This window comes from Procambarus clarkii, chromosome 5 (genome assembly GCF_040958095.1).
Source record: "Procambarus clarkii isolate CNS0578487 chromosome 5, FALCON_Pclarkii_2.0, whole genome shotgun sequence".
Taxonomy (NCBI): domain Eukaryota; kingdom Metazoa; phylum Arthropoda; class Malacostraca; order Decapoda; family Cambaridae; genus Procambarus; species Procambarus clarkii.
The window spans coordinates 26,142,254-26,214,342 of NC_091154.1; the positions used below are offsets into that span (position 1 = coordinate 26,142,254).

General features: G+C 45.0%; 1 protein-coding gene across 3 annotated transcripts; it reads right to left on the reverse strand.

The window, feature by feature from the left end:
- Nucleotides 1–2,968: 2,968 nt before the first annotated feature.
- LOC123762582 (uncharacterized) lies at nt 2,969–42,142 on the reverse strand. 3 transcript variants are annotated; one of them, XM_045749177.2, is made up of 5 exons: nt 41,533–42,142; nt 15,744–15,950; nt 14,794–14,989; nt 8,939–9,234; nt 2,969–6,314 (listed from the first exon to the last, which is right to left on the reverse strand). In XM_045749177.2, the coding sequence occupies exons 1-5, from the start codon at nt 41,654–41,656 to the stop codon at nt 5,971–5,973; spliced, it is 1,167 nt and encodes a 388-aa protein (XP_045605133.1). In that variant the 5' UTR covers nt 41,657–42,142; the 3' UTR covers nt 2,969–5,970. The 3 variants fall into 3 exon arrangements, with proteins under 3 accessions (XP_045605133.1, XP_045605124.1, XP_069156062.1); XM_045749168.2 differs by having other exon boundaries at nt 2,969–6,317; nt 41,533–42,140; XM_069299961.1 differs by lacking the exon at nt 41,533–42,142 and adding an exon at nt 27,796–28,092 and having other exon boundaries at nt 2,969–6,317.
- Nucleotides 42,143–72,089: the final 29,947 nt, after the last annotated feature.

A 72,089-nucleotide genomic window follows, 5' to 3' on the forward strand; every position in this document is an offset into this window, starting at 1 on the left:
CTTAATAATAATGACAACAGTAATATTTAGCGTCCCGCCCTTATATGAGTCTGAACGAGAAGACGCAAATTGGCCCGTTTTCTCAATTAAACAAGTAAATTGAAAAATATCACTGTCAAGGTCACAAAAACCAAGTTTCCAAGTTTAAGAGGAATTATGACTATTTTCTTCACATACTTTTCATCCATTAGCAATTATGAAATAGCATTTATTACCCAGGCACAAAGTTTACACACTGTAGCACAAATTATCTCCAAACTGAATTCCCTGAGAATACGACAGGTGTGTTTGGAACTGAAGAAAACGATTTTGATGGATCGATTTTTTTCAAACACCGTTCATCGCGTATGACATGTAAGCATGTTATGCAAATTGCACGATTAAGGCCAGCACGTGCAACATTTACACGTACATGACGTGTCAGGTATCAAACCATGCCCTCGCCACCAGCAGTAAGATTAACGTGTCGCGTTGTACTTGACGAGTCTCACACTAGTGAGACCTACAAAACCTACAAAATCCTCAGGGAAATCGACCGGGTAACAAAGGATAAACTATTCAGCACGGGTGGGACACGAACAAGGGGACACAGGTGGAAACTGAGTACCCACATGAGCCACAGAGACGTTAGAAGGAACTTTTTCAGTGTCAGAGTAGTTAACGGATGGAATGCATTAGGCAGTGATGTGGTGGAGGCTGACTCCATACACAGTTTCAAATGTAGATATGATAGAGCCCAGTAGGCTCAGGAATCTGTACACCAGTTGATTGACAGTTGAGAGGCGGGACCAAAGAGCCAAAGCTCAACCTCCGCAAGCACAAATAGGTGAGTAAAAATAGGTGATTACTAGTTAAAAAAGCAGGCAATAATCAAGAAGCCTTCCTGGCAACCTTATTCTTGGAAGCAGTGATGGGAAGGAGGACAGGAGAGTTTCAGAGAGTCTTGTGTCACATTCTCCTTGGTCCTCAAGGGATGTTTAACCAGCAATTGGTGCCATATTGTATTGACTGGCTTCTCAGGGAAACCTGCAATCGTAAATTAGCCCACGTTGAGTTACCCCCCAAAAAAAAGCCAACAACAAGATATCGATTCGTCTGTTATCGATAAATATTGGGGAGGACAAGAGGAACAGGAAATAGTGTAGACACCAGCAGTATTAGCAGCAGGAGGAGCAGTGTGAACCAGGTTACTATGAAGAATGTTAGTTTGTCGAAAGGCGAGCTTCATGTCACGAGGACGAAGGGTATTACTGAGATTTTTTAATTCAGATATGAAGGGAAGGCAGAACACAGTGGTACTAATGTTGAAAACAGGTTTGTAGCTGAAAGAAATTTCGTTTAGCTTGAGAATAGGCACAGTTTGATAAAATGTAAGGGGGGGGGGTAAGTAAGACGAGGGAAAGATTTGTTAATAACGGTAATGTCAGAATCAAGAAACTGAGGATCGCTGATGCGTAGAGCGCGGAGGAAGAGAGAGACGAGGACACTTTTCTTAACAGAAGGAGGATGGTAGGATAAGAAGTGAATGTACATACCACCATGTTGTAAGTATGTACATTCACTTCTTTGTCCGTGCCTTCCTCTCTCTCCCATTACACACGACTTGTTGTTAATGGTCCACGACGGACCGAAACCTTGTCGTTTTTTTCATCTTCTGGTGTGCCGTTTGGTCATCATAGTTCCTTACAAGAATAAGAAAAATTGTTTATGGAATATATTATTAAGACACGTCTTAATAAAGGGAAGCGTGGAGATTCACCCGGGACACTGAGTCTCGAGAGAATATAGTGAGCTTAATATTCAGTGAAACTCGAATTTATTATTATTACTATTGACTCGGTGAGTGTCGAGGTTCCGTAGAGCAGCAGCCCGTCCTCCTAAGGCTTCCTAACGTCAAGAAACTGTCGTGTTAAAGTGACTTATCCTAACCTTCCAGAACACACACGGACAGAAAGCAAGACAGTGTCAGTTTCGCAAGCCGCTATCATTTTCTTGTACGATATTTTTTGGCTTTAGGTAGAGTATACGTCAAAATGCGACGTTATAATAGGAGGACGGGTTGCCGTAGAGATCTAGCCCTTTATGGTGCGGTCCTATAACGTCAGGATAGCTCTGTAACGTCAGGATGGCACTATAACGTCAGGACGGCACTATAATATCGTCCTGACGTCATAGTGGCATCCTGATACAGTGCTATCCTAACCTTATAGTGAGTGCCCTGAGATGTTTAATTTCGCGTATTGCATTTAATTTCATTTATTTTGCTTGAACCTTCATTTCTGCCTGTCGTTCACCCATTACTAACGTTCATTTGTGTTCCTCTCCTCATTTCCAACATTGACATTCTTCATTTCTTGGCCTTATTTTTTATCCCCAGTTTTTTCCATTTCGCATTTCCATGTTCTCGTTTTCATTTCCAGTTTCTAAATTCTCATTAATTCCCCTTTTTAAAATTCAAAATTTAAGATTAGCTTACCGAATCTCCGATTTCCAATAATCCTTTTTATTTCTGTTTTTCAAATGGTTTGCAAAATTGTAAAATGTTTGACTCGTCAGTCAAAATTTTTACAAATGGTGGCAGAGGTAAAACTCATTCGTAAGTCAAAATGTTTACAAGTGGTGGCAGCGTGAGTCACAATGTTTTATTCCATAAGTTATTCATCATTCATTCGAGATTTGTTGTACTGTTTAAGAATTCGTCAGTGATAGATACATTATTGTGTTGACCAGACCACACACTAGAAGGTGAAAGGACGACGACGTTTCGGTCCGTCCTGGACCATTCTCAAGTCGATTGCTCAATTGACTTGAGAATGGTCCAGGACGGACCGAAACGTCGTCGTCCCTTCACCTTCTAGTGTGTGGTCTGGTCAACATACTTTAGCCACGTTATTGTGACTCATCGCCTGTACATTCTTGTGGTCCATTAGATTTTTAACATTAAGGAAGGATACTAAACACCACAAAAAACACTTTTTATACAGTATATTTTCAATAAAGTGTGTGTACAATAAGGGCATGATTGGCACACGTATTATTTACAAGTATTACTTTACAAAGTTTTCTCTATATTTACAAAACTTAGAGCATACTGCAGCGTCGTGAATGGTACAAAAAAAAAAAGAGATACATCAATGTAACACGTAAACGGTACAGCTTATGCACTAGTGACTTGAAGTAGAGGTCAGCGAGAGGGAGCTGAACATTCAAGAAAAGTCTCTCTCTCTCTCTCTCCCTTCCAAGAGGTTTCTAAAACGTCTACAGTACCAAATTCAACGTCAGTTTCCAAAGCTGCTAGATGTATTTTTCACCAAGCTACAACATTACCTTCACAAACTCTCTATCCATAAATGGATAAAAATCAGTAAAAAAACAAAGTTTTCTTTGTATTTGTTTCAAACAGTGCGTCAAAAAATAAAAAAAAAATTTGTTTGTTCAATTATATTTCCATACCTTTTATTTTTCTTTCATCGCAAAGACCTAAACAGTCTTATATAGAACTAGAATTGCTTCTTACGATGCCGTTCATAATTCTTCAGTATTTTCGAACATACCGGAAAGTTTACTCGTATATATTTATGATAAATGATAACGATGATAAATGATGATTAAGAATGAGCGATAAATTAGGATATCCTCGCCAAGAGTGGTTAACACAGCACCCAGAGCTCTCTCGTAGCCTAGCAACCAGAGTTACCGATCTCACAACCGTGGTATACAGCTTCACAACCGTGGTATACAGCTTCGAAACCGTGCTATACAGCTTCGAAACCGTGGTATACAGCTTCGAAACCGTGGTATACAGATTCGAAACGGTGGTATACAGCTTCACAACCGTGGTATACAGCTTCACAACCGTGGTATACAGCTTCACAACCGTGGTATACAGCTTCACAACCGTGCCATACAGCTTCAGAACCTGTTGTATAGAAGTTTACAACTATGATACAGAGCTTCACAACCAGGGGTATAGAGTTTTTACAAGCACAGGATTATAAGTTTTATAACCATGGCATGTAGTTTTCCAACCGTGAAATACAGATCACAGCCGTTGTATTCAGCTTCACAGCCGTTGTATTCAGCTTCACAGCCGTTGTATTCAGCTTCACAGCCGTTGTATTCAGCTTCACAGCCGTTGTATTCAGCTTCACAGCCGTTGTATTCAGCTTCACACCCGCTGTATACAGCTTCACATCCGTTGTATACAGCTTCACAGTCGTTGTATACAGCTTCACAGCCGTTGTATTCAGCTTCACACCCGTTGTATACAGCTTCACAACCGTTGCATACAGCTTCACAGCAATTGTATACAGCTTCACAGCTGTTGTATTCAGCTTCACAGCAATTGTATACAGCTTCACAGCCGTTGTATTCAGCTTCACAGCCGTCGTATTCAGCTTCACAGCCGTTGTATTCAGCTTCACAACCGTTGCATACAGCTTCACAGCCGTTGTATTCAGCTTCACAGCCGTTGTATTCAGTTTCACAGCCGTTGTATACAGCTTCACAGCCGTTGTATACAGCTTCACAGCCGTTGTGTACAGTCCTCACCGAACACGGTTTGGGAGAATGAACTTATTTTCCGGGCGACTTCATCCCTGCTGAGCCGGACGAGTCAATAACTGTTACCGTCGCGGATTCAGAATGTTCGCCACAGCAAACACGGAAAACTTTTAAAACATATAAACATAACTTGAATACCTAAACTTGTTTATATTTAACTTGTAAACTGACAAGTTGGTTGTGTGTCGTACACTCCTGTCGTATATTTCTAGGTAATTGACTGGAAGTTGTATTGAAACTACAATGCGAATGTATACATATAAGTCCACTACGGGCTCACCATAGCCCGTGCTACTTGGAGCCTTTTGTTCCAGGTAGCGAATCTTTAACAACAACAACGACTGTATATAAAGTTTTGCAACTATCTAGGAACAGATGGTTTGCAAATTTCCAGTCAATTATCTCAACATAAACGACCAGGGAATGGCACAAACCCAATTAATTTGTTTGCACATATACAAAATTTATTTTATAAATTATGTATATTCAAGTTGTGTATGTGAATATATGCAACATTACTGCAACTGTTGCGACATCAACAATTGCAAATGTTGTTTAATGATGTGTTTACCACATGCGGCCTTTGTTTACATGGTGTTTGTGATGTAGGATTTGTTTAGACAGTATAATTGTCCATGTGGCTGCAACTCTTGCAAGTATAAGTACATAGCAGTTGTAAGATTTGTTTTGCTTTGCGGCGGCTGAGGGCGCCAGTGGCTCACACGCTGACCAAGCTGGCGCTGCGTTCGAAGTCGTCGGAATGATTGTCATAATGATGCCTCCTCCGGGGGCGCCGTAACGAGGCGACGGCGGCGGCGTCTGCAACGGTGTCCCGACCGTGGCTCTTGTGGCGAAGTGAAGGAGGCGGTCGAGGGTCATTATAATACCTGCTGCCGAGATGGTGGGCGAGGCTGCGTAAGGAAGGGAAGCCTCTGGGGTGAAGATGGGTGACGTGATGACGCAGTGCTGCGTGAAGATGGGCGGAACACTGATGTAAGGCATCTGAGTCTGGATGGTCGTAGAGAGCATCAAGAAGACAGTGGGGCGAGGATGGTCGTAGAGAGCATCAAGAAGACAGTGGGGCGAGGATGGTCGTAGAGAGCATCAAGCAGACACTGGGGCGAGGATGGTCGTAGAGAGCATCAAGAAGACACTGGGGCGAGGATGGTCGTAGAGAGCATCAAGAAGACAGTGGGGCGAGGATGGTCGTAGAGAGCATCAAGCAGACACTGGGGCGAGGATGGTCGTAGAGAGCATCAAGAAGACACTGCGGCGAGGATGGTCGTAGAGAGCATCAAGAAGACAGTGGGGCGAGGATGGTCGTAGAGAGCATCAAGAAGACACTGGGGCGAGGATGGTCGCAGCTTGAATGTAGCTGAATCGAAGACGGGTGAATCGTCTGTGCTTCTACCGGGTTAGGTTGTGAAGCCAGGGATGGTAGCGCGGGTAGCGCCACCCTGGAACCGCCCGCGCTACCAGTGGCCCCACTTCGTGCGCGGGCGTGCCGTGGGCGGGGTTAGTGGGCGTGGGGTGGGCGGGGCTGGAGATAGTGTGACCGTGAGAGGAGGTGGGAGGCGGAGAAGCGAGAAGGCGGGACTCAACGCTAAAGCTAATCTTGCTTTTACTGGTGGGTGTGGGCGTGGAGGAGGTAGGCGAGGCGGGCGTGGGCGGTCCTGACGAGGCTGTGGGCGGTCTGTCCTCCCCACAGTCACTGCTGGAACCCTCGCCGCGGGATTCCCCACAATCCACGTCTTCTGAACACAAGGAGAGAAGCATTCTTAAGACTGGAGAAAATGGGTCAATCGTTATAGGTACTGACAGTGACAGTCAAGCACCAGTCACTGACAGTGACAGTCAAGCACCAGTCACTGACAGTGACAGTCAATCACCAGCCACTGACAGTGACAGTCAAGCACCAGTCACTGACAGTGACAGTCAAGCACCAGCCACTGACAGTGACAGTCAATCACCAGCCACTGACAGTGACAGTCAATCACCAGCCACTGACAGTGACAGTCAAGCACCAGCCACTGACAGTGACAGTCAAGCACCAGTCACTGACAGTGACAGTCAATCACCAGTCACTGACAGTGACAGTCAAGCACCAGTCACTAACAGTGACAGTCAAGCACCAGTCACTAACAGTGATAGTCAAGCACCAGTCACTAACAGTGACAGTCAAGCACCAGTCACTAACAGTCATCTAAAATGATTAATATACCACAATATTATCAACATAGCAAGCAAATAAATATTAAACAAAAATATATCTAAAACTGTTTTGAATTTCATTTTGAATAATTTGACAAATTAATGCTCGCTGAACGACTAGAGTGCTTCACAACTGAGGCCATAACCTCTACAGGACTACAGAGTGAATCATTAAATGAGACCGTAACCTCTCGACTCGTCCTCGGATCAGGCTCGTTAAAGCGGCAGCTCCCTCTCCAGCCCGTCCTCATAAACAAAGGTCAAAGGTGATTCCATACACCCGCCAAACTCCCTGTTTATGAATAAAAAACGGTTTACACACGAATCACAACAGAGGCCGTTCGAACACTTCCGGAACAAGTGCTTCACTGACGACTTTAGTTCGAACCACAACGCTGTAAATGCTTCACCCACGTACTACAAATACAAATAATCGCCAACAGAACTTAAACACCTAACCTAACCAGTGCCTAAATATGCACAATATACTAATATATAACAATATTAATTTATATTTGAGAATATTCCTATTCTGAATAAACATCATGTTATAACTGATGAATGCGTTCTTGGGGTCGACTGCTGGATGGAATGGACTTGGTCTGAGGACGGGTTGCTCTCTCCCAGACGCATTCATCGTCTTAACATATTGTGTATTCAACATTGGTTTGTTCTCATAAGTTAATATTATATTAATTTTCTATGCAAAATTAGTCGAAAGTTACACTAAGTTACATTAGGTTCTGTTGGCGATTATTTGTATTTGAAGTTCGTGGGTGAAGCATTTACAGCGTCGTGGTTCGAACAGTGGTCGTCGGCGAAGCACTGTTCGAGAAGTAATCGAACATCATCAATTGTGAGTCGTGTGTAAACTGTTTCTCATTCATAAACAGTGAACTAGGCGGCTGGATTAACGAGCAATTGGCCTTTATGATGACGGACTGAAGCTCTTCAGGACTATAGGATGAACTATTAAACGACCCCATGAACACAATCACATTACACAATTAGCTGCAACTACACTCATTACAAAACTACAGGACAATTCATCAAGACCATTATACGATACATATTAACCCAGACCAAAACCACTGCAGGGCTACATGATGAAACATATGTATCGACGGAGATTACTATACAGTTACTGTATCCTCCTGTGTCACGATAATAGTTATGTATTTAGGCTGATCCAACCCAACTCAATATATAACCATAATGCGTGAAAATCACGAAAATTAACTCGTGATGAAAAATGTGACAATCTTCAGAATTCCTTCTGAAGATGTATTAATATACGACAGTACTTAAGGAAATTCCTGCTCCAATTCTTCCCCCGTGGTCTGACACTGTCATATAACCATAAATATGAGAAACAGACAGCCACAGGGGTCAGACAGAAGAGAAATCCCCAATCATTAAGCAGGATGGGAAACTGGACGAGCTGTAGGAATTCCAAGATGAGACATCAACAACATGACTGACATACAACGTCATCAACCAAAAAGTGGCACACACGCACACGGGGGAATTGACAGGGTAGATAAAGACAGTCTATTTAACACAAGGGCACACGCACTAGGGGACACAGGTCGAAACTGAGTGCCCAAATGAGCCACAGAGATATTAGAAAGAACATTTTTTAGTGTCAGAGTGGTTGACAAATGGAATGCATTAGGAAGTGATGTGGTGGAGGCTGACTCCATACACAGTTTCAAGTGTAGATATGATAGAGCTCAATAGGCTCAGGAACCTGTACACCTGTTGATTGACGGTTGAGAGGCGGGACCAAAGAGCCAGAGCTCAACCCCCGCAAGCACAATTAGGTGAGTACACGTGACTCGTCATCTATAGTGACACACACGTGAGTCATCAACGCTTACAGAGGTACACAGAACAATCTTCAAATACAGAGGTATACAGGAAGTCATCAACAACTACAGAATTACAGATCAGAGCTAATCAACAAATACAGCGGTACAGAGCAAGATCACCAACACCTAGTGGTACACAACTACCTACTGGAGACACCATTATTTCCAAGGCTACACACACCTGCAACACACCAGTAATGGAGGACCCTGCACTTTAATAGGAACGCTTTTACCATACACCAGGACGAAGGAGGAGACACGTGGAGGAGGACAGACGGGCAGCAGGAACCTACCTGGTCTGTGGTCGTGGTGATGGTGCGCCGTCAACGACAGGTTCAGTTTCTCAGCGTGGACGGGGTGGAGTCCCAGAGCGGCATGCGCTGCCGCTGACGAGGTATAAGCTGCAGGGAGGGCCGCATGCGGCACCCCGGCGCCGCCCCAGATGGGTGAAGACGCAGCTGCAGCAGCGGCGGCGGCGGCTGCAGCGGGATTGGACCAGGGCATGGCTCCTGCCGCGGCGTAGGGATTGTAGAGGCCGTAGCCAGCTGCCCGAGCGAAGTCTGCAGCCGCTCGCTCTGCTGCTCGGTTCCTGAGGGAGAGAGAGAGAGACTCGAGGTCAGTGGACGATATCCATAGTTACAGGCGGACGGAAGTAGTATTATACAGTCGTACTGGCTTCCCGCTCTTTCTCTCTTGACTACACTTCGCCTCTTGGACAGAGGGATTGAAAGGAACTATTGGTGTGAGAGAAGGCGAGACTGATCAAGTGTGAGCTGCAGGAGATTCTGTACACGTGACACAAACTAAAGTGTGCCTGGACGCACATAGCATTCATGACTGGCAATGTGTTCATCAGTGAACATGACACATACATCACCAGCATTGTATATGCACTACAATCACCAGTGGTTGAGTGCTCAAAACTCACTACACAATATGTTTGTCTATCAGATCTCTCACCCGGCCCATAGAGGACAGATGATAACACATATTTGCTGGTTAGCACTAAAAATATACGACATCGTTTGTGGGAGAAAATATACAAAAAAATGTTTCTAGGTATTTATTTTAATATATATATATAGACGACATTATATATATATATATATATATATATATATATATATATATATATATATATATATATATATATATATATATATATATATATATGTGTTGTTGAATATGACCGAAAGGATAAGATTAATTATTCTAACACCAATCTTTTCAATATTTCTTACGTTCTTCTTCACTGTCGAGGGTAATTGATAAAGTAACTCTCCAAAATTCATTCTTTATTCCTGGTCTGACGCCTGAATGCGTTTCGTAATGCTTATTACATTTTCAAAGACTTAGTTTACAAGACTTGTAAACTAAGTCTTCGAAAATGTAATAGCAGCAGAGGACGTAAGAGTTTGGGAATATATAAGCAACTACAGCTGACTTGACAAAGATCCATAAGCTAGTGTCGATTAATAGAAGTGAGATGAGGGTGAGATGATTAAAACAGGAGAAAGAGGGTAACAAATAGCCATTCCAAAATCCTAACAATAGAATTCATTATTAAAAACAAATTTAGAGCTAATAACACAGTTTTACAAATTCTATTAACGTAGAAATTGGAAGGGGGAAAACAAATGATATTTTAACAGTTCATCAGATAAGTATTTAGTAAGTCATCAACTGGAGCTTCAGTTATTAAAGAAGTTACATCAAAGCTAACCATTTCATAATTACAAAGGTCTTTCTTATTGCATAATTTTTAAAGTAAATCATTATTTTTTTATATATGAATTACAAATATTGATTACTGTCATGAATATGTTTACTTAATGGGAAGGGAAGGGAACTATCAGGGGGAAAGCGCCAAGCCATTACAACTTTATAGCGCTGGGAAGGGGTCAGGATAAAGATTTTGGGATGGGACGGGGAGGGAAGGAATGGTGCCCAACCCCTTGGACGGGCGGGAATTGAACGCCGACCTGCATGAAGCGAGACCGTCGCTCAACCATCCAGCCCAAATTCAACAAATTTTTCATTTTTTTAACTTCTATTAACAGCAACCAAAGGATTCTATGTCGATCTTATATGTGTATCAGATTCATTTTATGCAGAAAAAAATGAAGTTTTTTTTTAAGTGATTCTGATACACATATAAAATTGAGAAAGAATCCTCTGGATGCTGTTATTAATAGTTATAACAGGTTCTAACAGTTTTGATTTCAATATAAAATACACTGTCATGTATTGATAAAGCCAGATAAATTGCTCGTAACGCTTCCTTTACATAGAAAAAGGAGGAAAACCCAATATCAAGTATACAATAATTCTGCCATTTCATGATAATTTCAGTGACACTCCTAAATTACTAAACAAATTTATATCACTGTAGCTTTTAGAAATCTTGATATCATAAAAATCACTCATTAAAAATCCCCTCCCCCCCCCCCCCCTAGGTAGTTTCAATGGATGTGTGTGTCAAATTTCATGTAAAAATTGTAATAAGTTTTATGTTGGTCAAACAGGTGAGCATCTTGACCAGAGAATAAAAAAAAACCTAAATATAGTATAAGTACAGATCAAGGAGTCCAGTGCATTATTTGTTCACTTAAGAGATTGTAACCATTTAATTGGCTGGACTAATTCATGCAAAATTGGGGAGTGTAAATCAGTTACTGCGAGAAATATTATTGGCTCATCATTTATAAAAAGTAGTGATTTAGATAATAGTAATGGAAGTCCAGAATTATATAACGTAGATTACTTAATAATTGGTAAGTAAGAATACTACTTAATAATTTGTGGAATTCTCGTTTCATTTTCGTAGTGAATATATATATATATATATATATATATATATATATATATATATATATATATATATATATATATATATATATATATATATATATATATATATATATATATATATATATATAAAATTTATGTATATATAATAAATATTTATGTTTATATAATAATATATATTTATATATATAATAATAAATAATAAATAAATATATAATTTATTTATTTATATATAAAGATCTGCATTTGAGCATACTAGTCACGTAGCAGAGAACATAATACGCATACGAAGAGGCTTGTATGAAAAATATAAGAAAATGATGGGAGGAGATGGGAGGGCTGGAGGCTCGCCTCACCACACACACAAGACAACACCTCGCACCTCTACTTTATAATTCTCGCCATCAAGAGGGAAGGCAGCCGCTGTGCGTGTGTGTGTACTCACCTAGTTGTGCTTGCGAGGGTTGAGCTCTGGCTCTTTGGTCCCGCCTCTCAACCGTCAATCAACAGGTATACAGGTTCCTGAGCCTATTGGGCTCTATCATATCTACACTTGAAACTGTGTATGGAGTCAGCCTCCACCACATCACTCCCTAATGCATTCCATTTGTCAACCACTCTGACACTAAATAATTTCTTTCTGATATCTTCTGTGGCTCATTTGGGCACTCAGTTTCCACCTGTGTCCCCTAGTGCGTGTGTCCCTTGTGTTAAATAGACTGTCTTTATCTACCCTATCATTTCCCTTGAGAATCTTGAATATGGTGATCATGCCCTCCCTAACTCTTCTGTCTTCCAGCGAAGTGAGGTTTAATTCCCGTAGTCTCTCCTCGTAGCGCATACCTCTCAGCTCGGGTACTAGTTTGGTGGCAAACCTTTGAACCTTTTCCAGTTTAGTCTTATCCTTGACTGGATATGGACTCCATATCGTGTGTGTATATGTGTGTGTGTGTGTGTGTGTGTGTGTGTGTGTGTGTGTGTGTGTGTGTGTGTGTGCGTGCGTGTGTGTGCGTGTGTACTCACCTAACTGTACTTGCGGGGTTGAGCTCTGGCTCTTTGGTCCCTTCTCTCAACTGTCAATCAACTGGTGGACAGATTCCTGAGCCTACGGGGCTCTATCATACCTACATTTAAAACTGTGTATGGAGTCAGCCTCCACCACATCACTGCCTAATGCATTCCACCTGTTAACTACTCTGACACTGAAAAAGTTATTTCTAACGTCCCTGTGGTTCATTTGGGTACTCAGTTTCCACCTGTGTCCCCTTGTTCGCGTACCATCCGTGTTAAACAGTTTATCTTTATCTACCCCTGTCAATTCCTTTCAGAATTTTATAGGTAGTGATTATGTTACCCCGAGCTTTCCTGTCCTCCAGCGAAGTGAAGTGCATTTCCCGCAGCCTTTCCTCGTAACTCATGCCTCTTAGTTCTGGGACTAGCCTAGTGGTATACCTCTGAAAATTTTCCAGCTTCGTCTTGTGCTTGACAAGGTACGGGCTTCATGCTGGGGCCGCATACTCCAGAACTGGTCTTACATATGTGGTATGCAAGGTTCTGAAGGATTCCTTACACAGGTTCGTAAAGGCAGTCCTGATGTTAGTCAGCTTTGCATACGCCGCTGATGTTATTCTTTGGATGTGGGGCTTCAGGAGACAGGTTTGGCGTGATATCAACTCCTAGATCTTTCTCTCTGTCCGTTTCATGAAGAACTTCATCTTCCATTCGGTATCCTGTTGCTGCCCTCCTGTTTCCTCCGCCCAGTTTCATTACCTTACATTTGCTTGGGTTGAACTTTTGTAGCCATTTGTTGGACAATTCATTCAGTTTTTCTAGGTCATCTTTTAGCCTCGTACTCTCTTCCTCTGTCTTAATCCTCCTCATAATTTTTGTATCATTAGCAAATAATGAGAGGAACGAATCTATTCTCTCTGGGAGATCATTTACATATATCAGGAACAGTATAGGTCCACGAACTGATCCCTGTAGGACTCCACTGGTGACACCTCGCCACTCAAGAGGCCTCACCCCGCACAGTGAAATGCTGTCTTCTGTTGCTTAGGTACTCCTTTATCCAATGGAGTACCTTCCCTTTCACTCCCGCCTGCATCTCCAGCTTGTGCACTAGTCTCTTGTGGTGCTTGTGCACATGTGGTACTGTGTCAAAATCTTTCTGGCAATCCTGAGCTTTCTTATTCTCCTGGTGAGGAGAGTGAATAATTCTGTTGTTTGGGAGCATATGGTGGGGTTATTCTGCTATTACATATAGGCCTATGTGAACAACATTCTAGTCACAATAATTTCTAACCACCTTATATTGGATAATAACAGTTCATTCACCTAGAAAAGTGGAGTCTCGACCCGCTGACGGAAGCCACTGTCTATGTGGTCTGAGGTTCGAAGTTCATATTGTCCAGGTGAACGAAATGATTTATCCACAATATGTCGTCAGCAATTTATGTGACCGGGACGTGGATCACCTGACACTTACACGACACACACAGGATTGCTACAGCACGACACACAGGGTTGCCAAGACACACAGAAGACGTGGACACACAGAAGACGTGGACGCAGTTACGCAAATCAGTTATCAGTCTCCGTGGTGTAGTGGTAAGACACTCGCCTGGCGTTCCGCGAGCGCTTTGTCATGGGTTCGTATCCTGGCCGGGGAGGATTTACTGGGCGCAAATCCTTAACTGTAGCCTCTGTTTAACTCAACAGTAAGATGTGTACTTGGATGCAAAAACTATTCTTCGCGGCGGGGATCGTATTCCAGGGACTTGTCCGAAACGCTACGCGTATTAGTGGCTGTACAAGAATGTAACAACTCTTGTATATATCTCAAAAAAAAAAAAAAATATATATATATATATAGGATGAGGATTGGGTCTAGGCTGACACGTAGTATGCTGCCCAGAGAACAAGTACCTAAAGATCCTGTCGATGGAAGGCACGGAGGAGAGAGGACACGGAGGAGAGAGAGCACACGGGGAGGGTGAAGTGTACAGGATACAGTACACGTACCTGAGGAGTCTGTTGTTGGAAGCCTCACAGGATGAAGGACACGGACAAGGGAGGGTGCGGAGGTGAAGACACTAAGGCAAGCCATAGAGGATGGAGGTCACGGAGAAGGGATGCGACGGAGGATGAAAGGCCCTAAGGAAAGCCACGGAGGTAGGATATTGAGAAGGATGGGCACGGTGAAAGAGGGATAGGGATAAGTGATGCAATAGTGGAGGAAGGACGTGGGGGAGAACGAAGAGGGAGGGAGGGAGGGAGGGAGGACATGTATGAGTGAAGCCAAGAAAGAGGGAGGACACGGAGGAGGGAGGCCACGCACCTGAGGATCCTGTTGATGGAGGACACGGAGGGGGCGGTGGAGTTGGTACAGACGCTCTCGGAGATGAGCTTCTCCCTGATCTCCCAGGCGAAGATGGTGGGGTTCTCCCTCTTGTACTGCTCGATCTTGTTCACCACCTGCGGCGTCGCCACCTTCGGCTTCGAGCCCCCGATCATGCCAGGAGGCCGAATTGTTCCTGCAACAGACAACAAAAAATGATTTCATGTTGGGCCTCAAACCCAACATGGAATCATCATTTCATGATCCTATGTTGGACTTCAGGATGAGCCTGACCAACCAATCCTCAGGAGGCTCACCAAGGTCAACAAGGTCACCAGAGTTGTTTACTGACCAACAGACAATTAAACTTTAGTCCAGGACTAAAGTAAACTCTTAACGTGTGTATACACCGAGAAGAGGAACTCAATAAATTATTTTACTGTATATATGAAAAAAAAATTGTTTTGCGAAACCTCTACACTAGACTGAAGACGTGACCGTAACACGTATAGATCTGTGTGTGTACATAACTAGGTGTTATATTTAAAGTGTTTATTGAATGGGCAAAATTAATTTAATTATTTAGATACTGAGTAGAACCAAAAATCAGTATACTAAAAATATAGTTTAATAATTCCTAATATTAATTCATTTTTTTTTATTTTGCTAAGGTCTGGTATTGGACAATATTGATAAACCATATATACAACACACTATTGCTTATTATTTAAACAGAAATTTGATAAAGTTTTGGGAACTATAAAAAGTAGCAAGCATTAAGAGCTTGAGACCAGCGAGGGAAGTGAACCCATCACAACCAAGACGACGGATGCTCAACTTCCATCACGAAATTTCGTTTGTAAATGGATTTCGGATTTCGTTTGGAAACAAAATTCTTATACCGAGCGACCGCGTAATGTTGTGGGTGAGGTGGCGGACGGCTGACTTACCTAGGAGCTTGGCCATGGCCGCTGTGTGTTGGGAGAGGACGTGTTGGGCCAGGTCGTAGTGGCGGGCGGCGGCGGCGGCTGCGGCTGCGGTCGGGGGCGGGTACCGTATACCTTCCATGGGCGTCGCGCCTCCGCTTGCGGCCGAGACGACGGCGGACTGTGGCTGGAGCACCAGCGGCCGCGCCGGGCTGTACATGTCGCGGCTGCCTGCGGAACACCAAAAAAAATCCTGATCAATACGTGTTTTTTTATTAATATTATCTTATATCACATGACTGCGACTTCCACACCCACTTCCTGCCTTACTCCTGCCACAAAAGCTACTTATACTACTGCCTCTACAACAGCTGGGGTCAGTACTGCCGCGGATAATGACCCTGACTGAGCACCCACTAGTGCAACACCTCTCCAGGATCACAACTAGTCCTAAATATTGCCTTTAATTGATTGAAAGATTTACCAAAAAAAATTTGCAACTACAAAATTATCTTTGCAAATGAGGCGTAGCTCTTTAATAATATATAAGTAATATATAAGGTTATAGACTGTGTCATAAAGGTTATAGACTGTGTCATAATGGTTATAGACAGTCTCATAATGATTATAGACTGTGTCATAATGATTATAGACTGTGTCATAAAGGTTACAGACTGTGTCATAGAGGTTATAGGCTGTGTCATAAAGGTTATAGACTGTGTCATAATGGTTATAGACAGTCATAATGGTTATAGACTGTGTCATAAAGGTCATAGACTGTGTCATAATGATTATAGACAGTGTCATAATGATTATAGACTGTGTCAAAAATTTTATAGACTGTGTCATAATGGTTATAGACTGTGTCATAATGGCTATAGACTGGGTCATAAAGGTTATAGATTGTGTCATAATGGTTATAGACTGTGTCATAATGATTATAGACTGTGTCATAAATGTTATAGACTGTCATAAAGGATATAGACTGTGTCATAAATGTTATAGACTGTCATAAAGGATATAGACTGTGTCATAAAGGTTATAGACTGTCTCATAATGATTATAGACTGTGTCATAAATGTTACAGACAGTGTCATAAAGGTTATAGACTGTCTCATAAAGGTTATAGACTGTGTCATAATGGTTATAGACTCTGTCATAAAGGTAATAGACTGTAACATAATGGTTATAGACTGTGTCATAATGGTTATAGACTGTGTCATAAAGATTATAGACTGTGTCATAAAGGTTATAGACTGTGTCATAAAGGTTATAGACTGTGTCATAAAGGTTATAGACTGTCATAAAGGTTATAGACTGTGTCATAATGGTTATAGACTGTGTCATAAAGGTTATAGACTGTGTCATAAAGGTTATAGACTGTCATAAAGGTTATAGACTGTGTCATAAAGGTTAAAGACTATCATAAAGGTTATAGACTGTGTCATAAAGGCTATAGACTGTGTCATAATGGTTATAGACTGTGTCATAATGGTTATAGACTGTGTCATAAAGGTTATAGACTGTGTCATAAAGGTTATAGACTGTGTCATAATGGTTATAGACTGTGTCATAAAGGTTATAGACTGTGTCATAAAGGTTATAGACTGTCATAAAGGTTATAGACTGTGTCATAAAGGTTAAAGACTATCATAAAGGTTATAGACTGTGTCATAAAGGCTATAGACTGTGTCATAATGGTTATAGACTGTGTCATAATGGTTATAGACTGTCATAAAGTTTATAGACTGTGTCAGGAAACAGAATGAAGGACAGTACCTAATAATTTTCATAAACCCAAAAATTGAAAAAGTTGCAACGATTGAGTCGAGTCCTATGCTACAGTGAGCGAGATTCGTGTGCTACAGTGATTCCTGTGCTAGAGTGAGTGAGTGCTACGCTACAGTGAGAGTGTCACATGCTACCGTGGGAGAGCCGTACACTGTCAGTGAGGGAGTCGTTCACCGTGCCGTGAAGCTCAGAGCAGGTGTCAAATTTATTCGAAGGTGCGACAAGGAGCCGAGACTTAACCAGTAGACACAGTCAAGTGAGCTATATAAGCAAGCCTCTGCCTGTTTACCCTCGACACACACAGTTACAGCCCCGCTCCTGTGCCAGGTAAGTCCACTACGGGCTCACCATTGCCCCGCTCCTGTGCCAGGTAAGTCCACTACGGGCTCACCATACCCCGTGCTACTTGCCCCGCTCCTGTGCCAGGTAAGTCCACTACGGGCTCACCATACCCCGTGCTACTTGCCCCGCTCCTGTGCCAGGTAAGTCCACTACGGGCTCACCATACCCCGTGCTACTTGCCCCGCTCCTGTGCCAGGTAAGTCCACTACGGGCTCACCATAGCCCGTGCTACTTGCCCCGCTCCTGTGCCAGGTAAGTCCACTACGGGCTCACCATAGCCCGTGCTACTTGCCCCGCTCCTGTGCCAGGTAAGTCCACTACGGGCTCACCATAGCCCGTGCTACTTGCCCCGCTCCTGTGCCAGGTAAGTCCACTACGGGCTCACCATACCCCGTGCTACTTGGAACCTTTTGTTCCCAGTAGGTGAATCTTAAAACAACAAAAAACAAGTTTACCCTCATACTCCACAGTGCTTCAGCAACCAGTGGTAAACACGGCTCACACTCAAAGTTTACGAGCATTAAATTAAGTAAGCTTATCCCCCATAATCAGACTCGAGGTCCTTAACTAACCACCACATGCATTAAACAAATAAATAGACACTACACGTCGTGGTATTTTCATTATCAACGAGATAAATAATAATGAAATGTGAAATAATCTCATATAAAACAGATGATCGCGTTCATTTGAGGCGCGGATCATCCCCCGCTCGTGAAGGCACAGGTGTGCTAAGCCCTCAACACTGCCCGCATGAGCAAGCGGCGGAACCCTGATATAAGGCGACGGAAGGCGCGTTAGGGCGCTTCCGGGTCACGTTATAATGTCATATATTTCTGAGCATATTATTATTATTATTATAGATCTCGGAGAGGGAGCAGAGAGGGTTGGTGGCGGGTGTAGTTCCCGCTCAGGTGTGTGGTGTGTGGCTGCATGGGCACGCCGCCACAGGTGTTTTTCTCTAATCTGGTGTTTTATGAGTCTTGTATGTCCTTAAGAACGCTACCACGGGTGTTTTTGAGTAGTCTGATCCCATATGAATCCCATCATGCATCCCGTCACTTGAATCCCATCATGACAGCCTTCAGGGACGTAAACGAGACTGCTTATAGAACATTATATACAGTCTAATGTTACAAGACTGCGCCCCATCATTGAGGACGCCGAATGTAACGATACCTGAAGGAAAAAGTATTAGTTTGGGATATGATCCCAACGTGTAAAATACGCTCTGGAATCAACAGAAAAAGAGACATCACGTTGAGGTTTATAAGAAGCGTGACGAGAGGACATCTACCTGTGTTTCTAGACAGACAGACGAGCCACAGTGACATGCAGGAAGTCTTTCAGTCAGTGTGAGGGCAGTATAAGCAAGTGGAACTAAGTAGTAAGGATGACTGTAGAGGTTGGGGGGTTGAGTCATCGTGCTGTACGACCCACAGTGGGAGAAGGTCTTGTCAGAGACCCGAGCACCGCCGGGACACTGGTCCTGGGAACCAACGCAGGGAAAGCCAGTCATGAGAGAGAGAGAGAGAGAGAGAGAGAGAGAGAGAGAGAGAGAGAGAGAGAGAGAGAGAGAGAGAGAGAGAGAGAGAGAGAGAGAGAGAGACGAAGGGAGGGGGGGAGCGGTGGTGTGTGAACAAAAGGAGACAAAAGTATACACCAAAAAGGAGGCAGAGATTAGTAAGAATATCTTCAGTGTCATGGTAGAGGAGAAGCGCTGTTCACCAGGGGAGAGAGAGATGTAAAAGAGAAGCGGCGTGTACATGAGAGCGAGGTAGAAGAGAACGACTCCAAACAGCGAGTCATACGGCGTTACAATGTACACTAATCGAGCATAGGAATGAACCACACAAATCAATCGAGAACCTTGTGCTCGGAGCCTGCAGCTCGACCTCCCAACATTCCCATGACAATATTCTCTCACCATGTACCGCAAACATGTGCTGCTGGATTTTGGTCATAATACCGGAAACGATTATGGGAATTTAACAAGGTAACAATGCAAACATTACATAACATGCATATTCCGGTTAAAATAAGACCGGATAAAACGCAGCAGATGGGACGCTCGAGCGCCGGGTTCCACCGTCCTTATGACGGTTTCAGGGAATACATAAATATTGATTTAACTTTGCGTAGCCGTGAGTTACTCCTGTGTGTGTGTGCTGCCTGGGGGCGAGGGGAAGATATATATATATATATATATATATATATATATATATATATATATATATATATATATATATATATATATACATATATATATATGTATATATATATATATATATATATATATACATATATATATATATATATATATATATATATATATATATATATATGCAATTGACGATCGCGAAACACTGATCATTTGTATGCGGAAAATGAAAATCCACAGAGAAATGAAAATGAAAGATAAACGTTTCGGCCGATCTGGGCCTTTGTCAACACCTGTGTTGACAAAGGCGAAACGTTCATCTTCCTTTTCCTTTTATCTGTGGATATTCCGCATATATATATATATATATATATATATATATATATATATATATATATATATATATATATATATATATATATATATATATATATATATATATATAGTACCTAGTAGCCAGAACGCACTTCTCAGCCTACTATGCAAGGCCTTATTTGCATAATAAGCCAAGTTTTCCTGAATTAATATATTTTCTCTAATTTTTTTCTTATGAAATGATAAAGCTACCAATTTCATTATGTATGAGGTCAATTTTATTTTTTTGGAGTTAAAATTAACGTAGATATATGACCGAACCTAACCAACCCTACCTAACCTAACCTAACCTATCTTTATAGGTTAGGTTAGGTTAGGTAGCCGAAAACGTTAGGTTAGGTTAGGTTAGGTAGGTTAGGTAATCGAAAAGACATTACTTCATGAAAACTTGGCTTATTAGGCAAATTGGGCCTTGCATAGTAGGCTGAGAAGTGCGTTCTGGCTACTAGGTACGACATATATATATATATATATATATATATATATATATATATATATATATATATATATATATATATATATATATATATATATATATATATATATATATATATATATATATATATATGAACACGTTGTACTGAACGGGGTAAGAATAGGGTGAGCTACCTCATCCCTTTGTGTGTATTTAAGCACTTCAATTAACTTATTTGAATTTGTAACCTTGAACTTTCTCTGACCCGTATGAGAGTTTTGTTCAACTGGTTGCGTTACAATTTAACTTTCCTGACGGTTTATTTCTTTGTTAAATATGAACTAAAAGTCACCTCCATGAACATCATCCTTAAAGTTGTGGATGGAGGTGGCTTCCACGACTTCGTATTTTAGTGAATTTCCCTTGTTAGTCTTCCGTATAGCGTACGAGTATTTCCTTACGTTTTCGGCACTCATTTGCGTTTCCAGCTTCCAACTATGTTCTCTAAGTTCTATTTTCTACCCGTTTGAGACTGTCCTTATCAATCTTGCCTATTGTTTCAGTATTTTGTATGAAGTGATCATGTTACTTGATGATTCTTTCTTCTGGGGGTTTGAAATTAAGTTCCTGAACCTCTTCACAGGTCAGCCCTCTTAGTTCTGCCACTAATCTTATTTCAAACCTTTGTTCTTTTATGGACGTGTAGTTTGTGCTCTTGTTTCTGTCTTAAGCTTTGTTAGTCTTTATTTACGCTTTCAAATAACATTCTACTTATTATGTATATGTTGTTATTTTGAACTTATATGGGCCTCTGACCCATTAACTTATATGGGCCTCTGACCCATTAACTTATATGGGCCTCTGACCCATTAACTTATATGGGCCTCTGACCCATTAACTTATATGGGCCTCTGACCCATTAACTTATATGGGCCTCTGACCCATTAACTTATATGGGCCTCTGACCCATTAACTTATATGGGCCTCTGACCCATTAACTTATATGGGCCTCTGACCCATTAACTTATATGGGCCTCTGACCCATTAACTTATATGGGCCTCTGACCCATTAACTTATATGGGCCTCTGACCCATTAACTTATATGGGCCTCTGACCCATTAACTTATATGGGCCTCTGACCCATTAACTTATATGGGCCTCTGACCCATTAACTTATATGGGCCTCTGACCCATTAACTTATATGGGCCTCTGACCCATTAAAACAACGCCCAAAACATTTCCTTCTCGCGATTTCTGTTGTTGTCTTTCCCTTGTGGTGTAGAAACCTCTTGATCTTCGCTCTCTCTTTCCCATCTTCATTACCTTACATTGGTCGGGATAGAGCTCTAATAGCCATTTGTCTAATCTGGTGTTCGTCGAAGTCTTCCTATAATTTTGAGCAGTTCTCCCCCTTTTTTTACATTCCATTTTACTTCGGTGCCAACTGCCAGCAGTTATTTTTATGGCCTCACTCCCTCGGGCAGGTCATTCCGGTAAATTAAAATTAAATTCCGGTTGCCCGAAACGCTGCGCGTACTAGTGGCTTTGCAAGAATGTAAATACTGTACTATCCAATGTATTCTCACAAACCCAATGTACCTTCTTGTATATATATAAACAAATAAATAAATAAATAAATAAATAAATAAATAAATTAGGAACAGTAGTGGTGCGAGGACCCAACCTTTGGGGAAACCCACTTGTCACATCCCTCCAGCTCCACATCTCTTCTCCAAATGTGACCCTTTGTTTTCTGTCCTTCAGGTATTCCCTAACCAGTTCAGAGTTTGCCAAGTCATCCCAGCATGATTCTCCATCTTCTACTCCACCTTTTCATGAGCGGCAGCGTCAAAACATTTTTGGCAGTGACGGAAGATAGCAAAACCAGCGTTCGATTCATTGTCGCATTTTGGTAAAACTTTTCACAGAACTCGATTAAGCTTGTCAAGCATGATTTTTACCCTTCAGATCAATATTACCTTTCTTTTACAAATGTGATCGCTGCCAGGTGCGCCATTATTCTCAACCTGATTACTTTATCAAGCACTTGACACGGAATCCGTGGCTGTGACAGCGGTCGACGAATTTGTGCCTCGTTTAAGATTGGGACGATATTTTCCCTTTTCCGTATGTTGACCAGACCACACACTAGAAGGTGAAGAGACGACGACGTTTCGGTCCGTCCTGGACCATTCTCAAGTCTAGTGTGTGGTCCTGAACCATTTTCAAGTCTAGTGTATGGTCCTGGACCATTCTCAAGTCTAGTGTGTGGTCCTGGACCATTCTCAAGTCTAGTGTGTGGTCCTGGACCATTCACAAGTCTAGTGTGTGGTCCTGGACCATTTTCAAGTCTAGTGTATGGTCCTGGACCATTCTCAAGTCTAGTGTGTGGTCTGGTCAACATACTTCAGCCACGTTATTGTGACTCATCGCCTCCCTTTTCCGTACATCTGGAAAATTTATCTTTTGTATTTTATTGATAATTTTGGTTACCAGATGACAGAGTAGTTATGTTGCTTGCTTCAGCAGCCACGGTGATATTGAGTCTTATGGCTTTGTCGCACTGTGTTAGTGTCGATACCTAAATGTGTCGATGCTCGAAGTGTCTATACTTATTGCTGCAACATTCACCGTTTATCATGCGCCGACTCTACAGTTCCTCTTTGGTGTGGTAAAAGAGCAGTCAGCGAGAGGGCTTCAGGGCGCGGCTGGTACACTAACAGGGTGACACAGGTGAACGAGGTGGTGACTTGGTACTCACAACAATCACAGAGGCAATGTAAATCATTGTTTAAGTGTCAGACTTGTGATCAATCGGAATATGCTAAGAGAAGTGGTAGATGCAGGCGCCAAACATTTTTTTTTTTTTTTCTTTTAAAGAGCTGAAACTCAGCGTCCCGAAAAATCCAACTAGGTGAGTACACGGTTAGAGCAGTGAGTACGCGGTTAGAGCAGTGAGTACACGGTTAGAGCAGTGAGTACACGGTTAGAGCAGTGAGTACGCGGTTAGAGCAGTGAGTACGCGGTTAGAGCAGTGAGTACGCGGTTAGAGCAGTGAGTACGCGGTTAGAGCAGTGAGTACGCGGTTAGAGCAGTGAGTACGCGGTTAGAGCAGTGAGTACACGGTTAGAACAGTGAGTACACGGTTAGAGCAGTGAGTACACGGTTAGAGCAGTGAGTACACGGTTAGAGCAGTGAGTACACGGTTAGAGCAGTGAGTACACGGTTAGAGCAGTGAGTACACGGTTAGAACAGCGAGTACACGGTTAGAGCAGTGAGTACACGGTTAGAGCAGTGAGTACACGGTTAGAGCAGTGAGTACACGGTTAGAGCAGTGAGTACACAGTTAGAGCAATGAGTACACGGTTAGAGCAGTGAGTACACGGTTAGAGCAGTGAGTACACGGTTAGAGCAGTGAGTACACGGTTAGAGCAGTGAGTACACGGTTAGAGCAGTGTGAAGCACAAGCCCACCGACACCCTTGTTCAGTGTGACGTGTCACTGCCCAGACGTCTTAATCAGCGGGGGTTTCTGCACTTATTCCTACGGCCACATAATAAGTCTCCTTCCACCAGCCTAACAGACAGATCAGCTCTGCATTCTTGAAGTAGTTTATTGTTCCTAATTTGTCGAAGTCTTCCTCATTCTGGTCCTCACGAGTCTTCGCTACCGCTCTCATTGTTGCCCACAGACACACACAAAGCTGCTCAACTCTGTCATATATAACTGAAAACCCCAGAAGGATTCGAACCCAGGCAACCAGGAGCATTATGCACCATGGCGTACCTGGTACTTTAACCACTCGACCACCGTGACTGTACAAAAGTCATTGATAGCCGAGGTTATATCCCCAACGACCCGACAGCATTCGGTGGTAGGCTTGGGCATAGATATTTCATCAAGTCGGGGGCCACGTGAGCAACATAAATGCGAACAAGCTTGAATGGTCCCCAAGCCAATATGCAACTGAAAACTCCCCACACCTAGCATAAATCGGTACCTGGGAGTTAGACAGCTGCTACGCGCTGCTTCCTATGGGTGTGTAACAAAAAGGAGGCCTGGTCGAGGACCGGGCCGCGGGGAGGCTAAGCCCCGAAATAATTTCAAGATAACCTCAAGATAACCCCACGTACGCCATAGTACATAGTGCTCCTGGCTGTCTGGGCTCGAATCCTTCGGGGGTGTGGAGTTTTCAGTTGCATATCGGCTTGGGGACCATTCAAGCTTGTTCGCATATATATATATATATATATATATATATATATATATATATATATATATATATATATATATATATATGTATATATATATATATATATATATATATATATATATATATATATATATATATATATATATATATATATATGTACTACCTTATAATACCGATAATTGAGCAAGTGGTCAACTCCTGACAGAAAGAGAACTAACCAGAGCCGTGGACGGTACGAGGCACGACCAGGAGTAATGTACGTGTCGAGACGGGTTGTACACCCCCCCCCCCCCGCCCCCCCCCCCCCCCCACACACACACACTCAACGCCCGTAGTTAGTAGTGAGGGTCAGGAAACACCTAACAAGTTACAGGTTGTGGGAGAGGGGGGAGGAGAGAGAGAGAGAGAGCAAGGTATTAGCATACACCCTTAATAATAACTAATTATCCGCTTGTTGGTGGTCGTTATGCAATCTAGTAATTACGTCACCAGGATAGCTGCCTGTAATTGTTTTATTGTGAAGCACATCCTCTCCCTGTGTCGCGGGGGAGAGGACGGACCGGCGCCCAATTTGTAGTCAAGTGTGTAGAATGAAATGATCGCGGATGCTGCCAAGCAGAGGGGCGGGGGGGGGGCGGCGCACCTGTTCAACACCTGTGGAGGTCGCACGCAGCTCCACACAGCCTCGTCTAGCTCGTGGTTCATACAGTAGCCTTGACGTGACTCATAGCCTTGACGAGTCGTCAAGCCGACTCATAGCCGATGAGTTGATGAGTTAGTGGGGGGAATACTATTACGACTCCTCGTCCACGAACTGAGGGAGAGAGAGAGGCCGCCACGCGCAACAATCCCCACACTTTAACGAGGCTGCAGCTGTGACTGGGAGCAATTATAGAGCCAGAGCCCCTCCGAGCTGCCATAACTGGCAGTTCCTGCACCAGGATGTGTGGGAGAGTGAGGGATGGTCGAGCAACGCAGCAGACACACTATCTGGACAACTGATAACGTTATACTCTCTCCCTTTCCGCTCTGGACAACTGATAACGTTATACTCTCTCCCTTTCCGCTTGTGTGAGTGTGACGAATAATACGCAAGTTCTCCCCCTAATGTGTGACGAGTGTTGGTGGTCTTCGTCCCCTGGTGTGAGTGTGGTATATCACCCATCCCTGTGTGTGTGTGATTGTATTTAGCTAAGATCTGAGCCACGTAGTTGTGTACGCGGGTTGGCGTAACAGCTGCCAATTAAGCCCCGTCATGCCGTCATGCTGTGAGCTAATGCCATGCCTGTCAGTCCTCCTGTTGGGCGTCACATAGTCGTTTGAGGTTGTTCATATGGCCTTTGTCACCAGTGTGTCCTCGAGCTGTCTGTTGACTGGTGCGCTCATGAAGCTCTTTCGGATGTTTCTGTCAACTGGGGAAGTGGGGGAGGGGGGTAGGAGGGGAGGAGGGGGAGGGGGCGTTTGCACCAACAACCGGGGAGAAGGGGGTCATCAACAGGGGGAGGGAGAAGGGGGTCATCAACAGGAGTGAGAGAGGGGGGGGGTCATCAACAGGAGTGAGAGAGGGGGTCATCAACAGGAGGGGGAGAGGGGGTCATCAACAGGAGTGAGAGAGGGGGTCATCAACAGGAGTGGGAGAGGGGGTCATCAACAGGAGTGAGAGAGGGGGTCATCAACAGGAGTGAGAGAGGGGGGGTCATCAACAGGAGTGAGAGAGGGGTTCATCAACAGGAGTGAGAGAGGGGGTCATCAACTGGAGTGAGAGAGGGGGTCATCAACAGGAGTGAGAGAGTGGGTCATCAACAGGAGTGAGAGAGGGGGGTCATCAACAGGAGTGAGAGAGGGGGGTCATCAACAGGAGTGAGAGAGGGGGTCATCAACAGGAGTGAGAGAGGGGGTCATCAACAGGAGTGGGAGAGGGCGATATCAAAACAGTTAAGTTGGAGAGTGAGAGAGAGACAGAGAGCGAGAGTGACAAGGAGAGAAAGAGACAGGTAGAAAGAGACAGACAGACAGATAGACAGAAAAAATTAGTAGTTAGTAACAGTTGATTGACAGTTGATAGGCGGGCCCAAAAGAGCAGAGCTCATCCCCCGCAAGTACAACTAGATAAATACAACTAAGTGAATAAAGACAGACAGACAGACATGACAAAAAAGCTACTGCTCTCACCTCCACAAACACGAGTCAGACGGAAACTAATATAATCACGTGTCATGTGTATAATAAAGTTAACTACCCAGAAAATTTCACTTAGAGAGTTATCAATAAAAAGGCTCGTAAACTGTGGCTACATTACACATACACCGCATAATGGAACGAAATTATAGCGTGCGTGAACGGACTGGCAGCCCCCAACACGCCCATTTTCACGAACACACCCGGATGCAGACGAATAGAATTACGCAAATAATTACGCTCTATAATACGGTATGTGTGATTGTATAAATTCCCGTCTGCTGCGCACGTGTATTCGGGACTAGTGTTTTTATTAAGTTTGTCAGGCAGGAGAGTCCGAGTGAGGGTGCGGGGGGCGGGGAGAAGACGGACTGGCTAAGGGCAACAAGTGGGGTCCCGCAAGGTCCCGCAAGGTCCTCCACTAGAACCAATACTCTTCCCCCCCCCCCCCATTTATGTCAACAACCTTAACAACAACCGTAGAATCAGACATGACAATACTTGCGGATGATGAACTGTTGACGAGAAAAGTCGGGAGAGATGAAGAAAGTAAAATAACCCAGATTTGACATGAAACAATGTTTTTTTTATATCAATACCAGCAAGCGTATGGTAACGAAGATGGGAATAGAAGATGGAGGCATCAGAACGACACGTAGTTCAGGGAACCATCGCCTTGACATCACACAAGGCACGATCGAGGTAGACCTAAGACTATTTCAGCCTTAGGTCTTGCCACAGAGGCACATACACATACGATAACGGCAGAAGTGAGATCAGTCGTACTGTCTCCAGCGCCACTCTGGAGCACCCACGTCAAACAGCGCACAATGAAACTATAGAAAGTTCAGGTGTTTCCACTGAGGCTCGAACCTCAGTCAGTTACGTGACCAGCCCGTCCTCTAAACAAAGACCCAAAGTTCATTCCATCCACCCGCCAAACCCCCTGTTTATGAATGAAAAACGGTTTACACACAACCCGTCCTCGACTCAAGTCCATTACATCCAGCGGTCGCCCCCACAGACGCATTCATAAATTTTAACTTGCTGTTCATTCAAAACAAGAATTTTCTCAAATATAAATTAATATTATAATATATTAGCATATTGTGCATATATAGGCATAGGTTAGGTTAGGTTAGGTGTTTAGGTTCGGTTGGCGATTATTTGCATTTGTAGTACGTGGGTGAAGCATTTATAGCGTTGTGGTTCGAACAAAACTCGTCAGTGAAGCACTTGTTGCGGAAGTGTTCGAACGAAATCAGTTGTGAGTCGTGTGTAAACCGCTTTTCATTCATAAACAGGGGGTTTGGCGGGTGGATGGAATCACTTTTGGATCTTTGTTTGGAGGACGGGCTGTTACACACGACTCACAACTGATGACGTTCGAACACTTCCGGAACAAGTGCTTTGCTGACCATAACGCTGTAAATGCTTCGCCCACGTACTACAAATACAAATAATCGCCAACAGAACCTGAACACCTAACCTAACTTATGCCTATATATGCACAATATGCTAATATATTATAATATTAATATATATTTGAGAAAATTTTTGTTTTGAATGAACAGCATGTGAAAATGTATGAATGCGTCTGTGGGGTCGACCGCTGGATGTAATGGACCTGGTCTGATGACGGGCTGACGTGACCTGGGGTGCTAAGGCAGGCTGGAGGAGTTCAACCTATTGTCGTTAAAAGAAAGAAGAGACATGATAGGGGCATAACAAATACTAAAGGGTGGAAAAAACAGGAGAAACTATTTACAGTGAATATCAGTAACTCGTGAGGACGTGAGTGGAAGCTTAAGACACTCGTAATACATAGATCTATAAGAAGGTATTTGTTTAGCTTGAAGTGAAGGAATTCATAAAGCAGGTTGTAGAAGTCTATTACATTCATAATTTCTAAAGGAGATGCGATAGATTAAGTGTGCAACGGGAGTCATTGTATTAGAGTTGAGATCACCGGCGGCTGTACAAACCTTCTTCACCTCCTAGAGTTGAAGTTCAATGCAGAAGGAACAAGTAGTTGAGTAGTAATAGTAACTCACATGGAAATAAATTTGTACAAAATTTATTCACTAATCAATAAGTATATATATATATATATATATATATATATATATATATATATATATATATATATATATATATATATATATATATATATATATTCAAATTCAAGAAGTTATTATTGATAGAACTGTTGCGCATTTGTAATTGACTAAATCTGCAGATAATTCCCGAGCATCATTAATTTATTAAATAAAATGGTAATATTAAAAGCCTAACGTTAATCATTATATGCAACCCATCCTCGTACATATGTTAACATATTGACGTAAAATACAATTAGATACTAGAATTTAGTACTATTCAGTTCGGAAAACATCAAGCTAAAAAACAAACTCATATAGTCCTAGGCCTTGAATAACAAATATATGTACTATATTAGGTCTCATATAGCGTGTATTAGGCCTAGGAAGGTTAGATTAGTTTATATTTTCTTAGCAAAAAAAAAAATACAAAACCTTGACCGGTTTGTCCAAATTCAATAGTACCGATTTCTACTATCTAATTGTCCATTACGTCAATATATGTACTATGGTGCTCATCGTTACTACAAGTACTCCCTAAACACGAGGATGGACTGTTATATTAATGATAAACAGAGTAACTGAACAAGCGGAGACCCAGTCATCATGAAAGTAAGTGGAATCAATTGAAAAATAATTTATCATTCGCTAACATTATTTGAGCATTAATAAATTATATAATAAGACGTAATAAATTAATTAAAAACAGGAAGTCGGAAAGACTCACAACCGCTTGAAAGATAACCAGGTTATTATAAAATAAAATTCATATAGACACAGCAACATGCTAGACGAGTTTCACTCTGTAAACTTAATAGTGGAGTTAACAAAAATAAAAAAAATTCTCATTCAACTCTCCCCTCCTCTCTTTCACTCTCACTCACTCTCGTGCAAAATGCTTCTAGTTAAGAAAAGAAAATCCCCTGTAGAATTCCAAGTTTCAGTAGCAGGAGGCGTCCCATGTGGTCGGCCCGAGGCGGGAGATGGGTGGGATCCCAACCCAGGGCGGGATCCCAGCCCAGGGCGGGAGCCCAACCCAGGGCGGGATCCCAACCCAGGGCGGGATCCCAACCCAGGGCGGGATCCCAGCCCACCCACACCTCTCGTTCAGCTACTCTCAAGCAGACGAGGAGTCACAATAACGTGGCTGAAGTATGTTGACCAGGCCACACATTAGAAGGTGAAGGGACGACGATGTTTCATTCCGTCTTGGACCATTCTCAAGTCGATGAGAATGGTCCAGGACAGACTGACAGATCTGTCCAGGACAGATCGACTTAAGAATGGTCCAGGACAGACCGAAACGTCGTCGTCTATTCACCTTCTAGTGTGTGGTCTGGTCAATCAGCTACTCTCAATTCTATTTCCTTGGGGAAAAAGTTCACCCAATCAACCGTTTCCTCTCAGCCACCTCGTCACTAGCAAGAGACACGTGGCTGTCGATGCCCCCCACATCTCTGCTCGCCTAGAGAATATCTATACACTATATTTTATATATTCTGACATGTGGATGACTGAGTGATAGCAATGACACGTGTATGACAGCCTTCAGTTATCGTTATCGTTGTTGTAGTGTGAGTAGTTTAGCTGTCATTTGCGCATTCCTCGACAATCATTTGTATATTTAGCGTGGGAGCTATAGAGGTGCTCAGGGTTAGAAGTCTGGACAACTACTGGCCACTTAGCGTGGGAGGTGTGGATTGGTGCCCGAAGCAGTCACCTATACTGGACACCTACTGGCGTGGGAGGAGTGGCGTGGGAGGCGCTCAAGGCTGGATGCTCACACTTATCATCTGGACTGTGATATAGACGCAGATATACAGTCAAGGGGATAGCTGACACATATTTTATTAACATAAGTACAGTAAGAAATCCTTCTAATTGATGGATATTATAAGCAGCGCAATATATTATTTTTAAAACAGTTAGACTCTAACACTATATTTCTTACACGATCTAAGTGTTAGATCTACCAGACGAATAGATCAATGAATGAGTTAATATGTATAGGAAGCACTAGAAAATGTGGAGAGTTCTGTCGAGATGATGAGATGGGTGATGTTTGCTACCCCCCACATGGAGGGGTGATGTTTGCTACCCCCCACATGGAGGGGTGATGTTTGCTACCCCCCACATGGAGGGGTGATGTTTGCTACCCCCGACATGGAGGGGTGATGTTTGCTACCCCCGACATGGAGGGGTGATGTTTGCTACCCCCCACATGGAGGGGTGATGTTTGCTACCCCCGACATGGAGGGGTGATGTTTGCTACCCCCCACATGGAGGGGTGATGTTTGCTACCCCCGACATGGAGGGGTGATGTTTGCTACCCCCGACATGGAGGGGTGATGTTTGCTACCCCCCACATGGAGGGGTGATGTTTGCTACCCCCCACATATGGAGGGGTGATGTTTGCTACCCCCCACATGGAGGGGTGATGTTTGCTACCCCCCACATAAGGAGGGGTGATGTTTGCTACCCCCCACATGGAGGGGTGATGTTTGCTACCCCCCACATATGGAGGGGTGATGTTTGCTACCCCCCACATGGAGGGGTGATGTTTGCTACCCCCCACATGGAGGGGTGATGTTTGCTACCCCCGACATGGAGGGGTGATGTTTGCTACCCCCGACATGGAGGGGTGATGTTTGCTACCCCCCACATGGAGGGGTGATGTTTGCTACCCCCTACATGGAGGGGTGATGTTTGCTACCCCCCACATGGAGGGGTGATGTTTGCTACCCCCCACATATGGAGGGGTGATGTTTGCTACCCCCCACATGGAGGGGTGATGTTTGCTACCCCCCACATATGGAGGGGTGATGTTTGCTACCCCCCACATGGAGGGGTGATGTTTGCTACCCCCCACATATGGAGGGGTGATGTTTGCTACCCCCCACATGGAGGGGTGATGTTTGCTACCCCCCACATGGAGGGGTGATGTTTGCTACCCCCCACATGGAGGGGTGATGTTTGCTACCCCCCACATGGAGGGGTGATGTTTGCTACCCCCCACATGGAGGGGTGATGTTTGCTACCCCCCACATGGAGGGGTGATGTTTGCTACCCCCCATATGGAGGGGTGATGTTTGCTACCCCCTATATGGAGGGGTGATGTTTGCTATCCCCACATATGGAGGGGTGATGTTTGCTACCCCCACATGGAGGGGTGATGTTTGCTACCCCCACATAGAGGGGTGATGTTTGCTACCCCCCACATGGAGGGGTGATGTTTGCTACCCCCCACATGGAGGGGTGATGTTTGCTACCCCCCATATGGAGGGGTGATGTTTGCTACCCCCTACATGGAGGGGTGATGTTTGCACCCCCCCCCCCTCACATGGAGAGGTGATGTTTGCTACCCCCACACATGGAGGTGTGATGTTTGCTACCCCCCACATGGAGGGGTGAGGTTTGCACCCCTCCCCCTCACATGGAGGGGTGATGTTTGCTACCCCCCACATGGAGGGGTGATGTTTGTTACCCCTCACATGGAGGGGTGATGTTTGCTACCCCCTCACATGGAGAGGTGATGTTTGCACCCCCCTCACATGGAGGGGTGATGTTTGCTACCCCCCCACATGGAGGGGTGATGTTTGCTACCCCTCACATTGAGGGGTGATGTTTGCTACCCGCCCCCCCCCCCCCGATGGAGGGGTGATGTTTGCACCCCCCACATGAAGGGAGATGTTTCCACCCCCCACATGGAGGGAGATGTCTCCACCCCCACATGAAGGGAGATGTCTCCACCCCCACATGAAGGGAGATGTCTCCACACCCCACATGAAGGGAGATGTCTCCACCTCCCCACATGAAGGGAGATGTCTCCACCTCCCCACATGAAGGGAGATGTCTCCACCTCCCCACATGAAGGGAGATGTCTCCACCTCCCCACATGAAGGGAGATGTCTCCACCTCCCCACATGAAGGGAGATTTCTCCATCCTCCCACATGATGGGAGATGTCTCCACCTCCCCACATGAAGGGAGATTTCTCCACCCCCACATGAAGGGAGACGTCTCCACCCCCACATGGAGAGAGAGATGTCTCCACCTCCCCACATGAAGGGAGATGTCTCCACCTCCCCACATGAAGGGAGATTTCTCCACCCCCACATGAAGGGAGACGTCTCCACCCCCACATGGAGAGAGAGATGTCTCCACCTCCCCACATGAAGGGAGATGTCTCCACCTACCCACATGGAGGGAGATGTCTCCACCCCCACATGGAGAGAGAGATGTCTCCACCTCCCCACATGAAGGGAGATGTCTCCACCTCCCCACATGAAGGGAGATGTCTCCACCCCCACATGAAGGGAGATGTCTCCACCCCCACATGGAGAGAGAGATGTCTCCACCTCCCCACATGAAGGGAGATGTCTCCACCCCATCCACAAGAAGAACGACGTAGTGTTCTCCCTGTAATTACAGTTCATCTTCGGAACAATAACAGCCTGGACGTCGTTCCTGTATTTCCGAGACAATTGTGACGAGCTTGGCCGCTGTACCCAGCAAGCTTTACATCTTTTGCCATCTTTAAAAGCTTTACAACTTCTATTTAACTCTAGGCGTAAAAAAAGATAAATGCACAGAACCTCTTTTCTTTGTTTCCTTCGACTTCGAACAGTTAACATAGAAGAGTCGGAATATTTTGTGATACAGTATTGACTTATATTTGGTCGCTGTGAGGCACTTGACGCCTTGATTAAGATGGGAATTTTTATTCTCAGTGCTGAGGATCTTGTGTTGGGTGGAACCCGCCTCTATAGTTACTTTGTTGACCACGACGCCTCTATAGTTACTTTGTTGACCACGACGCCTCTATAGTTACTTTGTTGACCACGGCGCCTCTATAGTTACTTTGTTGACCACGACGCCTCTATAGTTACTTTGTTGACCACGACGCCTCTATAGTTACTTTGTTGACTACGACGCCTCTATAGTTACTTTGTTGACCACGACGCCTCTATAGTTACTTTGTTGACTACGACGCCTCTATAGTTACTTTGTTGACTACGACGCCTCTATAGTTACTTTGTTGACCACGACGCCTCTATAGTTACTTTGTTGACCACGACGCCTCTTTAGTTACTTTGTTGAGCACGACGCCTCTATAGTTACTTTGTTGACCACGACGCCTCTATAGTTACTTTGTTGACCACGACGCCTCTATAGTTACTTTGTTGACTACGACGCCTCTATAGTTACTTTGTTGACTACGACGCCTCTATAGTTACTTTGTTGACCACGACGCCTCTAGTTACTTTGTTGTCCACGACGCCTCTATAGTTACTTTGTTGACCACGACGCCTCTAGTTACTTTGTTGACCACGACGCCTCTATAGTTACTATGTTGACCACGACGCCTCTAGTTACTTTGTTGAGCACGACGCCTCTATAGTTACTTTGTTGACTACGACGCCTCTATAGTTACTTTGATGACCACGACGCCTCTATAGTTACTTTGTTGACCACGACGCCTCTATTGTTACTTTGTTGACCACGACGCCTCTATAGTTACTTTGTTGACCACGACGCCTCTAGTTACTTTGTTGAGCACGACGCCTCTATAGTTACTTTGTTGACCACGACGCCTCTATAGTTACTTTGTTGACCACGACGCCTCTATAGTTACTTTGTTGACCACGACGCCTCTATAGTTACTTTGTTGACCACGACGCCTCTATAGTTACTTTGTTGACCACGACGCCTCTATAGTTACCTTGTTGTCCACGACGCCTCTATAGTTACTTTGTTGAGCACGACGCCTCTATAGTTACTTTGTTGACCACGACGCCTCTATAGTTACTTTGTTGACCACGACGCCTCTATAGTTACTTTGTTGACCACGACGCCTCTATAGTTACTTTGTTGACCACGACGCCTCTATAGTTACTTTGTTGACCACGACGCCTCTATAGTTACTTTGTTGAGCACGACGCCTCTATAGTTACTTTGTTGACTACGACGCCTCTAGTTACTTTGTTGTCCACGACGCCTCTATAGTTACTTTGTTGACCACGACGCCTCTATAGTTACTTTGTTGAGCACGACGCCTCTATAGTTACTTTGTTGACTACGACGCCTCTAGTTACTTTGTTGTCCACGACGCCTCTATAGTTACTTTGTTGTCCACGACGCCCTCAGTAATATTGACCATTGACCACGACGCCATCAGTAATATTGACCACTGACCACGACGCCATCAGTAATATTGACCATTGACCACGACGCCATCAGTAATGTTGACCATTGACCAAGACGCCAGCAGTAATATTGACCACTGACCACGACGCCCTCAGTAATATTGACCATTGACCACGACGCCATCAGTAATATTGACCATTGACCAAGACGCCATCAGTAATATTGACCATTGACCACGACGCCATCAGTAATATTGACCATTGACCAAGACGCCCTCAGTAATATTGACCATTAACCACGACGCCATCAGTAATATTGACCATTGACCACGACGCCATCAGTAATATTGATCATTGACCACGACGCCATCAGTAATATTGACCATTGACCAAGACGCCTACAGTAATATTGACCATTGACCACGACGCCATCAGTAATATTGACCATTGACCACGACGCCCTCAGTAATATTGACCATTGACCACGACGCCATCAGTAATATTGACCATTGACCACGACGCCCACAGTAATATTGATCATTGACCACGACGCCATCAGTAATATTGACCATTGACCAAGACGCCCACAGTAATATTGACCATTGACCACGACGCCATCAGTAATATTGACCATTAACCACGACGCCATCAGTAATATTGACCATTGACCACGACGCCCTCAGTAATATTGACCATTAACCACGACGCCATCAGTAATATTGACCATTGACCACGACGCCCTCAGTAATATTGACTATTGACCTCGGTATCCCTAAGGAAACACTCCACAGACAGGTAATGTAGTGAGACAATAAGTCAGTAGTCACAGAGACGTCATGATATCAAGTACCTTTAACCCCTGTAAACCACTAATGACGTCAGATAACCGCTAACCGCGCTTATTTCTACTCTTAATGGTCGCCATATACGCTACACCCCGACCGCAGCTGCCCGCTTCACTCTGACCGCAGCTGACCGCAGGTGACTACAGCTGACCGCTTGCATCAATAATATTATCTCCAGCATCAATACTATCTCTAGCATTAATACTGTCCCCTAGCATCAATACTATCCATAGCATCAATACTATCCATAGCATCAATACTATCCATAGCATCAATACTATCTCTAGCATCAATACTATCTCTAGCATCAATACTCTCCCTTAGCATCAATACTATCTCTAGCATCAATACTATCCATAGCATCAATACTATCCATAGCATCAATACTATCCATAGCATCAATACTATCCTTAGCACCAATACTATCTCTAGCATCAATACTCTCCCTTAGCATCAATATTATCCATAGCATCAATACTATTTCTAGCATCAATACTATCCATAGCATCAATACTATTTCTAGCATCAATACTATTTCTAGCATCAATACTATCCATAGCATCAATACTATCCCAAGCAGTAATACTATTTCAAGCATCATAAATATTATATCCAGGATCATTAATACCATTCCCAGTATCATTAATACTATCACCAGAAGCAATGCTACTCTCAGCGTCATCAATGCTATCGCAAGAATCATCAACAATATCCACAGCATCATCAAGACTATTCTCAGCATCAACACTATCCCAAAGATCAATACTATCCTCAGTATAAATATCCCTAGCAGCAATACTTTTCAAAGCATCATAAATACTATATACAGCATCATCAATGCCGTCCTCAGTATTATCAGTAATATCACCAGAATCAATACTATTCCCAACATCAATACCATCCCAGCATTATCATCAATTCAGTACCCAGCATTATTAACAATGTCCTCGGCGTCATCAACTCATCAATATTATTACCATAGCGTCATAGCATCAATAGTATTCCCAGCATCAATACTATACCCCAGCATCATCAATACTATTTCCAGTATCAGTAGTATCGCCACCATCATTAATGTTATACACAACATCATCAATGCTATACCCTGCATCATCAAAGCTATCCACAGCATTATAACACTTTTTCCAGCATCAATACTATCCCCAACATCAATAATATCCCCAACATCAATAATATCCCCAACATCAATACTATTCCAAATCTGCAATACTAACCCCAGCATCATCAATACTGTTCCCAGCCAAATCAGTTCTATCCCCAACATCAATGCTGTTCCCAGAATCATCAATACTGTGCTAACCTCCGTAACTAATAATGAACCCCAACATCAATAATGACCCCCCCAACATCACCAATAATGACCCATCACTCTAATGACCCCAACATCGCTAATATGACTCATCACCTAAGAATGACCACATTGCTGTTCATAACATCAACACTACTGGTGATCATCACCTAACATCATCAACAGTCATTAACACAACTCGTCAAATAACATCATCGACACCCCCAGAAGTAACCCCCCCCCCCATATCAATATTGACCATACAAGCGTGGCCAATATCGACCACATATTCACTAAACATGAGGTATATCGACCACATCTTCACCAAACATGAGGTATATCGACCACATATTCACCAAACATGCTCAGATAAGTACCTGAAGAAATACATCACATACTGTACGCGATCAATATACACCGTCGAGATTAGTGTGACGTCCATATATGACGTCTATCCCGCTTCTCTGAATACATACACGGAGTGTACTTAAGTCTTATACAGTGTGCTGAAGTAAAGTATACTTTCTGGTCAGTCAGTAAGGTAATGTATCCCTGGTAACCTGGTAGTGGGAGAGGGGAGTGTATAAATAGCCTAAATTACTCTCTCCCTTTGAGATGTCTTTTATTCATCTCAATAAACGTACTTGAACTTGAACCCTGCTGCGGTGTACAGGTGTTGAGCTCTTCCTAACACCTGGTGACATCGTAGTGGACCTGGTCAAGGCTACGCTGCAGGGAGGTGATGTGCCTGATATTCTAGCAGAATTACACGAGATATTCGTGTAATTTTTCTAAACGAGTTAGAAAACCATTAAGTGTAATGAAACATACTTTTCTAGTGGGTCCTCTGTAGCTGCTAGTAGTCTGCACTCTGGTCAAACAAAGCCTTGAGAATTCACAATTTTATGTTTCGTAAAGCATTAAGCTGCTGTTAATAATCAAAAATAAATAAAACGGTGAATGCTGTTCTGGGCCAGACCGGGGAGCCGGTCGGCCGAGCGGGCAGCACGCTGGACTTGTGATCCTGTGGTCCTGGGTTCGATCCCAGGCGCCGGCGAGAAACAATGGGCAGAGTTTCTTTCACCCTATGCCCCTGTTACTTAGCAGTAAAAATAGGTACCTGGGTGTTAGTCAGCTGTCACGGGCTGCTTCCTGGGGGGTGGAGGCCTGGTCAGGGACCGAGCCGCGGGGACACTAAAAAAAGGCCCCGAAATCATCTCAAGATAACCAGATGGTATGTAGAACACCGATGTGGGGCTCCATTTGAGATGAATCAGAAATTTGATCTTCAAGACCAGGCCGGGAAGAACAAATTTCGATGGTTAATAAGTTAATTGGTGAGATGTTGGCCAGACCAAACACTAGAAGGTGAAGGGACGACGACGTTTCGGTCCGTCCTGGACCATTCTCACAATCGATTTGAAAATGGTCCAGGACGGACCGAAACGTTGTCGTCCCTTCACCTTCAAGTGTGTGGTCTGGTCAACATACTTCAGCCACGTTATTGTGACTCATCGCCTGCTTAATTGGTGAGAATTTAGGTCCAAAGCCAAGCATTTAGTTGTTGAACTGGTGTAGCAACTAAAGTTACTGATGCGGTGAAAATAACGGTTGACTCCTAACCCCGGGGGCCAAGGTCTCCCGACTCGACGCCTCTCCACATTCTGCGAAAGTCAAATCCAAGGGGAAAATGGTCTGTGGCCTAAGAGAATCACATGGGGGGCATTTCCAAATTATGAACAATTTTTAGTTTGTTTCTCATCTCCTGGAAAGAAAATGATCTTCGCCAGCGTCTCTCAACATATTGGTTTGGAGAACGCAGTCTCCTCCACCGAGTGAAGGACTTGAGTCAGAGCAACGCCCCTTACTCAAGCATCTCACAAGACACTCGAAAAACGCCCCCCTCACAGGTAAACAATAGGTAATAGGTTCTCGGGAATAACTTACTCATCGTGTGAGACATGAGGAACATTGCTCACCCATATACTCGACGGTCCGAAAACAACGCTTGAACTAATTGCGTAATTATTTATTTGGTTTGTCATATTGTAAATTCAGCTCAAGAAATCGATTTGAAGAGAACGGCTATTCCTCTGCCATAATAATAATATTAATATTAATAATAAAAATAATATTAATAATAAAAATATTATTGTTATTATTAATATTATTATTAATAATAATAGTAATAATAAACATATTAATTATAATATTAATAATACAAATAATAATAATAATATTAATAATAATACTACTACTACTAATAATAATAATATTAATAATGATAATATTAATAATAATAGGAAAACATATAACTATTTTCGCACCGGGCAGACGCTGTAGTTATTGATGGCGAGCTCAAAATAATAATTTTAATAATTTAAACATCAAATCATTATTATTGATAATAATTAGCAGCATCTGTATTGTAACACCTGTGCTGTAATAATGACTCCAGAATCTCCCGTCGTTAACGAGGATAACACGCCAACCACACTGGGAGAAACCATCAGTGGGAGAAGCCATTAGAGGATCATGACTCAAGAGGATCATCTGAAACCTTGAAACAACGTAGATTCCAGAAAGCCACTCTCGTGGACGCCGAATGTTTGCTTAACTCTCCGTTAAGGTGAATGAGGCAAAAGCTTACACCTCCTCCAGAGGCTTCATCATTAACCTCTGCTCCTTCAGAGGCATCCCAAGAAGCTCTTCCTCCAGAGGCTCCTACCTCAAAGGCTCTTCATCCAGAGGCTCCTACCTCAAAGGCTCTTCCTCCAGAGGCTCCTACCTCAAAGGCTCTTCCTCCAGAGGCTCCTACCTCAAAGGCAATTCCTCCAGAGGCTCCTACCTCAAAGCCTCTTCCTCCAGAGGCTCCTACCTCAAAGGCTCTTCCTCCAGAGGCTCCTACCTCAAAGGCTCTTCCTCCAGAGGCTCCTACCTCAAAGGCTCTTCCTCCAGAGGCTCCTACCTCAAAGGCTCTTCCTCCAGAGGTTCCTACCTCAAAGGCTCAACCTCCAGAAACTCCTTTTGAAATTCCGCCTCCAGAGACTCCTTCAAAGGCTCCTGTAGAGCCTCCTCCTCCTCCTGGATCCTGTCTTCAGCTGGAGGCTCCCCCAGCTGAAGACAGGATCCGCCTCCAATCAGGAGCAGAAGCCTCGTGAACCTCTTCAGGCACACGCTTGGGTCAACACCTTCAACTGACATCAGAATTGTGACGTATAAAGTATTTATGAATATGTGTTTGAGTTCCCATACTGAGGTGAGACAAGGAACTTCACCAGCAGTGACAGTACTATCTGCTTTGTTCCTGGCGGAGGGCAGTGTCACCTGTTGTGTTCCTGGCGGAGGGCAGTGTCACCTGTTGTGTTCCTGGCGGAGGGCAGTGTCACCTGTTGTGTTCCTGGCGGAGGGCAGTGTCACCTGTTGTGTTCCTGGCGGAGGGCAGTGTCACCTGTTGTGTTCCTGGCGGAGGGCAGTGTCACCTATTGTGTTCCTGGCGGAGGGCAGTGTCACCTGTTGTTTCTCTGAACAACAGTGTTCCACATACCGAACTCAGCTACCTGTTGAATGAGTAACCCAGTTGTACCAGACGAGGGGGCTAGTCCTTTGTACCGTGTACTAGACGGTGCCAGGACCACCTGTAGGGTCCCAGACGGTGCCAATACCTCCTGTGGGGTCCCAGACAGTGCCAGTACCACCTGTGGGGTCCCAGACGGTGCCAGTACCACCTGTGGGGTCCCAGACGGTGTCGGTACCACCTGTGGGGTCCCAGACGGTGCCAGTACCACCTGTGGGGTCCCAGACGGTGCCAGTACCACCTACGGAGTGCCAGACGGACACTAGAGCCACCTGCTATGAACCTAAACCAGCACTAGCTGCTGTTTACCCTGTGCAAGAGGGCGCCAGGCTGGTGTTCACCTAGGGGGCGCCTGACTCACCTGGGGCGTAGTAGGGGAGGGCAGGGGGCAGGGCTGTCATGAAGGCAGGCGGCCTGCTGGGGGCGTCGGAGGTGGAGGGCACGGAGAAGGCTGTGGGGTGGCCGCCGTTGTCAGGGATCAGCATCTGGTGAGACTTGACGCGGCAGGAAGCACGGCGCAGGCGAGCCCTCACTGGCAGGTGTTGTTGAGGCAGGTGAGGACAGAGAAATTTTGGGAGGTGAGGGCCCACAGCGGCTGTGTCGCTCCCACAGCGGCTGTGTCACTCCCGCAGCGGCTGTGTCACTCCCGCAGCCACTACACGCAGCTCTTTAACACAGGACTGAGACCAAAAGTATGGGTCAGTCTGCTAGGTCAGTTCCGCGTCTCAGAGCATCTGGGCCAGCAACTCTGTGGACAACATCACTCCGCGGACTTGGTATATCACGCTCGCCACACGTATGCCGGCTAGGGGACGCACGAACAAGGCACGCACACGAGCGCAGTGGCACCGTACGCACCTGCGACTAACTAGTGACTACACCTGCGCTCATTCGAAAAATATACACTGACTACCTAACCTGACTACCTCCGCCACCTGCTGTTCTTAAGGCACATCGAACTACGATACAGCAAGAGGACACTCGACCTTACTAGCCTCGATAGGCAGGTAGAACAGAAGCTTTGCTCTCATTGGCTACATGGACGAGTCGCCACCCATGCTTCCGCGAGGGGTAATTGGTCGAGGAGGAGAAATGGGCGGAGTTATGAATACGGAGCGGAAGCCACTGGCAGGGGGCGGGGCTTCACCTGGCGGGAAATGAACGAACTTCAACTCGGGCGGCGGCGGCTTGTCACAGCCAGTATGTCACCACCATTGTCACGCCCCCTGGGTCCTGCCGTCACCCCCCCCCTCCCCTGGTGTACTGTGTCCCACCATCACCCCTCCCCCGGTGTGTTGTGTCCCACCATCACCCCTCCCCCGGTGTGTTGTGTCCCACCATCACCCCTCCCCCGGTGTGTTGTGTCCCACCATCACCCCTCCCCCGGTGTGTTGTGTCCCACCATCACCCCTCCCCCATTGTGTTGTGTCCCACCATCACCCCTCCCCCAGTGTGTTGTGTCCCACCATCACCCCTCCCCCAGTGTGTTGTGTCCCACCATCACCCCTCCCCCAGTGTTGTGACCCACCATCACCCCTCCCCCGATGTGTTGTGTCCCACCATCACCCCTCCCCCGGTGTACTGTGTCCCACCATCACCCCTCCCCCAGTGTGTTGTGTCCCACCATCACCCCTCCCCCGATGTGTTGTGTCCCACCATCACCCCTCCCCCGATGTGTTGTGTCCCACCATCACCCCTCCCCCAGTGTGTTGTGTCCCACCATCACCCCTCCCCCGGTGTACTGTGTCCCACCATCACCCCTCCCCCGGTGTACTGTGTCTCACCATCACCCCTCCCCCAGTGTGTTGTGTCCCACCATCACCCCTCCCCCGGTGTACTGTGTCCCACCATCACCCCTCCCCCAGTGTTGTGACCCACCGTCACCCCTCCCCCGGTGTACTGTGTCCCACCATCACCCCTCCCCCAGTGTGTTGTGTCCCACCATCACCCCTCCCCCGGTGTGTTGTGTCCCACCATCACCCCTCCCCCAGTGTGTTGTGTCCCACCATCACCCCTCCCCTTGTGTGATGTGTCCCACCATCACCCCTCCCCCGGTGTGTTGTGTCCCACCATCACCCCTCCCCCAGTGTGTTGTGTCCCACCATCACCCCTCCCCCAGTGTTGTGTCCCACCATCACCCCTCTCCCAGTGTGTTGTGTCCCACCATCACCCCTCCCCTGGTGTACTGTGTCCCACCATCACCCCTCCCCTGGTGTGTTGTGTCCCACCATCACCCCTCCCTCGGTGTGTTGTGTCCCACCATCACCCCTCCCCCGATGTGTTGTATCCCACCATCACCCCTCCCCCAGTGTGTTGTGTCCCACCATCACCCCTCCCCTGGTGTGTTGTGTCCCACCATCACCCCTCCCCTGGTGTGTTGTGTCCCACCATCACCCCTCCCCTTGTGTGTTGTGTCCCACCATCACCCCTCCCCCAGTGTTGTGTCCCACCATCACCCCTCCCCCAGTGTGTTGTGTCCCACCATCACCCCTCCCCCAGTGTGTTGTGTCTCACCATAACCCCTCCCCCGATGTGTTGTGTCCCACCGTCACTCCTCCCCCAGTGTGTTGTGTCCCACCATCACCCCTCCCCCGGTGTGTTGTGTCCCACCATCACCCCTCCCCCAGTGTGTTGTGTCTCACCATCACCCCTCCCCCAGTGTGTTGTGTCCCACCATCACCCCTCCCCCGGTGTGTTGTGTCCCACCATCACCCCTCCCCCAGTGTGTTGTGTCTCACCATCACCCCTCCCCCAGTGTGTTGTGTCCCACCATCACCCCTCCCCCAGTGTGTTGTGTCCCACCATCACCCCTCCCCCAGTGTGTTGTGTCCCACCATCACCCCTCTCCCAGTGTGTTGTGTCCCACCATCATCCCTCCCCCAGTGTGTTGTGTCCCACCATCACCCCTCCCCCAGTGTGTTGTGTCCCACCATCACCCCTCCCCCAGTGTGTTGTGTCCCACCATCACCCCTTCCCTGGTGTACTGTGTCCCACCATCACCCCTCCCCCGGTGTGTTGTGTCCCACTATCACCCCTCCCCCGGTGTGTTGTGTCCCACCATCACCCCTACCCCAGTGTGTTGTGTCCCACCATCATCCCTCCCCCAGTGTGTTGTGTCCCACCATCACCCCTCCCCCAGTGTGTTGTGTCCCACCATCACCCCTCCCCTGGTGTACTGTGTCCCACCATCACCCCTCCCCCAGTGTGTTGTGTCCCACCATCACCCCTCTCCCAGTGTGTTGTGTCCCACCATCATCCCTCCCCCAGTGTGTTGTGTCCCACCATCACCCCTCCCCCAGTGTGTTGTGTCCCACCATCACCCCTCCCCCAGTGTGTTGTGTCCCACCATCACCCCTCTCCCAGTGTGTTGTGTCCCACCATCATCCCTCCCCCAGTGTGTTGTGTCCCACCATCACCCCTCCCCCAGTGTGTTGTGTCCCACCATCACCATCAACATGATAATGGTCCAGGACGGACCGAAACGTGGTCGTCTCCTCATCGTCTGGTGTGTGGCTCATCATATCTTCACCCCTATTATTGTGACTCGTCGTGTACGTATAATATATGTATATGTGTATTTGTATACTTCAGCAGCAGGCGTTTTCTTAAGCATATATGGTATGTTATATATGTTAAATATGACGTTATTGCTGACGTTGTTGATCTTATAACATAACCTCTCTATGCTTCTAACTATTTTCTTACTCTCTGGATAAGGAAGAACAATCAAGTTACCGGAATTCATGGTACAGGAACTTTAGTAATTATTGAAGGGTTTATTTTTCTATAACGTTCTGTTCCACTCTGGAACACCTTCTGGTAAAGAATGAATATACAAGATTGATTGATGAAGATTAAGCCACCCAAGAGGTGGCACGGGCATGAATAACCCGTAATGAATATACAATGTTGTTTCAGATTTAGCTGCTCAGGACGAAGTGTCCATGTAGCACGGGCTATGGTGAGCCCGTAATAATGATTGTATGAATATACAAGAGTGTATACATGTGTATTTATCTTAAATATACATGTAAAAAGGTGAAGTTGTGGGGGGTAAGGTGAAGTAATCAAACATAGGGGAAGAAATTGGTGAATAATGGTAAAGGATGCCATTCAAACACTGTGTAAGGCGGTGGGCGGGAGAACTGGGTAGAAATGTCGTCGTTATCCGTGATGAAAGGTGAGGTCTAGATCTAAGCGTAGGAAAGGTATCAAACGTGTTACTACATATATTTAGGCTGGGTATTTTTTATGAGTATAGCTTTCAGAATTTGCAGTCTTTTCTAGTCAGTGGTGGCGGCCAGGATTGTTGTATTGTCTACTTGCATGTTCCTAGTGAGTGTTGTGTTATGTATACTTTGGATGTCGTTTCTAGGGGCAGCAGCTTGTAGATGGCAGGTCAGTCTTCTCGGGAGCTTTATGGTGGTCATACCAACATAGGTAGACCAAAGGTGACATCCTTCATTGGGGCGTGTAAACTGGAATACCACGTTGGCTTTTTGGAGAGTTTGGTATTGTTTACTGGGGCTGTTCTTAAGTATGAGATCAGCAGCCCTTTTTGATTTGTAATTTATAATGAATTCCAATCTTTGGTCTGGGGCTGTCGGTTTCACTCCATATTGAGTGAAACCGACAGTCCCAGACCAAAGACTGGAATTCATTATTTACTTTCTCCTTGTGTAGGGAAGCTATATCTACTGATTTTAAGTGCTTCTGGTATTCCCCCGTGTCCAAGCTACACATTACACCGAGTGCTCGTACTACTGACACTTTGCTTTTCTTTATTAATATTGAATTCCAGGAGTTTGGACCCGGGACAAAGTGCATGGGGGATGAGAAGGGGTGTGGCATGTTGTCAATTAATCCTTAAAAATCTACAGACAGATCTCCTAGATAGAGCAAACACTTCTTAATGCACCATATTACAACACCACCAAGAGTACGGGGAGAGACCCAACCAACAGCATAAGTTCTGGTGTTTGGCTGAAATTGTGCAGACGTTGAAAGGTAAAATAATAAGAGGCTCCCAGGAGCTAGCCACCTGCGTTATGGTGTTCGAGTACATAGTGAAGCTATAGGAGCTGCATAGCCCAAGAAACATGTTGAAGACTTTTGGAGAGTTAAGACGTGGGGATTACAGGAAGATGAGACTTCCTGTAAGAAGTCCAGTGGGAGAGAGACTTGGAAGTGGCGACAACAGATGTGATGAAGGTATTCACAGGCCGGACACGAGCGTGTGTCACAGAGCAGTTCATCCCATTCAAGATGGTGGGCGAGAAGAGCAAAGCAAACCCTTGGTTCAATAGGCAATGCAGAGAATCTAAGCAAAAAAAAAAGGACTGAATATTTGGAACAGGGACAAGAGAGAGGCACTAAAGAAAAACCAGAAATGAGAAACTGAGAGACAGTTGCAAAACGACAGTGTTGCAACACTTAGAGTCCAACCAACGCAGTTGTGTAGCCACGAAAGGAGGAACAACAACAACACGAAACCTTGTAATCAGGATGAGGACAAGGAGGTAGGTTCTTAATTTATGTGGCAGGTCTGGTCGAGGACCGGGCCGCGGGGACACTAAAAAGCCCCGAAATCATCTCAAGATAACCTCAAGATGTGAGCAAGGGCGCCCCAACATGTCAATGTTTCCTGATGAATTTGAAAGTAATGAAGAATGTAAAACCTAAGAAGCACTGCAGAAGGTTACTGGAAGACCTTGAGGAAATCCAGGAGTAGGTATACATATGGCTTCTAGAATTCAGTCTCAAATGTAAGGAGATAAAACTGGGAAAGTAAGAAAAGGACACACGAGGTATATTGTGTATACACGAGGTATACACACTATACCTCGTGTAGTATATTGTATATTGGTAGGACACACAGAATATTGGAAGCTGGCATACATTAGGATATCATTTAAAATAAAAAGGAATGACACACTAGACAATCTACACAACCTACAGTACACCATTGCTGAAATGTGCAGTGCCGGCCTGGAATCCAAATTTTGTGAAGCACACAACAACATTGTAAAAAAATGCAGTTTGGCAACAAAATTATCATCAGAGATAAATGGGTTAAACTACGAGTATAGACCAAGAGAGCTTAATCTCACAACCACAGAGGAGCACCAAAATAATATGATTTGTTTAGAACCAAAACCTATGTTTATGAGCAGCACAAAACGTGGACCAGACTGTGCGACACAGTGGCTGTCAGGATCAGGTTGGGTTACCGTTACCTGTGGCAGGTGTTTACAGGTGACGGATCTCCCAAACGTGAGCACTCCAGGTGCAAACGCTGTGAGCAGACACTGGTCCATGATCTTGCACACTACATCTCTGAATTCCCAGTTATTAGATCATTCAGACCAGTTGGCGTGAGGTACCTGAAGCTTTACAGTTACTTTATTCACTTTGGTGTTCTTGAGGATATCCTCATAATGCACCCAGAGTTTACCAGTGCAGACTACTGATCACATGACCCTGTATGACTAACAATCCTGTGTAATGGGGACTTTTAGCATCGCGCAGCAAATTCTTGACACACACTGTACTCCCTTTCACATAATCTATGGTCACTGCACGAATGCAGATGCACCTAAATGTATTAATACAAAACATTTTCACCTCCCACCTCCCTTTTTTTGTAACGTTGTCACTTGAGCGTCACTGTCATTGTTCTGCGCGTAAAATTATGTAGGAATTTTGTTGTTTCTTTGGTCTACAAAACATAAAAATTTTAGTATTGTCTTTCCAACACTGTTTATATTTATGTCTTCGTTACTAGTCCTGTTGCATCTATTCTGCTTTCTTGTGTCCTTTGATCTCTGTATATCTTCCACTCCCTCCTGCTTATCGTCTTTGCTTCCTGCCACTGTCTGTTGAACCATTGGTTATTATATTCTCCTCTACTTTTCTCCCTTAATGCTGGAATGAATTTCACGTCTGCTTCTTCACATCTCAATGTGACTTGATCCTGTCATTTCCTGAACCGTCTTCTATCTAAGTTCTTCCTCCCGTTGTACATTGTCCACATATTCTCTTACTTTCATGTTATTCCCTTTTCTTAAGTCTACTCTCCTTTCCTTGCCTTATGATCATTCATTTAAGTTCGATCAACAGGACTCGATGATCCATTGCTCCAAGTTCCAAGTTCTCGATGTCTTCCTCATTGTGGGCGAAGAATGGACTTGGTGTATCTCCTTTTTATCTTGTGTAATCCTTTAAATGCTGTGCTAAGAACTTTCTGTCCACAACTTCCACTAATTTTGCTCCCCATGTTCGCCACGGGGAGCAAGAGTTTCCCTCCATAAGGTATTCTTCCTTCCTAATCGATCTCTCCATGATTTGGCTCCCTCCATTACTAGAAGTTTAGTTCTCATTCTGTTTCTGCAGTTCATCTATATATGCTTTGTTGTTGTCATCGTGTATCCTGTCAGGGGACCATCTGTTGTTTGCTGGGGAATAATAAATTACTAAGACAAACAATCTTTTCCCCGCCAGCTGTCAGAGTCCTAGCGACGGAGCCTGTCTCCATATGTATTTTGATCGAGTTCCTCAAACTTCCACTTTCGTTTTAGAAGGAGTGCAACTCCCCGTCCTTGTATTTGTTTTCTTTCTTACCTCATTACTTGGTGTCCTCTGGAAATATTACATCCGAGATCACGTCATTTATTTTTCTTTACTGTATGCAATCAAATCAGGTTTTGTTTCACTAACCATTTCTTTTCTTTCTCCTGCTTTGTTTGTAATCCCGTAAGGAATTTGTGTGCCATAACTTAAGAACTTTCTTGAACTCCCTGTCTGCAGAATTCTCAGAGCATTCCTGTCTGCTTGTTGCTCTTAGCGTCTGCTGAGATGGATGCATAACAGTGTAGCGGTGTTGTGAGGTTGTAGGGGTTCAGAAGCAAGGGAAATTGTGAGAGTCAGAAAGGGGGCTGTAAGGTAGGGCTGGAGTGGGACCAAGAGAAGGACCAAGAAGCTGTGAGGGGCGGGGAAGGCTGAGAGACAGAGAGGGGCTGGGAAGGCTGAGAGACAGAGAGGGGCTGGGAAGGCTGAGAGACAGAGAGGGGCTGGGAAGGCTGAGAGACAGAGAGGGGCTGAGAGGAAGGGAGGAGCTGTGAGGCACACAGAGGCTGTGTATGGGGTGTATGTGCGTCATGTGTGTATATGTGTTGTGCATGTACGTGAGTATGTTTTTGTGTGATGTATACGTATGTTGTACGTGTATGTGTGTTGGGTGTGTGTGAACGGGAATGTGTGTATGTGTGTGTGTGTGCATGTGAGTGAATTTGTGAGTGTGTGAGTGTGTATAATTCTCTAAGTGTAGTTAAAGGATGAGAGCAAAGCTCGTGGTGTCCAGTCTTCCCAATACTCTGTCTTGTTTATTTTGTATTAATTTATTTATTTATTTATTTCTTATATATACAAGAGTTCTTACATTCTTGTAAAGCCCCTGGCACGCATAGCGTTTCGGGCAGGTCTTCACTCCCAATTTTCCCTAGAATACGAATCATTTAACAACCAAGTACCCATTCACTGTTGGGTGAACAGAGGCGTATTGTTAAAGACTGGCGCCCAGTCAATCCTCCCTGGCCAGGATAAGAACCCAGGTCAAATCACTCGCGAAGCGCGGGGCGAGTGTTTTACCACTGCGCCACATAACGGTTTGAAACTACTGGCGGTTTTAACGTCCATTACTTTCTCACTAACTTCTTCGAACCATCTAACACTCTACAAAAGAAAACTTTCTAATATTTTTTCGGCACCTTTGTTTCCTTAGCTTGAATCTAATCTCGTTTCTTGAGGTTACCGGTTTCAGGAATTCCTCTATCAATTTGGTTGATTCCTGTTATTATTTTGTAAGTTGTGATCTTATCGCCTCTTTTTCTTCTAACCTCAAGCTTTGGTATATATAACGTCTCATGCCTCTCTCCATTACTCTTGTTTCTCAGTTTCGGAAGCTATTTTTGTTGCATGCCTTTGCATCTTTTCCAGTTTATTGATGTGCTTCTTGAGATTTGGGCACCATACAACTGCTGCATATTCCAGTTTTGGTCTCACACAAGTCATGAACAGTTTCTATAGTATTTCACCATCCATGTAATTAACAGCAATTCTGAGGTTGGAAAGTGCAACATATACTTCTCGCACAATGTTCTTTATGTGTTCCTCTGGCGACAGTCTGCTATCCAGTACTAACCCTCGGTCTTTTTCTTTGTTGTCGTTCTTTAAGTCCTTTCCACATAATTTGTAGGTTGTGTGTGTGTGATCTATTTTCACCTATTCCATTCCATAACATAGCATTTATTCACATTTAATTCCATTAGCCACATGTCGCTCCAAGCACTTATTTTATCATGGTGAATTTCAAGGGCATGGCAATCATCTAGGGTCTCCCTTCTTCCCCAGTAGCCTAACACCATCAGCAAACTTGTTAAAATTATTTTGTTTACCTTCTGGTAGATCGTTTATGTAGACGATGAACATTACTGGTGCAAGAACTGAGCCCTGTGGTACTCCGCTAGTAACACTCCTCCAGTCAGATTGTCTCTGATTACCGCCCTCATCTCTGTCAGAAAATTTATCATCCATGTCAGCAGTCTCCCTGTCACCCCTCCAGCCTGTTCCAGTTTCCATAACCTATTTGTGGGATTTTAGACACAGTCAACCCAACCATAACTTTCCTGAAGAATCTCTATGGCTCTATTTTAAAAGGTAAGCAGATTTGTTACACAGGATCTTCCTGTTCGAAAACCATACTACTTGTATATGAGTACGTGTGTATGATTATAGTGTGTGTTTATGATTATAGTGTGCATGATTATATTGTGTGTATGATTATAGTGTGTGTGTGTGTGAGTATAGTATGTGTGTTTGAGTATAGTGTGTGTGTGTGTGTTTGAGTACAGTGTGTGTGTGTGTGAGTTGTGTGTGCATATGAGTGAGTGAGGCAGTGCGCCTGTCTCTTAACAGCTGTGCCATCCGCACAACACCTGCTTGAACTCTTAACACGACAGTCACTTCACACTGGTACATAGCCACTGATCTCTCTCCCCCCCCCCCCTCCCTCCACGTCTCTCCTTCTCATTCTCTCCCCCCCCCTCCCCCCCCCCCTCCCCCCCCTCCACCTCTCCTTCTCATTCTCTCTCATCACCACTTTCATTATCTCTCTCTTCCCTCACCTCCTTCTTACTCACCCTCTCCCTCCCTCCCTCCCTCCCTCCCTCCCTCCCTCCCTCCCTCCTTCTTCTCTCTCTCCTCAGAACTACTTCACACTCCTCTGTCTCTTACCCCTTCCCCCCCTCTCTTCCCCTTTTCCTTAACTCTCTTTCACCCCTTTCTCTCTCTCTCTTCCCATCTATCTTCCCCAATCTTGGCTTCCCCCCTTACCCCCTGATAGTTTTCCCTATCCACTAACCTCCATCTTCTCTATTGGTTTTAATAAGACAATTGTCCAATGGGCCTGGCAGTGACGTTTGTAAATGAAGACTACGGACTAAGGTGTTATTTTCCCTCGGCTCGTTTGATGTCAGACTCTAGAAACTGGTCTCTTTAATGAGATTTGTAATTGATATTTTTGTCATTAGACTTATATTTTATTTAATGATAGGCTGCAATCCTATTAGGAACAGGATGAAGGTGGAGGTTGATGCATGCAAGAGCCTTCATATGGTCATTTGATTTGCTCTCACGAATATCTAATTACCGCGAGAGAGGAGGTTCCTGAAGCCGGGTAGCCGAGGTCTGAAAGCAACCTGTCTTGTTGACCAGACCACACACTAGAAATTGAAGGGACGACGACGTTTCGGTCCGTCCTGGACCATTCTCAAGTCGATTGAGAATGGTCCAGGACGGACCGAAACGTCGTCGTCCCTTCAATTTCTAGTGTGTGGTCTGGTCAACATACTTCAGCCACGTTATTGTGACTCATCGCCTGCAACCTGTCTTCCTACACAGAACGTCGCTTTTCGCTCGTATGCGTTACATAAGGTGGAAAAATGGTCGTACGTCTGTTTTGGTTCCTCTGGTAAGTTAGGAGAAGATGCTTTTAAACTGACCGTTTTCTTGACGCTGGGGAACCTTAGGAGAAACGGCTGGTAAATGATCACTGATGAAGTGATATTTTGTGTTTCTTTCTAAGAATGGTTAGTCAGGATGAGTCTCCTGCTGACCGAACGTCTCGTGCGGTAGATGTTTCGCACATAAAGTCGGGTCGTGTTTGTAATCAAGTGAACAGCAGAACAATAACCTCAATGCAACGGTAGAATGCCAACATCTTTCCCAGGTTGAAGAACGTGATGGACCGACATGTCCAGCATGGACGGCCAAGATTAGAGATGAGACTTAATGAATTCTTCTCTACCTGGTCCTAAAAGTTACGGTGAGCGGACCATCCAGGAGACCATCCAGGAGACCATCCAGGAGACCATCCAGGAGACCATCGAGGAGACCATCGAGGAGAGCAGGGCACACCTGACGTGGCGTGGGAGGCTTCACATGACATGTGTTTCATGTAAAGTTTACCAGTCGCTGATGTCGAGGAGACACGAGATTATTGCTACTGTTCGATCTCTTCAACTCGTTTATCTTTAACGTCATTATTCTCGATCTTCCCCTCTTTCTCCCTGTTCCATTCTTCCTGCCTCTTCCCTTCGCTCTCCCTCTTCCCCTCTTTTCCTCTTCTCATTCCTCCACTTTGTTAACCCTCCTCTCTCTCTCTCCCTTCCCCATTCTCGCTCTACCAAGCTTCTCTTTTTTAGTGTGAAATAGGAAATGCATATTGAACCATTCTTATCACCCGGCAGAGATAAAATTGAAGCGTGTAATTCAATGTGGGTGTTATCAGCGGTGGAGCGTACCTGTGTATACTCACCTAGTAGTACTCACCTAGTTTTGCTTGCGGTGGTTGAGCTCTGGCTCTTTGGTCCCGCCTCTCAACTGTCAATCAACTGGTGTACAGATTCCTGAGCCTACTGGGCTCTATCATATCTACATTTGAAACTGTGTATGGAGTCAGCCTCCACCACATCACTGCCTAATGTATTCCACCTGTCAACTACTCTAACACTGAAAAAATTATTTCTAATGTCTCTGTGGCTCATTTGGGTACTCAGTTTCCACCTGTGTCCCCTTGTTCGCGTACTACACATGTTAAACAATTTATCTTTATCTACCCCTGTCAATTCCTCTGCTAATTTTGTAGGTGGTGATCATGTCTCCCCTTACTCTTGTGTCTTCCTGTGTCGTGAGGTTTAGTTGAGTATTACTAGGCGAGTACGGACACAACTTCACCACAGACACCACCAGAGACGCAACCACAAGAAGCACCACTACCACAGATACCACCACATTGGAGCACAGCCACCACACCCACCACCACAATGAGCACCAGACCCACCACTACAATGAGCACCACCACAGTGTGTGCCTGACCCATCATGGGCAGGCACACACTGGTGGGAGGCACATAGCAAAGAAGAAAGAGACAGAGAGTGGCAGAGACACAAAGACGCAGAGAAAGAGAGACACGGACACACACAGACAGTCAATAGAGTTATGGATAGGTAGATGGATAGATGAATGAATACATGGATGTATTGATTGATAGATAGATGGATACATATATATATATATATATATATATATATATATATATATATATATATATATATATATATATATATATATATATATATATATATATATATATATATATATATATATATATGTCGTACCTAGTAGCCAGAACGCACTTCTGAGCCTAGTATGCAAGGCCCGATTTGCCTAATAAGCCAAGTTTTCATGAATTAATTGTTTTTCGACTACCTAACCTACCTAACCTAACCTAACCTAACTTTTTTGGCTACCTAACCTAACCTAACCTATAAAGATAGGTTAGGTTAGGTTAGGTAGGGTTGGTTAGGTTCGGTCATATATCTACGTTAATTTTAACTCCAATAAAAAAAATTGACCTCATACATAATGAAATGGTTAGCTTTATCATTTCATAAGAAAAAAATTAGAGAAAATATATTATTTCAGTAAAACTTGGCTTATTAGGCAAATCGGGCCTTGCATATTAGGTTGAGAAGTGCGTTCTGGCTACTAGGTACGACATATATATATATATATATATATATATATATACATATATATATATATATATATATATATATATATATATATATATATATATATATACGACCACGCATTGCTGAGCCACAGCAACGCGTGGTATACATGGAGTGATGGACAAAAACGGACAGATAGATGGATACATAAATAAATAGATCATAGATGCTAGATAGGATAGATAAATTAATAGATGGGTGGATAGAAGGATAAATGGGTTGATAGAGGTATAAACGAATAGATGGATAGATTGATAGATGGGTGTATAGATTGATAGATGAGTAGATGAATTCATAGATAGATGGATATATAGACGGATAAATGGATGGATAGGTGGGTAGATGAATGGACAGATGAATAGAAATATGGATAAATAAATGGCTAGATCGATGGATACAAAGATGAATATATAGATTAATAGATACATAGATAAATAAATTGATATATATAGATGGATTGATTGATGAATAGATGGATGGACAGATAAATAGATATATATGGATGGATAGATAGATGAACAAACAAGAGATAGACAGACCCAGACAACGTCAGTGCCCCACTGGAAGAAATAAGAAAATAAATTGTTTTGAAATGTTTTTCAAAATATTTAGCTGAGTAGCCGGCGTGCAGCTGTGCCACAATTGGTCTTGGGGGAGTGAATATAACCCTGGCATGCTGTTCTTTTTTATTTCTGGAGATCCCGATTAACCTATGTTCATCCTATACCCCTGACCATTCCCTCTGCCAACCTGGGCGAATCTGGCCCCAGGCATCTGGCTTCCAACTTTGGACAGACAGATAGGCAAACACAGATAATCTCGTATAGTATAGACTAGGAGGGGAACCCGGCGGTTCCCGGGTGCCCTCCTCCTCGTCCTTCCTTCTCCCCTATTCCAACACTCCTTTTCCTCCCCACTATTCCCATTCCCCTCGTCCTTTCCCCCCCTCTTCCCCAATCCCCCTCTCCCGAACCTCTACCCCTCTTCGCTTTGTTTTTCTTCCTTTCATATAATATAATATTAGAGAGCAATGAAACAACTGTCTTATAATTTTTTTTATTTACACATTTAGGAAGATCTGCATTTGTGCAGCTGCCTTGGACTATATGAAGGGGGAGTACAGTGTGTGTCAAGAACTAGCTACCCTAGACTATATGAAGGGGAGTACAGTGTGTGTCAAGAACTAGCTACCCTAGACTATATGAAGGGGAGTACAGTGTGTGTCAAGAACTAGCTACCCTAGACTATATGAAGGGGAGTACAGTGTGTGTCAAGAACTAGCTACCTAGACTATATGAATGGGGAGTACAGTGTGTGTCAAGAACTAGCTACCCTAGACTATATGAAGGGGAGTACAGTGTGTGTCAAGAACTAGCTACCCTAGACGATATGAAGGGAGTACAGTGTGTGTCAAGAACTAGCTACCCTAGACTATATGAAGGGGAGTACAGTGTGTGTCAAGAACTAGCTACCCTAGACTATATGAAGGGGAGTACAGTGTGTGTGTCAAGAACTAGCTACCCTAGACGATATGAAGGGGAGTACAGTGTGTGTGTCAAGAACTAGCTACCCTAGACTATATGAAGGGGGAGTACAGTGTGTGTCAAGAACTAGCTACCCTAGACTATATGAAGGGGAGTACAGTGTGTGTGTCAAGAACTAGCTACCCTAGACTATATGAAGGGGAGTACAGTGTGTGTCAAGAACTAGCTACCCTAGACTATATGAAAGGGAGTACAGTGTGTGTCAAAAAGCTAGCTACGTGATGCGTAGCTAGCATCACTAGCTAAAATAAAATCCCAAATCCCAATCACACAGGATGGTTAGTCATACAGAGGCATGGGATAAGCAGTCTGCACTGGCAGACTCCGGATGCATTTTGAGGATATCAACAACACAAGATTGAATAAGGTAGCAGTGGTAATACAAGTCCCCATCTCGCAGGATGGTTAGTCATACAGAGCCATGTGTTTAATAGCCTGCACTGGCAAATTTTGGGTATACTGTGAGGATATCTTCAAGAATACGAGAGTGAATAAAGTAATTGCAAAGCTCCAGGTACCTCATGCCAACTGGTCTGAAAGGTCTAATAACTGGGTATTCAGTGATGTAGTGCGGGAGATCATGCCGTAGTTCCTGCTCACAGAGTTTGCAACTGGAGTGCTCAGGATTGGGAGACCCGTCACCTGCAGCCACCTGCCACAGGTAACGGTAACCCAACCTGATCCTTGCAACCACTGTGTCGCACAGTCTAGTGAACGTTTTGTGCTGTCCATAGATGTAGGTTTCAGATCTGAACAAATCATAGCTTTTTATACTAGTACTTTCAGGTCGTTGGGAGTCAGTAAGTTCTTTCCTATCAGATCTGAATGTTTGGACCAATACAGTTTTGACAGCAGAGATGGGGATACCTAGATCTAATTCAACTTCAAACTTGTTACACGCTAATTTGGCTGCAATGTCTGTCTCATTATGATGGGTTATATTTATGTGTGAAGGTATCCATACAAAGGAGATTCGAGACCCTTTACTCTGTGCATCAATTAGGTCATTTATAATTGGGAGTATGAGGTTCTTGCTGTCGATCTTCCAAGAGAAGTTTTCGATTGCTTGAAGAGCAGACTTTGAATCGCAGAATATTATTCCTCCTCCAATATTTTTTAATGTGCTGGTTGCTAAATGTAATGCTGCTAGTTCTGCTTGTGTGGAGGTCAGCCAGTTGTTTAACCTGACACTGACAGACTTTGTGCAAATATTATTTCTATAAAACCTACATGCTGCTGCAGTCCGTCCAGTAGAAGACTGGACTGAGCCGTCGGTGTAGACACAGTGCTCGTGAGATCTTAGACTCTCGATGGAGGAGGCAATTGTTTCAAGAGTGACAGCTTTGAGTAGAGCAAGATTCTCATTATCTTTCTTGGTGACAGGTGTGTATGATACTTGAATGGTGGGGTACAGATAAAGAGGAATATCAGAGACAGGTAGATTGCTCTTAAAAGGAATGTTGAGTTTAATGAGATTGTAAGCATTGTTTCTCAGCCAATTATCATAAAAGGAGTGAGTTGGTATGTCGGCACCAGTCAAAAGGGTGTTAACAGCACTAAATAATTTGTCTCTGAGCAATGCAGGAGATGTAGGATCTCTCATGACTTTAAGACAGAAGGTAGTGTTAACTTGCATTATTCTCTCTAGTATGGTTGGAAACTTCAGTTCTTCCCTCATGTTGATGATTCTTGTGCATCTTGGGCACCAAGAATTATCCTCATGGCCTCGTTCTGTATTACTTCAAGTTTGTCCAACACAGAGGAGGGGAAATTAATTAAGTGCAGAGCATTATAATCAACGAGAGATCTAACAAACATCATATAGAATAGTCTAGCATAGTTTAATATTGATACCAATATTCTTACCAGTAAGTGTTCTCCAATGGTTTTAGTCTTTCTTTTAACCTACGGTGTAGATAATATTTTTTTCCAATTAAAAACTCTTCGGGAATCTCAACCAGTATTTCACATTTCACCAAAATTGAGTCTGCAAGAATCAGATGGGAGGAATTGTCAATAATTACAAATATTTCTTAAATAATTTAACTTAGGCGAACTGCGACTAACTTGTGTTGGTCCCGTCCCGTGTATAGTACTACGATACGCAGTAGTAAACAAAGTGCCTTCAATATATCTTGATAAGAGCCAAACCTGAATCAGCACTGCACATTTTATGATAAATTAATTGTTCGAATTTCAATCCAAGCTCCCTCAGATGTTCAGCGGTTAACACACACACACACACATTATGAGGCGCACAAACAGGTGTACAAATGTTTATTCTCTTCCGTACATACACGGCCGTATATGCACCGGTGTACATACACGGCCGTATATGCACCGGTGTACATACACGGCCGTATATGCACCGGTGTACATACACGGCCGTATATGCACCGGTGTACATACACGGCCGTATATGCACCGGTGTACATACACGGCCGTATATGCACCGGTGTACATACACGGCCGTATATGCACCGGTGTACATACACGGCCGTATATGCACCGGTGTACATACACGGCCGTATATGCACCGGTGTACATACACGGACGCACACGTCCATACGCACGCAAACACCTCCCAAAGCCCCTTAATTTCTGTCTCTCTCGCTTAAAGCAAATAAGCGCATTCAAATTCCATGCCGGAATACCTGCACGATATTCTCCCGTTATTGAGTGGTGTCACTATCGTCGTCACCATCAGTACCATTACCACCATCACTATCACCCTTACGTATTCTACCATCACCACTACCATAATCATAACAGTGACCACCGTCATTAACTCTACTACCATCATCAGAGCCAATACGTAAATAAGCACACCTCCCATCCCTCTAATTCCCGTCCCTCAAACATTGCTACTGCCACTATCAGTTTTGCCCATCACGACAGCGGTAACAGCCTGGTAGATCAAGAATGGTTCAGTGAACTACCGCCACTCGTCACAATCTCTACCTGTGGCGACTATATACTCCCTATTGCGGCCCAAACGATTAACCTGAGCTGCAAGTATACCATGCTTCAGGCAATGGTTCGAGGCAGCAGAGAGCAGGTAGGGAAAGTTATATGAGCAGTAAAGCATGGAGATGCTCGAGTCAAACTATAAGCAGGTACGCAGTCTCCAAACTCAGAGTTAAGCTCCCAAATTGGCATGTAGTCTGGCCGGTGGTAAACACACTAAATTACAGGCCAGCCGCCCTTGCAACAAGGGTTAATATGTGGCCAGTTATCTGGCAGGCAGGCATGCGGACACGCGGGCAGGCTGCGGGCAGGCCAGGAGCAGGCCGAGGCCGGCGAGGCAGGCAGGAGCGTGAAGGGGGTGGCTGTAGTGTGGTGTTAGTTAGTGGGTGTGTGAACGGTGTGACGGGACGCAGGCTCGGCCCCAGACACCTCACGCTACTGGTTTTACACTTGGGGTCTGTGCGCTGGCTCGGGGCGTAGAGGCATATCCCTCCTCCTGCACACTCAGGCCAACTCAACCCTCCACTTCCACTCTTTATGAACTGTAGTCGAACTTTGGGAGGGCGCCATCTGTGGTCCGAGTGAGAAGTAAATAACACACAGTGGTGATGTATTGAAGTGCCTGGAGATGGTATCAGGTGTACTTAGAGCGGCGTGGGGCACGGGCGGGCACTCTCTCTCATACCTTTTAAGGGCCCCGTTACGTGCGAAAAGAACAAGGCTCATCCACAACCCGTCGTAACCCCGGGACGCCCTCCACAACCTCGGTAGACAAAGTACTCAGCTCGTGGAGAGGTGAAAATCGTGTGAGCGGCGCCATGTTCCCTGCCGCACTCGTCCTCCGGGGATGTGTGTAAGGTAGACGGCAGGACGGCTCAAGTTCTCCATTGTGGTGCAAAGTTAGGGGGTAGCGGGCTCTCCTCCCAAGACCCCGACGCTCACGCGATATCGGCATGGCAATGAGGTGGTGATGGGGCCATGACACACAACAGAGCTAACACCTGCACCGCGAGGTCCCGCTGATGTACGGATCTGCAGGAGGAGGAGAGGAGGAAAGAAAAACATAAAGGATGGGCCGAGTGCTCATGACATGAAGCAGAGGAAGCGGCCTTCAGCTGGAGGTGTCTGAAGGGCCCCGACGGGTCCGTTGATAAAGGAACACCGAAATAGCCCCAAAAGAAATTCTTACGCTCTACCGTCCAGAGGTAGAGCGGCGAGGTGATGTACACCCGGGGGATGCAAGACGGGAACTTACATGAAATCAAAAGCAATATGCGGAAAGAGTGGACGAAGCTGATTTAAACCAAGTTAAAATGAAGGAGTGGCTGGTGTGGAGAGGCGGAAAACAAGACTGACGTGCCTGAGAGACCGTAGCTGACAGACTGCATGCCCTAGTAATAGAGTTCCATGTTTACTGTGCTGCAGGCAGTAGTTTGGAAGCTGCAGAGACCTGGGCCACGCTTCATCAAGCATTCACCTACCTATTTACGAAACCTGTTCATCTTCCCTCAATCATAGTGGCTTTCTTGGCATATATTAATCAGTTCACGAGCTTCTAAAATTTACAACACAAGGTTAATATTGTTAAAACGCGCTCGTAGTGCTTCGAGGCTTACACACAGTTTAATCAATGTAAACAAAGCCACAATGTTCAACGAAAGACGCACAAGTTTCAAATGGAGGGGCAAGTGCTTGACGCAGCACAGCCTGGTCACCTATGGCTGCACCCTCCAGCACAGCCTGGTTACCTATGGCAGGACCCTCCAGCACAGCCTGGCCACCTATGGCTGAACCCTCCAGCACAGCCTGGCCACCTATGACTGGACCCTCCAGCACAGCCTGGCCACCTATGGCAGGACCCTCCAGCACAGCCTGGCCACCTATGGCAGGACCCTCCAGCACAGCCTGGCCACCTATGGCAGACCCTCCTGCACAGCCCTGGCCACCTATGGCAGGACCCTCCAGCACAGCCTGGCCACCTATGGCAGGACCCTCCAGCACAGCCTGGTACACCTATGGCAGGACCCTCCAGCACAGCCTGGTCACCTATGGCTGAACCGTCCAGCACAGCCTGGCCACCTATGGCTGGACCCTCCAGCACAGCCTGGCCACCTATGGCAGGACCCTCCAGCACAACCTGGCCACCTATGGCAGGACCCTCCAGCACAGCCTGGCCACCTATGGCAGGACCCTCCAGCACAGCCTGGTCACCTATGCCGTCCAGCACAGCCTGGCCACCTATTGGCTGGACCCTCCAGCACAGCCTGGTCACCTATGGCTGAACCGTCCAGCACAGCCTGGCCACCTATGGCAGGACCCTCCAGCACAGCCTGGCCACCTATGGCAGGACCCTCCAGCACAGCCTGGTCACCTATGGCAGGACCCTCCAGCACAGCATGGCCACCTATGGCAGGACCCTCCAGCACAGCCTGGTCACCTATGGCTGAACCGTCCAGCACAGCCTGGTCACCTATGGCTGAACCGTCCAGCACAGCCTGGCCACCTAAGGCTGGACCCTCCAGCACAGCCTGACCACCTATGGCTGAACCGTCCAGCACAGCCTGGCCACCTATGGCTGGACCCTCCAGCACAGCATGGCCACCTATGGCTGGACCCTCCAGCACAGCCTGGTCACTATGGGTTATCTTGAGGTTATCTTGAGATGATTTCGGGGTTTTAGTGTCCCCGCGGCCCGGTCCTCAACCAGGCCTCCACCCCCAGGAAGCAGCCCGTGACAGCTGACTAACACCCAGGTACCTATTTACTGCTAGGTAACAGGGGGCATAGGGTGAAAATAACTCTGCCCACCGTTTCTCGCCGGCGCCCGGGATCGAACCCGGGACCACAGGATCACAAGCCCAGTGTGGCTGTCCGCTCGGCCGACCGGCTCCCGGTGGGTACTGACGAACACAAAACATAATGGTGTATGACTTCGTCAGGTCCTTGGGACAGCCAGCGCCTGTGAGTCTGTCAGGCTTGGAGACAGGCACCCGGAGCCTGGACGGGTGTGCCGATGTAAAACAATAATTAAGGCATCACTTAACTGTAATATGTACAACCCTGAGTAAGTAATCAGTAAGTAATTAAGTAATAAGTAAGTAATTAATCAGTAAGTTTACTGAAGGGGAAACTTCTCAGCCTTAATTCATCGGTGGTTATTCTTTAATATTTTGCAGAAATGTGCCGTAAACATGTGTGTCTAGATGTACACATGTGCCGTAAACATGTGTGTCTAGATGTACACATGTGCCGTAAACATGTGTGTGTTAAGATGTTCACATGTGGCTTAGACATGTGTATTAAGATGTACATCACAATATATACACCTTAACAGACTAAACACCTTCCTAAGACTCCCTCACTCCAACAATTGTTTAAGAGTCAAGATTTTATCAATATTTCCTGATCGAACACAGTTCAGTTTACTTACTTTCGATACGACAATTGAGAAACATTTTAAAATACTATTCTCTCCACCTATTATATTTTGACTCGAAATGTTGACATTTTCTGTCCAGTAAAGGTTGAATCAATGCTTCCGTCAACCGTCAAATTTTGCTTCTTTGTAATGTACAGGGTGTTAGGATTTTGTTAGGTTTGAACAGACGAGGCTGCGTAGGTCTGACGCACAAGGGACTATAAGCCTATAATGAATAAATCTAAAGGGGGGGGGGGCGTGATGAGGGTTCGAACTTACGTCCAGGATGATCCCAATATTTATTCATTTGATATATCACGTTATTGTGATTTTTGTGTGTATAAACCTATAAGATTTTAAGCCTAAGATGTGTTTCGCTGTATTCACATAGCGCAGCTTCCTAAAGCCTTGTATAAATAAAGCGCAGCAATTGTATCAATAAAGCGCAGCCATTGTATCAATAAAGCGCAGTGCCTCTAACAGAGAGCCATTGTCGGATAATGTGTTATCCTGATATCAACCAAGAGTTATACATTCCAGATACTTGTGGGTCCAGTACCTGGAGCTTTAAGTAAAGTAAATTAATTACTTTAGGTAAAGTACTTTAAGTAAAGTGTCCCTTCTCATAAACATTAAGAAGCCTGATGCAGACATAGAGTTTTATCTCATTTTCTTTCACAGCAGCCACAGAGCGAGACGGTAAACAGCCACAGAGCGAGGCTGGAAACAGCCACAGAGGGAGACGGTAAACAGCCACAGAGCGAGACAGCAAACAGCCACAGAGCGAGACAGCAAACAGCCACAAAGCGAGACGGTAAACAGCCACAGAGCGAGACGGTAAACAGCCACAGAGCGAGACGGTAAACAGCCACAGAGCGAGACGGTAAACAGCCACAGAGCGAGACGGTAAACAGCCACAGAGCGAGACGGTAAACAGCCACAGAGCGAGACAGCAAACAGCCACAGAGCGAGACAGCAAACAGCCACAAAGCGAGACAGCAAACAGCCACAGAGCGAGACAGCAAACAGCCACAGAGCGAGACAGCAAACAGCCACAGAGCGAGACAGTGAACCAGGACAAACAGAGAGATAACGACCGCCAGATAGAGCGAGATATCTGACCACCACAACAAACCGTCGACACACATAGGCCAGTAGTTAAGGACGACGCTGTATAACGATCAGTAGTCATCCCAAATGATTGTTAGGCTCCATAATGACCCCTAATTGGTGTACTACGACAAGGCTATCATCATAACTCTCCCGTGAGCCTGTGCTACCGTCCGGCTCTTAATCATTGTTATTTTAAACGACACCAAAAATATATTGACGCTAAGTATTTGAGGGAAGGAATTCCTGGCCTTCTAATACCCTGTAATAAAGACGTTTTTTGAGGGTACTTATCTTGGGTTTCTTGCGGCTGAGTTGTTGGTAAATTTGTAGAATGACGCGATGGAGTACAGACGTCCAGGCTCTGAACCGTGGCGGGGGTGAGGGGTGGTGTGTGGCGGGGGAGGTGTGTGGCGGGGGTGAGGGGTGGCGGGGAGGTTGTGGCGGGGGAGGTGTGTGGCGGGGGAGGGTGTGTGGCGGGGGTGGTGTGTGGCGGGGAGGTGTGTGGCGGGGGAGGTGTGTGTCGGGGAGGTGTGTGGCGGGGAGGTGTGTGGCGGGGGAGGTGTGTGGCGGGGGAGGTGTGTGGCGGGGGAGGTGTGTGGCGGGGGGTGGTGTGTGGCGGGGGAGGTGTGTGGCGGGGAGGTGTGTGGCGGGGGTGGTGTGTGGCGGGGAGGTGTGTGGCGGGGGAGGTGTGTGGCGGGGGTGTGTGTGGCGGGGGAGGTGTGTGGCGGGGGAGGTGTGTGGCGGGGGAGGTGGTGTGGCGGGGTGGTGTGTGCGGGGAGGGGTGTGGCGGGGGAGGTGTGTGGCGGGGGAGGTGTGTGGCGGGGAGGTGTGTGGCGGGGGTGGTGTGTGGCGGGGGTGGTGTGTGGCGGGGGTGGTGTGTGGCGGGGGAGGTGTGTGGCGGGGGAGGTGTGTGGCGGGGGTGGTGTGTGGCGGGGGAGGTGTGTGGCGGGGGAGGTGTGTGGCGGGGGAGGTGTGTGGCGGGGGAGGTGTGTGGCGGGGGTGGTGTGTGGCGGGGGTGGTGTGTGGCGGGGGAGGTGTGTGGCGGGGGAGGTGTGTGGCGGGGGTGGTGTGTGGCGGGGGTGGTGTGTGGCGGGGGTGGTGTGTGGCGGGGGAGGTGTGTGGCGGGGGTGGTGTGTGGCGGGGGAGGTGTGTGGCGGGGGTGGTGTGTGGCGGGGGAGGTGTGTGGCGGGGGTGGTGTGTGGCGGGGGAGGTGTGTGGCGGGGGTGGTGTGTGGCGGGGGAGGTGTGTGGCGGGGGAGGTGTGTGGCGGGGGAGGTGTGTGGCGGGGGTGGTGTGTGGTGTGTGGCGGGGGAGGTGTGTGGCGGGGGAGGTGTGTGGCGGGGGTGGTGTGTGGCGGGGAGGTGTGTGGCGGGGGAGGTGTGTGGCGGGGGAGGTGTGTGGCGGGGGTGGTGTGTGGCGGGGAGGTGTGTGGCGGGGGAGGTGTGGTGCGGGGGTGGTGTGTGGCGGGGAGGTGTGTGGCGGGGGAGGTGTGTGGCGGGGGTGGTGTGTGGCGGGGGAGGTGTGTGGCGGGGGAGGTGTGTGGCGGGGGTGGTGTGTGGCGGGGAGGGGTGTGGCGGGGGAGGTGTGGCGGGGGGGAGGGGTGTGGCGGGGGTGGTGTGTGGCGGGGGAGGTGTGTGGCGGGGAGGTGTGTGGCGGGGGAGGTGTGTGGCGGGGGTGGTGTGTGGCGGGGGAGGTGTGTGGCGGGGGTGGTGTGTGGCGGGGAGGTGTGTGGCGGGGGAGGTGTGTGGCGGGGGAGGTGTGTGGCGGGGGTGGTGTGTGGCGGGGGAGGTGTGTGGCGGGGAGGGGTGTGGGCGGGGGAGGTGTGGCGGGGGGGAGGTGTGTGGCGGGGGAGGTGTGTGGCGGGGAGGTGTGTGGCGGGGGAGGTGTGTGGCGGGGAGGGGTGTGGCGGGGGAGGTGTGGCGGGGGGGAGGGGTGTGGCGGGGGTGGTGTGTGGCGGGGGAGGTGTGTGGCGGGGAGGTGTGTGGCGGGGGAGGTGTGTGGCGGGGGGGGGGGGGTGGCGGGAGAGGTGTGTGGTGGGGGTGTGGTGTGGCGGGGGAGGGGTGTGGCTGGGGCGGGGTGTGGCGGGGGTGGGGTGTGGCTTGGGAGGTGTGGAAATGCCTCACCCCATCACAGCTCGGTGTGGCTACCTTGCCTCAAGCGTCAGGCATCCATCATTGGGTAGACAGACATACAGTTCTTTTAGAAATACAGATTAAGCAAAAAACATTGATGAATGCGAGAGTAAGAACACGTCAGACAGTAAATGATCGTTAATCTACGCAACACGAAGGATATGACTATATTGCACCATCCTCCTCCTGCTGTGATGGTACTTTTTTACAGTACTAAAAACTCTAGAAAGTTTTTAGTACTCTATGGTGAAAAAGTAAAAAACTCTATGGTGCACTATAGTACTGATTGTACTATATGCACTATAGTACAATCATTGACGTACTAAACAATTAGATAGTTGAACTTTGTACTGTTCATTTTATATTCCGAAAAAAATAAGCTTTAAAACAATTTCAGGCCTAGTACATAAGAACAAAGGTAACTGCAGAAGGCCTATTGGCCCATACGAGGCAGCTCCTATTTATAACCCCCAATCCTACTCATATACATGTTCAACCCACGCTTGAAACAATCGAGGGACCCCACCTCCACCACATTACGCGGCAATTGGTTCCACATATCAACAACCCTGTTACTGAACCAGTATTTACCCAAGTCTTTCCTAAATCTAAACTTATCCAATTTATACCCATTGTTTCGTGTTCTGTCTTGTGTTAAGAACATAAGAACAAAGGTAACTGCAGAAGGCCTATTGGCCCATACGAGGCAGCTCCTATTCTATAACCACCCAATCCCACTCATATACTTGTCCAACCCGTGCTTGAAACAATCGAGGGACCCCACCTCCACAATGTTACACGGCAATTGGTTCCACAAATCAACAACCCTGTTACTGAACCAGTATTTACCCAAGTCTTTCCTAAATCTAAACTTATCCAATTTATATCCATTGTTTCGTGTTCTGTCCTGTGTTGATACTTTTAATACCCTATTAATATCCCCCCGGTTATGTCCATTCATCCACTTGTAAACCTCTATCATGTCACCCCTAACTCTTCGCCTTTCCAGTGAATGCAACTTAAGCTTTGTTAATCTTTCTTCATATGAAAGATTTCTAATTTGGGGAATTAACTTAGTCATCCTACGCTGGACACGTTCAAGTGAATTTATATCCATTCTATAATATGGCGACCAAAACTGAACTGCATAATCTAAATGGGGCCTAACTAGAGCAAGATATAGCTTGAGAACCACACCAGGTGTCTTGTTACTAACGCTGCGATTAATAAATCCAAGTGTCCGATTTGCCTTATTACGAACATTTATGCATTGATCCTTTTGTTTTAAATTCTTACTAATCATAACTCCCAGATCCCTTTCGCAATCCGACTTCGCAATCACAACACCATCTAGCTCGTATCTTGTAACTCTATCATCATTACCTAACCTCAGAACTTTACATTTATCAGCATTAAACTGCATCTGCCAATCCTTTGACCATTTCAAAACCCTATCTAGATCAACTTGAAGTGATAGTGAGTCCTCCTCCGAATTAATTTCCCTACCGATTTTCGTATCATCGGCAAATTTGCAAATGTTGCTACTCAAACCTGAATCTAAATCATTTATATATATTATAAACAACAGAGGTCCCAGGACAGAGCCTTGAGGCACTCCACTTACAACATTTTCCCACTCTGACTTGATTCCATTTATACTAACTCTCTGTTTCCTTTGGTATAGCCATGCCCTAATCCAGCTTAATATAGCGCCCCCAATACCATGAGACTCTATTTTTTTAATCAGTCTTTCATGTGGCACTGTATCAAAAGCTTTGCTAAAGTCAAGGTATACAACATCGCAATCCTTACCACTATCAACTGCCTCAACAATACTAGAATAAAAAGATAACAAATTTGTTAAACATGAACGGCCATTTATAAAACCATGTTGCGACTCAATTATTAATTTATGTTTTTCAAGATGAAGACGAATTTTATTTGCTATTATAGATTCGAGTAACTTTCCCACAATAGACGTTAGGCTAATTGGTCGATAGTTAGACGCAAGTGATCTATCTCCTTTCTTAAAAACTGGTATCACATTAGCAACTTTCCAAAACTCTGGCACTCTGCCTGACTCTATTGATTTATTAAATATGGTTGACAGTGGGTCACAAAGCTCCTCTTTGCATTCTTTAAGCACCCTAGCAAACACTTCATCCGGCCCTGGGGATTTGTTTGGTTTGAGTTTTACTATTTGTTTAAGAACATCCTCCCTGGTAACTGCTAAACTCGTCAACCTGTCCTCGTCCCCACCCACATAGACTTGTTCGGCTGAAGGCATATTGTTAAGTTCCTCTTTAGTAAATACAGATACAAAATATTTATTAAAAATACTACTCATCTCTTCATCACTATCTGTTATTTGACCTGTCTCAGTTTTTAATGGACCTATCCTTTCCCTAGTCTTAGTACGATATAACTGAAAAAACCCTTTAGGATTTGTCTTTGCTTGCCCTGCTATGCGAACTTCATAGTTTCTTTTTGCTTTCCTTATCTCTTTTTTAACATTTCTAACCAGTTGTACGAATTCCTGTTCTAAAGTGACCTCCCCATTTTTAATCCTTTTGTACCAAGCTCTCTTTTTACCTATAAGGTTCTTCAAATTCTTTGTTATCCACTTTGGGTCATTAGTATACGATCTATTCAATTTGTATGGTATACTACGTTCCTGTGCTTTGTTTAGAATATTCTTAAATAAGTTATATATTGAATCCACATCGAAATCCCCATTTAAGTCACCTATCGCTGGGTTCATGTCTCGCTCCAAGACCGGCCCACACCCCATACCCAAGCCTTTCCAATCAATTTGACCCAAAAAATTTCTTAGGCTATTAAAATCAGCTTTTCGAAAATCTGGCACTTTAACAGAATTTTCTCCTACTGGTCTATTCCATTCTATGCTAAATCTGATTTCTTTGTGATCACTGCTCCCTAGCTCACTCCCTATTTCGATGTCATTAATTTGCGTTTCCCTGTTAGTTAACACTAAATCTAAAATATTATTTTCCCGTGTTGGTTCCTTAATGTGTTGCGTAAGAAAGCAATCGTCAATTAATTCTAGAAAATCTTCTGCTTCACTATTCCCTGTTTTGTTCAACCAGTTTATTCCGCTAAAATTAAAGTCACCCATGACATAAATACTATTAGATCTAGATGCTCTAGATATTTCATCCCATAGATGCTTTGCTTCCATTCTGTCTAAATTTGGTGGCCTATATATTACTCCTATTATAATATTATTAGCTTTTTCGTTTAATTCAATCCAAATAGTTTCTGTGTGTGGCTCTGTTTTGATTCCCTCTTTGAGACTACATTTCAAATTGTCCCTAACATATATGGCTACTCCACCTCCTCGTCTAATATATCTATCTGTGTGAAATAGTTTAAATCCATATATTTGATATTCAGCTAATAGTTCTCTATTTTCTACATTCATCCACGTTTCGGTAAGTGCAATCATATCTATTTTTTCTGTGCAGACAAGAGCATTTAATTCGTTAATTTTATTTCTTAGACTTCTACTGTTAGTGTAATATACCCTAAGTGAATTGTTATTTTGCGGACCTTCTCTTTCCCTGATCGTTTTGCCAATTCCTTTCTCCCACAAACACATACTTTTATTACCTCCTTCCTCCAAATCAATTCCCATACCTCTATCTACTAACAGTTTAAACCCAAACAAACACCTCTAACCACTTCTTCTAACGAGTTCGCAACAGCAACAACCCCAGCTCTCGATAGATGCACCCCATCACGAGCATACATTTCATTTCTTCCATAGAAGTGTTCCCAGTTGTCTATGAAAGATATTGCATTTGATTTGCAATATCTTTCCAGCCGGCAATTGACACCAAGTGCCCTCGATATCCATTCATTTCCCACTCCCTTTCTTGGAAGAATGCCACATATGATCGGGATTCCTCCCTTGCTCCTAACTAATTCTATGGCTGTTTTATACCTCTGAATCAGTTCCTCACTCCTAACTCGACCAACATCATTTCCTCCCACGCAAATGCAAATAATGGGATTGTTCCCATTACCATCTAGCTCGTATCTTGTAACTCTATCATCATTATCAACTATTCAACATATCAACATTTGATATCAACATCAACTATTCAACATTTGCAAATTTGCCGATGATACGAAAATCGGTAGGGAAATTAATTCGGAGGAGGACTCACTATCACTTCAAGTTGATCTAGATAGGGTTTTGAAATGGTCGAAGGATTGGCAGATGCAGTTTAATGCTGATAAATGTAAAGTTCTGAGGCTAGGTAATGATGATAGGGTTACAAGATACGAGCTAGATGGTGTTGAGATTGCGAAGTCGAATTGCGAAAGGGATCTGGGAGTTATGATTAGTAAGAATTTAAAACAAAAGGATCAATGCATAAATGTTCGTAATAAGGCAAATCGGACACTTGGATTTATTAATCGCAGCGTTAGTAACAAGACACCTGGTGTGGTTCTCAAGCTATATCTTGCTCTAGTTAGGCCCCATTTAGATTATGCAGTTCAGTTTTGGTCGCCATATTATAGAATGGATATAAATTCACTTGAACGTGTCCAGCGTAGGATGACTAAGTTAATTCCCCAAATTAGAAATCTTTCATATGAAGAAAGATTAACAAAGCTTAAGTTGCATTCACTGGAAAGGCGAAGAGTTAGGGGTGACATGATAGAGGTTTACAAGTGGGTGAATGGACATAACAAAGGGGATATTAATAGGGTATTAAAAGTATCAACACAAGACAGAACACGAAACAATGGGTATAAATTGGATAAGTTTAGATTTAGGAAAGACTTGGGTAAATACTGGTTCAGTAACAGGGTTGTTGATTTGTGGAACCAATTGCCGCGTAACAATGTGGAGGTGGGGTCCCTCGATTGTTTCAAGCATGGGTTGGACATGTATATGAGTGGGATTATGTGGTTATAAATAGGAGCTGCCTCGTATGGGCCAACAGGCCTTCTGCAGTTGCCTTTGTTCTTATGTTCTTATTACCTAGCCTCAAAACTTTACATTTATCAGCATTAAACTTCATCTGCCATTCCTTTGACCATTTCAAAACCCTATTTAGATCAACTTGAAGTGATAGTGCATCTTCTTCCGTATTAATTTCCTTACCGATTTTTGTATCATCGGCAAATTTGCAAATGTTGCTACTCAAACCTGAATCTAAATCATTTATATATATTATAAACAACAGAGGTCCCAGGACAGAGCCTTGGGGCACTCCACTTACAACATTTTCCCACTCTGACTTGACTCCATTTATACTAACTCTCTGTTTCCTTTGGTATAGCCATGCCCTAATCCAGCTTAATATAGCACCCCCAATACCATGAGACTCTATCTTTTTAATCAGTCTTTCATGTGGCACTGTATCAAAAGCTTTGCTAAAGTCAAGGTACACATCACAATCCTTACCACTATCAACTGTCTCAACTATGCTAGAATAAAAAGATAACAAATTTGTTAAGCATGAACGGCCATTTATAAAACCATGTTGCGACTCATTTATTAATTTATGTTTTTCAAGATGAAGACGAATTTTATTTGCAATTATCGATTCGAGTAACTTTCCCACAATAGACGTTAGGCTAATTGGCCGATAGCTTGACGCAAGTGATCTATCTCCTTTCTTAAAAACTGGTATCACATTAGCAACTTTCCATAACTCTGGCACTCTGCCTGACTCTATGGATTTATTAAATATGGTAGACAGTGGATCGCAAAGCTCCTCTTTGCATTCTTTAAACACCCTGGCAAACACTTCATCCGGCCCTGGGGATTTGTTTGGTTTGAGTTTTTCTAATTGTTCAATTACATCCTCCCTGGTAACTGCTAAACTAGTCAACCTGTCCTCGTCCCCACCCCCATAGACTTGTTCGGCTGAAGGCATATTGTTAAGTTCCTCTTTAGTAAATACAGATATAAAATATTTATTAAAAATACTACTAATCTCTTCATCACTATCTGTTATTTGACCTGTCTCAGTTTTTAATGGACCTCTCCTCTCCCTAATCTTTGTCCGGTATAACTCGAAAACCCTTTTGGATTTGTCTTCGCTTGCTCTGCTATGCGAACTTCATAGTTTCTTTTTGCTTTCCTTATCTCTTTTTTAGTATTTCTAACCAGTTGTACGAATTCCTGTTCTAAACTAACTTCCCCATTCTTAATCCTTTTGTACCACGCTCTCTTTTTACCTATAAGGTTCTTCAGATCCTTTGTTATCCACTTTGGATCATTAGTATTCGATCTATTCAATTTATATGGTATACTACATTCCTGGACTTTGGTTAGAATATTTTTAAATAGGTTATATTTTGAATCCACATCGAAAACCCCTCTTACGTCACCTATCGCTGGGTTCACGTCTAGCTCCAATACCGGCCCACAACCCATACCCAAGACTTTCCAGTCTATTTGACCCCAAAAAAATCTTAGGCTATTGAAATCAGCTTTTCGAAAATCAGGCACTTTAACAGAATTTTCTCCTACAGATCTATTCCATTCAATGCTAAATCTGATTTCTTTATGATCACTGTTCCCTAGCTCACTCCCTATTTCGATGTCCATAATTTGTGTTTCCCTGTTAGTTA

Coding starts and splice junctions, on each gene's coding strand:
- LOC123762582 (XM_045749168.2), bottom strand. CDS start 41,656: ATGCTGATCCCTGACAACGGCGGCCACCCCACAGCCTTCTCCGTGCCC. Junction 9,235..14,793: donor TCCATCAACAGGATCCTCAG/GTGCGTGGCCTC, acceptor TCTCTCCCTCAG/GAACCGAGCAGCAGAGCGAG. Junction 6,318..8,938: donor TCACCACGACCACAGACCAG/GTAGGTTCCTGC, acceptor CCTTGTGTTCAG/AAGACGTGGATTGTGGGGAA.